Source organism: Brienomyrus brachyistius, unplaced genomic scaffold (genome assembly GCF_023856365.1).
Source record: "Brienomyrus brachyistius isolate T26 unplaced genomic scaffold, BBRACH_0.4 scaffold51, whole genome shotgun sequence".
In the NCBI taxonomy this organism is placed as follows: domain Eukaryota; kingdom Metazoa; phylum Chordata; class Actinopteri; order Osteoglossiformes; family Mormyridae; genus Brienomyrus; species Brienomyrus brachyistius.
Window position 1 is genome coordinate 2,096,695 of NW_026042326.1, and position 71,377 is coordinate 2,168,071.

At 43.1% G+C, this 71,377-nt stretch overlaps 3 protein-coding genes and 2 long non-coding RNA genes across 11 annotated transcripts in view; 3 read left to right on the plus strand and 2 right to left on the minus strand.

The window, feature by feature from the left end:
• Nucleotides 1-11,912: 11,912 nt before the first annotated feature.
• Nucleotides 11,913-22,800, plus strand: LOC125723801 (chromogranin-A-like). 3 transcript variants are annotated; one of them, XM_049000594.1, is made up of 8 exons: nucleotides 11,913-12,323; nucleotides 12,808-12,857; nucleotides 14,613-14,706; nucleotides 16,793-16,861; nucleotides 17,226-17,318; nucleotides 19,659-19,922; nucleotides 21,006-21,169; nucleotides 22,169-22,800. In XM_049000594.1, the coding sequence occupies exons 1-8, from the start codon at nucleotides 12,278-12,280 to the stop codon at nucleotides 22,253-22,255; spliced, it is 867 nt and encodes a 288-aa protein (XP_048856551.1). In that variant the 5' UTR covers nucleotides 11,913-12,277; the 3' UTR covers nucleotides 22,256-22,800. The 3 variants fall into 3 exon arrangements, with proteins under 3 accessions (XP_048856551.1, XP_048856549.1, XP_048856550.1); XM_049000592.1 differs by having other exon boundaries at nucleotides 11,916-12,323; nucleotides 20,787-21,169; XM_049000593.1 differs by having other exon boundaries at nucleotides 11,918-12,323; nucleotides 20,787-21,169; nucleotides 22,172-22,800.
• A 6,759-nt stretch (nucleotides 22,801-29,559) lies between these two features.
• Nucleotides 29,560-36,636, plus strand: LOC125723807 (uncharacterized). Its single transcript, XM_049000603.1, has 2 exons — nucleotides 29,560-32,288; nucleotides 35,522-36,636. The coding sequence occupies exons 1-2, from the start codon at nucleotides 31,808-31,810 to the stop codon at nucleotides 35,854-35,856; spliced, it is 816 nt and encodes a 271-aa protein (XP_048856560.1). The 5' UTR covers nucleotides 29,560-31,807; the 3' UTR covers nucleotides 35,857-36,636.
• An 18,393-nt stretch (nucleotides 36,637-55,029) lies between these two features.
• Nucleotides 55,030-56,834, minus strand: LOC125723820 (uncharacterized). The gene is made up of 3 exons (XR_007386980.1): nucleotides 56,691-56,834; nucleotides 56,385-56,499; nucleotides 55,030-55,290 (listed from the first exon to the last, which is right to left on the minus strand). It is a non-coding gene; the product is annotated as an uncharacterized LOC125723820 (long non-coding RNA).
• Nucleotides 56,835-66,378: 9,544 nt separating this feature from the next.
• LOC125723808 (uncharacterized) overlaps nucleotides 66,379-71,377 on the minus strand; it is a 5,492-nt gene continuing 493 nt past the window's right edge. The window contains exons 1-6 of one of the 5 annotated variants that reach the window (XM_049000605.1): nucleotides 71,374-71,377; nucleotides 69,530-69,724; nucleotides 69,304-69,456; nucleotides 69,118-69,210; nucleotides 67,111-67,412; nucleotides 66,379-66,822 (exon numbers count right to left, since the gene is read on the minus strand). The exon at nucleotides 71,374-71,377 is cut by the window's right edge and continues 493 nt beyond it. In XM_049000605.1, coding sequence (XP_048856562.1) covers nucleotides 66,819-66,822; nucleotides 67,111-67,412; nucleotides 69,118-69,210; nucleotides 69,304-69,456; nucleotides 69,530-69,721 — 744 coding nt within the window. In that variant the 5' untranslated portion in view covers nucleotides 69,722-69,724; nucleotides 71,374-71,377 and the 3' untranslated portion in view covers nucleotides 66,379-66,818. Of the gene's footprint in view, nucleotides 67,413-69,117; nucleotides 69,211-69,303; nucleotides 69,457-69,529; nucleotides 69,725-71,373 lie in introns of all 5 variants that reach the window. The other 4 variants (XR_007386974.1, XM_049000604.1, XR_007386973.1 and 1 more) reach the window with 4 other exon arrangements.
• LOC125723817 (uncharacterized) lies at nucleotides 67,340-69,026 on the plus strand. Its single transcript, XR_007386977.1, has 2 exons — nucleotides 67,340-67,473; nucleotides 67,848-69,026. It is a non-coding gene; the product is annotated as an uncharacterized LOC125723817 (long non-coding RNA).

Sequence of the window (71,377 nt, forward strand, 5' to 3'; positions counted from 1 at the left end):
CTTCCTACTAAAAAAAAAATTTAATCTGAGCTGGATAAGATTTTAACAACTCTGAGCTATTAGTTAAGTTCTCCCCAAATGAGCTTGATGGGCTGAATGGCCTCCTCTCCTTTGTAAATTTCTTATTTTCTTATGACATGCAGCAGGGCAGGCAGTGGAGACTGAGATGGTGTTCTGTCGAGCTGAGCTACTTTGTCGAGTCAGGCTACCGTATTCCTAATCTATAGCCCTAACCATAACCCTTACCCTAACCCAGTGGTTCTCAGACTCAGTCCTCAGGCCCCACTGCTCTGATTGTTTTCCAGCTATCCCTGTCCTACACACTGCTGATTATCTTTATCAGGTGTGTTCAGTCAATCAGAAGCTGAAAGACAGCTGGGACTTGTGTGTGGGGCAGGGATAGCTGGAAAACAAGCAGGGCAGTGGGTCTTGAGAACCAAGTTTGAGAACCGCTGCCCTAATCCTAACCCCCCAAAAAACCCTAAAACCCTTACCCTAACCCCCAAACGGTGGAACTGCACATGCACAAAAAGTCGTGATAGTATGTCTCGATAAGTAACTCAACTCATCATAACAACATTTCCTAAAAAGACCTCAGGGGCATCTTCCCATTTCCAGCTTTTCCATTTTTTCTTCTTCTTTCCTGCCATAGGTAGCGAAGTCTGGGGCACCTCGGGCACTTCTGACAGTGGACTGTACGGTAATCCGCTGTCAGTGGCCACCTGCCATATCATAGACTCTGCCGTGACTCTTCTCAGCTACCACACATTTTCGCACACTTCACCAACGAGGTGTGCGTCCTCGAACGGGGACAGGCTTTCCAGGAGATCCCCGATGAGGCAAAAGTCAAGGGGTCCTCCAGGACCTCGGGCTGTTGTAGCCAATATATAACCTCACTCGTGAGATCCGTATATTCCACCTTGCTGAAGGGAGGCGTCTTTTCGCCGAGTGCTGTCATTCTGTCGTGTCGAGCAGAGACAGAGGAGCAAGAGACGGGAAGTCAGGGAACGAAGGGTTTAATCATTCACGCACACACTTTGGAACACAACACAACGTTAATGACAGCACTGAAACAGACAGAAACTCACTTGAATAGGGACTGAAATGCATCGGACTAATGAATACAACTCGAAACAGCTGATGACATGGGGATTCCACACCAGGTTAACAAGGGGGGCGTGGCACACAGGAGGATTGGACGAGCGGGGCATGACACTCTTTCTGCAGTTTAAGCAGCAAAATAAAATCAAATGTGACATTTTATTTGGTGATGCTCAGAAATGCATCCAGTAACAATTATAAAATATAACACCAGGTAATTATTGTGAGATGTTCAAGCAGGACATTGCGCAGATTCCCAGAATCCACAGCTGAAATCAAACCAATTCGCTTAGCAGTGTCATTACAAGATCAGATTCAACCATGGATTTGAATCACAGATGCGTTGCCTATCTGAGTCAAGCATGTTAGAATATTAAAGTATTAAACTATTCAAGTAATAAAGATATTTAGACTATCTGCCAAACCTTCACCCTTACTAATTTTAGAAAAGCGCTTTGAGACTGTTATGCAGAACTAGCCTACTACCACTGACTGGTGAGAGAGGTGTGGCCGCTGTGGTACATCCAATGAGAACAAAAAGAATATGTTCTCTGGAACTTTTAATGAAGGGCATGGAACAAGGCTCTGTACTTGTATGTGTGTGTGTGTGGTCCTGAAAGTAGAAATAACAAAAATAGAATAAGGAATATAAATGTTACATATACAGAGTCCAGTGTCAAATAAACAGTTCACAATATTTCCTTCACCGTTATCTTACGGTAACTTTGAGCTGCCATCCTGCAAGTTTAACAAGCATCGATAAACAATCATAATACACAAAGTAATATAAACAAGACTTACTGGAATAAATAAGTAGGTAAATATAAATGTTTACCATAAACATAGGCATTGCATGACATCTGAGGCAAATGCAACATAAATCTACGTAACAAATTCGAAAATAAAAACATTCACCGCATCTAAGGGGCTCATTTACCATTAACTGTATATAGTATCCCAACATAAACACCCTCGTACAATGCACATATAGAAACTTACGGGTATCTGAACGCACACAACCAAAGATACCCAGCACAGTATATCGCTCTTCCTTCTCCGATCCAACTAAACCCACGTTCTAGAAGAAGAAAGAAAAAAACATGTTGGGGAAAACGTCCAGCTTACTCTTGCCTCAGTCAGAAACCCTATTGGTCACATATCTCCTGTGAATTCTTCCAATGGCAGCAGGAACTGGGCGGGAATCGCAGGGTGCGAGCTGAGCAGAAGAGGCAGACTAAACCTGCAGCCCTGTAGCACAGAGACAATGTAATGTTGAGAAAATGCGCTGTACAAAAATAAATTTGTTGTTGTTTTTGTTGAGACAGCACCACCCAGGAAGTCAAATTGCTTTTGCTCTCGACCATGAACCCCTCAGTAATGAACAATTCATGGAGAAATACAGGGTGGCCTGAGGTGAAACAGTGAACCCCCTTGGTCTGGTGAGGGATAAATTGAAAAGAGGAACACCCCAGAATTTTGCCTTCAGTGCAGCATGCAGCTTCTAACAGCTCTGTTTCTATGCCACAGGTGGATTCTTGCACACCACAGATGATGCACATGGCCTCAGCAAGGCTGCTGTGTCCTGCAACTGTGTATGCATTGATCACATTTCTGTTGCACCATGCACACAACTACATACATTGTCCAGCAGGTGGGGATGCCTTGGATGACACAAAATTTGGTTTTCATTGACCATGTCCACCTTGCATTGTAGGTGCGGTGAATGGAATTCTCTACCTTTTAAGGTACATAAATATAGTATTAAAATATATGATTTTTATATGATATATGATTTTCACCATCTCCTCAATAAGTTGTTTTAAGGCTTCTTTTGAGAAATATTACTTCTTTTTCCTATTGCTGCTCACCACTGATTATATATACAAGGAAGCAACATCACATTTTGAACCTATTTTTATATTTTCAACAAATTCAGTTTTCAACTAATCGTTTGCTTTATTTTGGTCTTAATTATGGTTGCTTTGGTGTGTTTTATTGGTTTTCTAATCAGTTTATGTTTTTTTTTACATTTGCATATGTCTGGTGTGACAATAATATGACGTATTTCACCATTAAAATACATGGAATCGATGTTCCTTTTATCGACAGTCTGGTTTTCTCATGCAGAGGCTGGAGAGGAGTCACCAAAGTTAAACCACTTAAAGTTTATTTGTTAATTCTGACATAATGAAGGGTTATGTAAAATGCACGTAGAACTCACTCGTTTTTTACCGACATCATTCTTTATCTGGTTTGTTATTCACTAAGATCAATTACTTTCAGGAAAGCCACCCCTGCTTGGTAAACTGCAGGCAGTCCAATAGGTGTCCTGTGATGTCCTTTGGGTGGGGCAACACATGTTGTTCAAAGGATTTCATGACCCCAGATGTCAGACCGACAGGCCTGTAATCATTCAGTCCCATGATGGAGGGTTTCTTGGGGAAAGGGACAATGGTGCAACATTTGAAGCAGAAGGGAACTTTACAGATCTCCAGGGATCTGTTAAACATCTGCGGGAAGATAGGAGCCAGTTTCTTTTTGACAGAAGGTGCTTTTCTATTCTTCTGTCTCTGGATGAGCTATCTGATTGGCTGATTAGAAACTTGTTTCAACAAGCAGTTGAACAGGTGTATCTAATAAGTGACGGTATATATTGTGCATTGCTATTCTGCCTAAAAACAAGGAGGTATGGTTTTTGGTGAAAATCAATCAGCCCTATTGCCTTCCCACCTCCCTATGTGAAAAACTCTTGGGCCTGCCCATCAGATTTGTTCTAGTGTTGGCACTGCCCAGTTAAGGCCATTATTTTGTATTTTCCTGACCTGATTGGACAAAGGTCTAACGTAAACGTTGCAATGATATATAGTAGTTCCACTTCTAGCCTGAAAATGTTAAATAAGAATGTTGCAGAAATAAGTATTAGGCCAACTGTTAATTGCTTATTTTCATGTGAACATGTGTTAATTGTTTTGTGCCTTCGTTCGTAGTTATCCTTATGTGTATCAAGTATTGTAGTAATATCTTGTACCCTTCTGTACCTTCTCTCCTAGTGTTTGGGTCCGTAGTGATTCTTGTTAACTTCACCAGTTTCTTGTTCCTTATAGTTTCTAGTGTTTGATCAATAGCCTGCACCTGTTCCTTGTTTAGTCCTTATTATATGTGGATATATGTGCCTGACCTTTCCCTGTTCTCTGCTGATCATTGTGCATTTGTTTCACTCTTGTTACTGTAATGAAAATGTGTTGTTTGTAGTGCTTCCTTTGTTTCCCTCAGCCATTCCATCTTGCTTACCTTTCCAGCAGTTTGGTATGACCCCTCCTGATCCCTCTTTATTCCTGGGTCTGTCAAGTTCAAATTATAATAAACTCTCCTTTGTTACCAATCTGCCCTGCCCTGAGGATCATCCTTGACCATGCCTCATGACACCTCATGAGACATACACAGCATACACAGAACACCCCTCCCCCCACAATTGCTAATACATTCACTGAGGGGAACCACGCCCATCACCTGGCCAGGACAAAGTACTGGTTGGTCATGTCCCACCTGTCAAGCAACTGTAATTTTGTGTACTATTGTCAGTACACACAAGTCACCCTATCACCATATATATTTGCCCATACAAAAGGACTTTGAGGGCCAACATAAACCGAATGTATAATGTTAGCATGGTATGAAACAATTACACAATTTCTCTCTTATAATCATGCAAATATAAAGTACCCTACACTCAGTAGTACATATTCAAGGTCAATATATACATCTACCATGGTGGTGCAGTGGTTAGCAGTGTTGCCTCACACCTCTGGGACCCAGGTTTGAGTCTCCGCCTGGGTGCGGAGTTTGCGTGTTCTCCCCATGTCGTCGTGGGGTTTCCTCCAGGTACTCCGGTTTCCCCCCACAGTCCGAAGACATGCTAAGGCGAATTGGACTTGCTAAATTGCCCATAGGAGTGCATGTGTGTGTGAGTGTGCCCTGCATTCTGGGTTGTTCCCTGCCTCGTACCCATTGCTTCCGAGATAGGTCCACGAATTTCTTGGATTTGAGAGGTAAGGAGCATGTGCTGATACAGCATGTTGCCACACCTACTACGTGAGAACCACAATGGAACCATGCAAAGTGTTTTTCTGGTGGCTGGAGATCCAATCCTGCCACCAAACCACAAATTTTCCCCCGAAATTGGAGAACCTGGACCGGACGTAGGTTAACATCATACCCAGGACAAAGCAAATGCAGGTTAAGGGCCTTTGCTGAAGGGCCCCACAGAGTAGGATCACTCCTAGCATTCACTGGATTCAAACCAGCAACCTTACAATTGCTGGCACAGATCTCTAGCCTCAGAGTCACCACTCTACCCACATGGTTTGGATTTGAAATTAATTAAATTCTTCTTCCAGTCCCATTCAAATTCCAATTGAACATCTTGTGGTGTGTGGCCAATCTAAATTCCAATTCATGAATGGAATGAGGGACAATTCATAAATTCTGAACAACACTGGCACATTATGAGTTAACCAACTAAACTTGTTATGTATTCACTCACATCCTTTAAAGTGGGAATGTGAATCATCTCTTACCACCATCAACAACGATGGCCGCTATCCAGAGCATTGCGCAACTCAACCAGAGATGACGTTTGATACAGTGCAATCCAAGAAGCCAAGTTTCTGATTTGAATGCTGTTAGGGGTGGACATGAACCCTTTGGATATAAGTATTAAACTATTAATAGACAAATACCAGTTGGACTGGGGTGAAATGAGCCTCCTTGGTCTGGTACAGTATAAATTGAAAAGAGGAATACACTGGAATTTTGCCCTCAGTCCCACTGTGCAGCTTCTAACAGCTCTGTGTTTCAATGCCACCAGTGGATGCTTGCAGACTGTAGGTGATGCACATGACCTCAGAAAAGAAAAAATGAGACCTCTCTGTATTTTTAAACAAATCTGTTTTTATAATCCTAGTTTAATTGTGGTTCTGCTGGAAGAAGGCTATCCTGAGCAGCAGGTTGCTTCCAGGTTCAAAATTTCTAAGACAGCAGTACACAAGAATAAGGTGACGCAACAGATGCTGGGAACTACAAGAAACCAGCCAGGTAAAGGGCGGAAGGGCATTTTAATGCCAGAGATGACCGGTAACTTATCTGATAGTTTCTCATGAATCATAGGATGACATCAATTTACCTTCAAATGGAATGGAAAACAGTAAGTGCAGGTGTGATGTGCATTGGCTAGGAAAGTTTGTAGTAGGGTCCTAGAAGCAGAACTGAAGTCCCATAAAACAAGGAAGAAGCCCTTCATTAATGAGAAAGCGAGAAGAACCAGGCTGCATTTTATATATATTTATTTAGGGATACTAAATACTATTTTTATTTATAGTAGTGCTGTAATTTTGCTCACGGTATATGTAATATATATATATATATATAGTATATTATATATATATATATATATTATATACACTCACCGGCCACTTTATTAGGTACACCTTGCTAGTACCGGGTTGGACGCCCTTTTGCCTTTGGAACTGCCTTAATGCTTCGTGGCATAGATTCAAACAAGGTACTGGAAACATTCCTCAGAGATATTGGTCCATATTGACATGATACCATCACACAGTTGCTGCAGATTTGTCGGCTGCACATACATGATGCGAATCTCCCATTCCACCACATAGCAAAGGTGCTCTATTGGATTGAGATCTGGTGACTGTGGAGGCCATTTGAGTACAGTGAACTCATTGTCATGTTCAAGAAACCAGTCTGAGATGATTCGAGCTTTATGACGTGGTGCATTATCCTGCTGGAAATAGCCATCAGAAGATGGGTACACTGTGGTCATAAAGGGATGGACATGGTCAGCAACAATACTCAGGTAGGCTGTGGCGTTACAACAATGATCAATTAGTACTAAGGGGCCCAAAGTGTGCCAAGAAAATGTCCCCCACACTATTACACCACCACCACCAGCCTGAACTGTTGATACAAGTCAGGATGGATCCATGCTTTCATGTTGTTGATGCCAAATTCTGACCCTACCATCCGAATGTCGCAGCAGAAATCGAGACTCATCAGACCAGACAACATTTTTCCAAACTTCTGTTGTCCAATTTCGGTGAGCCTGTGCGAATTGTAGCCTCAGTTTCCTGTTCTTTGCTGACAGGAGTGGCACCTGGTGTGGTCTTCTGCTGCTGTACCCCATCTGCCTCAAGGTTTGACGTATTGTGCATTCGGAGATGCTCTTCTGCATACCTTGGTTGTAACGAGCGGTTATTTGAGTTACTGTTGCCTTTCTATCAGCTCGAACCACTCTGGCCATTCTCCTCTGATCTCTGGCATCAACAAGGCATTTTTGCCCACAGAACTGCCACTCACTGGATGTTTTCCCTTTTTCATACCATTCTCTGTAAACCCTAGAGATGGTTGTGCGTGACAATCCCAGAAGATCAGCAGTTTCTGCAATACTCAGACCAGCCCGTCTGGCACCAACAACCATGCCACGTTCAAAGTCACTTAATTCACCTTTCTTCCCCATTCTGAAGCTCGGTTTGAACTGCAGCGGTTCGTCTTGACCATGTCAACATGCCTAAATGCATTGAGTTGCCACCATGTGATTGGCTGATCAGTAATTTGCGTCAACAGGTGGACAGGTGTGCCTAATAAAGTGGCCGGTGAGTATATATATATAGTAGTGCTGGGGAAATGAAAGCGCTCATTTGGACATCAAAAAAATTGACGTGACACATTAACCTTTTGTTCACTTATCCAGTTTTGCTATTAAGCATTTTCTTATGCTAATTATGGAGGTGGAAAGTTCTACTTTAAAACGTTATCAGACGGCACTTTAGAATAAACGAAAGTAATATGTTCAATTTGCAAAGCTGGAATTTAGTTATCATCGTTGTCGGCTAATTCATCACTGGCCTATCACCTGAGAGTGAAACACCCGAATGAAGTTTCTGAGACGTCAGGCACTTTTCATCAGTCCACTTTGTTTGAGTGTGCTACCCGAAGCGGACCTATGGCGAAATAAACTAATGATAAAGTAACATTGGATAGCTAGAAATTGTAGCCCCATTAACACAGTAGTAGATGAGGGACTGAAAGAAGTAATTCAAGTTGCGTCAGGAGATTCATTTTATAATCTGCCATCCAGAAGAATTATGTCTAGAATAGTCACTCTATATGGGCACTGAAAATGAGCATGTTAGAGAGAGCTCAGTACATTGCCATAACTAGGGATTATTGGACATCTGTAAGTAATGACAACTACATTTATTGATAAACAGTGGAATCTATTTTCATTTGCATTAACTGTGAGCAAAACTACAGAATGCGGACGCGTGTGCTCAGCATTTTCAGAGTATTGTAACGTAACATGCACATAACATGACAGCAGCTGCGAGACTACTTCCTAGGAGTGCATATGGTGCTTATATCTGGTCCAGCTTTGGAGTGTGACAAATGGCAAAGCATGGTACATTTGCTAGAAGCTGGTTATTGGGAGACATCGGGTATCCTCTTAACAAATATCTGCTAATTCAATGGTTGAATCCTCAAACCATGGCTTAGGAAAGGTAAAACACTGCAAACCAAAGAGCCAAAACTGTTTTAGAGTGTGCGTTGGGCATGTGAAAGATGTGATTCCGGTGCCTACACAAGTCCTTGGGAGCTCTAACAATTTCCCATGACTGATGCTGTACTGTTATTGTTGTGTGTGCTAGGTTGCTCACCATTGCAGTAACAGTTTTAGTAAAACTTATTATAAACCCCCACAAGAAGTTGTTTTGACATTTCTTTTGCGAAATGTTTCCTTTTCCTATTGCTGCTCGCCATTGTTCTTTTTTACAAGAAAGCAACACCATGTTTTGAACCCATCTGGCAACTAATTAAGTTAATTGATATCAGGTCTGTAACATGATTAGCTATAAAAGGGATGTCTTCGATACAGTAGGCAGAGTCTCTCAGAAGTAAAGATGGGCAGAGGCTCTCCAACCTGTGAAAGAGTGCGTAAAAAGATTTTGGAATACTTTAAAAACAATGTTCCTCAATGTCAAATAGCAAAGGCTTTGCAAATCTCATCATCTACAGTGCATAACATCATCAAAAGATTCAGAGAAACTGGAAATATCTCTGTGCATAAGGGACAAGGCCGAAGGCCTATATTGGATGCACGTGGTCTTCGGGCCCTCAGACGACACTGCATCACTCATCGGCATGATTGTGTCAATGACATTGCTAAATAGGTCCAGGAATACTTCCAGAAACCACTGTCAGTAAACACAATCCGCCGTGCCATCTGCAGATGCCAGCTAAAGCTCTATCAAGCAAAATGGAAGCCATATTTGAACATGGTCCAGAAGCACCATCATGTCCTATGCGCTAAGACACCTTTGAAATGGACTGTTTCAAGTGGTCTATGGTCAGACATGTACAAATTTGACATTCTTGTTGGTAATCACGGACGCCATGTCCTCTGAGCTAAAGAGGAGGGAGACCTTCCAGCGTATTATCAGCATTCAGCTATGCACCCCCAGATGATATGGGGGTGCATAAGTGCATACTGTATGGGCAGCTTGCATGTTTTGGAAGGAACTATGAATGCTGAAAGGTATATAATGGTTTTAAAGTGTCCAGATGATGAATATTTCAGGGAAGGCCTTGCATATTTCTGTATGAAAATGCAAAACCACATACTGCAACTATTACAACAGCATGGCTTTGTCGGAGAAGAGCCCGGGTGCTGAAATGGCCTGCCTGCAGTACAGATCTTTTACTTATAGAGAACATTTGGCGCATCATTAAACGATAAATATGTCACAGACGACCACAAACTCTTCAGCAGCTGGAAACCTATATCAGGCAAGAATGGGACCAAATTCCAAAACCAAAACTCTAGAAACTCATAACCTTGAGGCCCAGATGTCTTCAAACTGTTTTGAAAAGAAGAGGAAATGCTGCACTGTTGTGGGCAGTGGTGGCTTAATGGTTAGGGAAGTGCTCTTGTAATTAAAAGACTGCTAGGTCGAATCCCTGACCAGCAATGCACCTCTGAGGAATCCTGAATAAGGTACAGCCCACAAGCACTGCTCCCCGGGGGTTGAATTACCCCCTGCTATGTCACAATGTTGAAAATGCAAAGGACACATTTTGTTGTTTTGTACAGTGGTGTATCAACAATGACCACTGATCACCAAGATTTTAAACATGCCCAACTATTTTGGGACATGTAGCAAGCGTCAAATTTGAAATGCATAAATGCATTTTGAAATGCATTTTGTGCATAAAACTGTAAAATTTCTCAGTTTAAATATTTATGTTATTTATGTTCTGTTGTGAATAAAATATTGGCTCATGTGATTTGAAAGTCTTTTAGTGTTCAATTTATTCAAATTGAAATAACGTCCCAACTTTTCCGGAGTTGGGGTTATATTTAGGCAAATCCTACCGGCGCTACAATGTGTCATGCCCGGCTCGTCCGCTCCTCCTGTGTGCCACGCCCCCTGCCTACCCACGTGTGTTTCCCGGATTGTACCCAGCTGTGTCTGATTATTTTCAATCAGTCCTGTGTATTTCAGTCCGTGTCTTACCCGAGTCCTGTGTCCGTCATTGATGTTCTTTGATGTTTGTGTGCGTGAGATCCCCGTATTCCCAATTAAACCCCGTTCGTCCCGTATCCTGCCTGCCTGCTTCCTACTTCCGCACAATCGCCGCTCTCCGCCGCGCTCGCGCACCACGTCCCGTGACACAATGTATTTCAATTGGTTACTTTGTTGTGGTCTTAATGGTGTGCGCTTTCGCGTGTTTTTATACTTTTTTGTTAATAATTTATTGTTTTTAACAAATACCTATGACAATAATATACCTAACATATATTTCACCATAGAAACACGTGGGATCGATCTTCCTGTTCTCAAGTCTGTGTAGAGACTGGGGAGAATCCAGCAAAGTAAAACTAGTGAAGAAATTTTATATCTGGTCTACACCTTGCTCCTTTTCAGAACCATTATCAAAATAAGCGTATATAATTTTACATATTTGTTTGTGAAGGTTAACTGCCTGATTGAAGTGGGCGATGCATTGATTTTTCACCTTGCACTTTTTAATATTATTTTATATGAAATTTAAGTAAAAGCTGCAAATACGTTCGAATCAAATTAAGAATTTTCCTGAGTTGACTTACTCTAGATCAGGGGTGCCCATACTTTTTCAGCTTGCGATCTACTTATAAATGACCAAGTCAAAATGATGTACCTACAATAAAAATGCAAAACATATAATCCATCCATCCATCCATTTTCCAAACCGCTTATTATACTGGGTCGCGGGGGGTCCGGAGCCTATCCCGGAAGCAATGGGTACGAGGCAAGGAACAACCCAGGATAGGGGGCCAGCCCATCGCAGGGCACAAATAAAGAGATAAATAAAGTATTTTTTAATTGAACTGAGATTTTAGTTCCTTCACCTTTCTCTTTCTCAGCTCGCATTTCGAAGGGAAGTTAATGTAGTTTTTATGAACAGTTCGAAAATGCCACTCCACATTTCCGTTCTTTGGAGTAGTAGTGGTAGACTGACAAATGAGGCAAACGCACTTCGCATTGTGAAAAAAATCTTCCTCCCATTTCGTGTGGAAGTAGGTCTTTGACTTCTTACTTGGTGCAGCTTCCCCATTCATTTTTATACCCTTTCTTAAGTTTAGTAGAAATAACAACAACAACTAATTTATTTTTGTATATAAATAAATTGGAGGCTGACTAGGCGACTCGGTAGCTTTTGCAGCAGCTGGCGCGGTTGAACACGTCATCCATCCTCTATTTTTTATACCATACGATCTTCCCAGACTACCTTTGCGATCGACCAGTAGGCTAGATCGCGATCGACGTATTGGGCACCCCTGCTCTAGATCGTGAAATCTTTCAGATGCTTTTATGCAAAAGGTTTGCGCGGGGGGGCAGTTTATTTTCGGTGATGTCATTTCCTACCCGCAAATTCATATAAATCGAGTGATGCAGCATTAATCAGTACCCGAGACGACAGCGGAGCGAGGCAAACGCTGCAGAAAGAAGGAAAAACACATAGATGCAATGTGTCAGATGCACTGCTGATCTCAATATTATATTAATTCACTCAGGAAAATTCACTCTGCTTCACAGTGTCTCATCATCTCTCATCAGCAAAAATGACAACAAGGGCATGCGTTGTTTTTGCATTAATTGTGAATTATGGTAAGTAAATGTTTCTGAATGTTATGAGCATTGTAATTATGTCAGAAATACTGAGACATTTGATTGCATTTCAATTAAGGGTTGCGCTGCCAACTGTAAAATATGTTCCGTTTCTGCGAAGCTGTCCTTTTCAGTTCAGCACCAAGGATTGTGCTAGAAACCAAAACTCCACGGATGTAATAATCATTCTAACACGGATTAAATTTCCTGTTTTATATTTGTAAATGTGTATATTTTAAAACGTTATGAAACACGATACACTAATTTGGTTAGCTGCGTATTAGGTCTATTACTGTTTTTTAAATAATGTATTCAGAGTCAAGTGTGTTTATATAATATAATCTAAATCGCTTTTGCCAGGATATGTCAGTGTGTAAAACTACACTGCAACGTTTTAGATGACCGGTGTATTTTGATCAAAACAAAAGTTTCTGAGGAGGAATTTAAAATAATCAGTAACAAAAAAATGTATTTCATCCCGAAGTTGTTTCGTTACCAGTAACATCAAATCACATGGACAATAAGGACGTAAAGGTAAGATTCTGATTTATGAACTATTATTAGCTTTATACTTTTGAAACTCTCGAGGACAATTAATGAAGAGTGCTTATCTGTTAAAATGGTCACAGATTAAAGTGTAAAACATGTATTACTGCTTTAATAGTTTACTGTAGCGGCATGGGGGGACAGGGGACTGTAACCCCTATTTATCAAAAACAGGAAATACAACCCCCCGGACCCCATTAAATAGGTAGAGACCTCTCCAATGCTGAACCCAAAATTAAGCCCTTGTGTAGTGGGACTACTGCTAGTGAAACAGAGGTATTTTTATTGTTATTATTGTTACTATATATGTACATACTATACATAAATGGCAGTGGGAAAAGAACCAAGAAAACACATGGTGTTAATTCCCTGATCAGTTTTATGCACTTGATGGTTTGATTTGGCTCTATATGTAGCCTACTTCAAGGGGGTCAGAGACAATTATGTCTAAGGCGAATACAAGTTCGACTAAAATACTAAGAACTCTGATTCTTACCAATTACATAACAGAGAGAAACACTTGGGCACAGTTTCCCACGTGCCGTTTAGTGCAAATGAAAACACACTGATTCAGTTTATTGGCAGGCTCTCCATTTTAACAGAGAGGGATGGCCCTGGCGGCTGTATCCCTCTCCGTGGAAGAACAGTCGAGTGCCAGTGCTGTCAATATCAGTTGAGTGTGCTGCTGCAGTCAGTGTGGAATGGACAAGCAGACCTGTTATGCTGATGTGTGCATTGGCTGCATGAACAGAGATGGATTAAAAGGAAATACATCTAGTGGTTAGAGGGGAGCATGCGCTGATCATGTGGGTAGGATACAAAGTATTTGGTGCAGAGGAAAAGCATCCCTAGCTAGGTCGTGTTTGTTCAAACAAGAAAAGTAGTGAAATATTAAAACTGTGATATCATACAATGCATCCAGAGGTATTTCTTCAGATTTTTTTCACTCGCTCTTCTGTATGCCTAATGAAATGGCGCCATAGGCAATTTCCTATGTTGCAAATAGAGCAGGCTGACCTTGGTTCTGTCCTTTGGCTTAAGAGACAAGCAGACTAAAGTCTACTCATCAAACTCCAGATGTAGTGATCTCTAGCACATGCAATTCAAGTGTGAAAAAAGGAATCAAGTGTATATAGTGTGCTAATTACATTGTTCACAAGCAGGGACTCTGGCTTTTAGAAATTAAACCGTTAACCTGGGGATGCTAATCTGTTATTAGTAATTAGTAACACTGAAACTGGATTATAAAAGAAAAGTAAAGGACAGTGTGCTGTTTTATTAGTGTTTGGAAAAAACTAAGACATACTCTCAAACTGAACTCGGTAAGTAGAAACCAGTGTTATGGTGCTAATTTGTGGTTTCTATATACAGTATACCTTATTTCTTAAGTAAGCCGTCCAACATTTCCAGAAACAGGAAGTTATGTACAAGGGACATCTTCATAAGTCCATCCATGAGCACACTGCTCTGCATTAATAAACTTCCATTCCTCAATAGTAAGATGGTTCCCTCTTTACCACTTGTGTCTGCAGAATATTTTGATTGGAGTGTGTATCAGGGGGCAGTTATATTTAAGGGCTTGGGCCTAATACTCTGTGCTTTTTTATGGGTCCATTTAGAAAACAAAATAATCCATATGGTTTTATTATTTTGATGTGGGGTGGCTACAGGGGTGGTCATATATTTACTAGGGGTGTCGACCCCCTTAGATCCACCACTGCTTTTGATACCTGATTTTTGCAGGTGATGAAATGCATTGTGGAAGTGATAGTTGATGTTCTGTCCATCCACGAGCCCAAACCTGTCAGCCTGGAGTGCCTGGACACCCTGAGAGCAGGTAGGGGTTTTCTGCAAGGAGATTGGTCATTGTGAGCTGGAATTTGACTATCCTTGTATAAAACTAGGGCACTGATGGCATCAGGACAAGGGAGGTCAATAGAGAGTGAAGTAGCAAAGATGATTGTGATTCACTGTTAAAGCTGTCAGTGCTGAGTAATCAATGGAGCTGTTTATGTAATCCAGGTCAATAGGGATGGGAAAGAAATGGGCGGAACAGTGCACGGACAGAGTGGGGACACTGGAGAGGGAGGTTTTTTTTTTTAGATTATATTCAGCTTTGTCATTGTGCCAAAAAGTTAGTGAAATGCTGTTAGTATCTAACCAGGTGCACAAAATATATACAAATACAATAAATTATGCATAATTTATTATACATAATTTATTGTATTTGTATATATTTTGTGCACCTGGTTAGAAACTAACAACATTTCATTCATTCAGCATTCCAGAGGGCAGACAAAACATACAGAGAATGATGCTATGAATTATGACCAAATGTAATGATACAAGTGCAAACTAGAAATATAAATAGTGCCAAATGAACAGATAAGCAAATTCAAACAAAACCAGTACTTCACACTGCAAATAGTGTTGCACGGAGTATTACATATGACATGCAGTCACATATCAGATATGTCTCCACCTAACAGTTGGAAGTGTTATGGGGGAGTGTTAAAGTGAATGGGGGCAGTGTTTCGTGGAGTTCAATTCAGTGACAGCTCTAGAGTAGAACCTGTATTTGAGTTTGGAGTTTTTAATATCCTGTAGTGCCTTCCAGAGGGCAAGATGGTGATAAGGTTATAGCAGGGGTGGTTGGTGTGTTCCTGAATATCTATGGCTTTGCAAAGATATTGTAATCTGAAATTGTCCTATAGAGAAGGGCGAGGGTGGCCACTTATTTTCTGGGCAGCTTCAATGATCCTCTGAAGGGCTTTCCTGCCTAGTTGAGCAGTGAGTGTATCATGCTGTGATCCATTAGGTCAAAGATGATTCCAATGGAGCAAAGACAGAATGGCACAAAAAGCTGGGGGGACATGCGGTTTATTTTAGGTAAAAAGTACAGCCACTGTTGTGCCTTCTTCACCAAAGTGGTACTGTTGACTGTCCATGTGCGGTCCTCCGTGATGTGGATTCTCAGAAATTATGAACTGGAGACTCTATCCACATTATCACCATGGATGGTTAATGGGTGTGTTTTGAAATCGATAATGAGTTTTTTTTTTGTTGATGTTGAATGACAGGTTGTTTTCTGTGCACCAAACTGCCAGTTTGCAGACTTTCTCAGTAGGCTTATCTCCTTTTTAGATCATGTGTTTATGAGGAGAACAGGTACTCAGTCCTGTGTGTAGAAAGAATAGAGGTGGTTCAGCACGCAGCTTTGTGGGGTCCCATTGTTGAGTGTCAGATTAGGGGAGAGACAGGGGCTGACTCTCACTGTTAGTGGGCAGTTTGGCAGAAAGTCCTTGATCCACATTTACATACAGTAGGTTGACTAAGACCCAGAGTAGGGAGGAGAGACTGAAGAGGGAAGGGAGGCTGGAGAGGAGGCAGAGTTTGAACAGAAATGAGAGACAGGGGAGAATGCAGAGTGTGGAGAGAAGGTAAAGCCTAGACAGAAAAGAGAGACAGGAGAAGAGGCAGAGTATGGACAAACAGAAGAAACTAGAGAGGAGATAGTGTAAGGAGAGAGCAGAGTGACTGGATAGGAGGCAGAGTTTGGACAGACTGAAGAGTCTGGAGAGGAGGCAGATTCTGACAGAGAGGAGAGACTAGAGAGGGAGGAGGGACTCCAGGGTGAGTGAAGTACCAGTGCTAAATGTGTGGGGTGGTGCAGGGAGCCAGTCCTTGTCCCTCCTGGTCCATCAGAGGGTTTGCTGTTCTTCTTCGGTAGACAGAAAGCGGAGGCTCAGCAGTGCTATTGTGTTCATTAATTGCCTGTTTGCAGTAGAGCCCCAAGTTGCTCGCTATAAATTTCAGCACAATTAGCTACTGAAAAGCAAAATGCTTAATGTGATCAATGACTGGTCACAGCTGAGTCATGCTGTGCAACAGGCCCTTCTCTGTTCTGTGTGTGTGTTTCCTAGATGAGCGGCTCATTTTCATCCTCCGCCACCAGAACTTCTTGAAAGAGCTTCAGGATATTGCTGCTCAAGGTGAGACCTCAAACCTGTCATGGTGTCATAAGCAAGAGGCTGCGGTCTAATGTATCACACCAGCCATTAAAGAACCAGCAGAGTAACACAGTGTGCATTCCCTAAAAGTTCAGTCCAAGAAAGGAAATATCCTAAGCTGATTGCTACTGCTTAATTGGTAATACTTATTTAGTTACCTAATCAGCAGACTATAAATCCTTTCAAAGTAATGAAACATTTAAAACAATTCAAAAGGAAATCAAATGTAGCTTAAATCATTTAACAGCACATACCACTTAGCATTTTATAAAATTTTATTAAATATGAGCTTATATGAGATATCCACATGCTTATTACACATGCTTGTTGTTGTGGCCATCAACAGGGGCTACCGAGAGAGCCAATCAGAAGAATGCGATTGGGGCTGGTCATATGTTTGACATGCTGGAGTATTCCCAGGGTTCAAGAGAGTTAGCAGGTAAGAATCTTCCCTAGCCATGTATGTATGTGATGTGTTTGTGTGTATGTGTATGTGGGGGCAGCAGAGACTGTGCTTCCTCCAGTGTGCACCTGAGGCACAGACCATCCTTCCCATAATCCACAGTGCATATATACGCATTGTGGGAGGTTTCACTGAAATTTGGTGGAGTGTAAGATGGGAATACAGGACGGCTCTGGCAGCCAATCTGTAGCCCTTTCTGCAGCAGAAAGAATGGGACAAAAGCCTACTACCATCTGTAATGACTGCAACCAAATGCTTTGTGTAATTAATTAGTGTTTTACAGTACATCGCCATGCAGGATTTTAAGCCATGCAGAGCTGCTTGGATCCAGCAACATTTGAGGCTTATAAAGCACAAACTGCTTGTTTTACGTCTTGCCACAGCTTTGCAGTTGGGTTGAGGTTAGGGCTTGAACATGGCCATTACAAAACTATAAATTAGCCCTTTTTTCAGCCTGAAGGCTTGATGGTGTGTTTTGGATAATTGGTTTTCTGCATAAATTGTGTTTCAGCTTCATCTCTTGCATGGGTGAAAAATTCATCGATTTTTCTGCAATCACAAGTCATCCAGCAAACCATCCCCAAATCTCAATACCACCACTGTGTTTGAATGTTCTCATTGAAAAACACCATGTTTATTTTTCACCAGACAAAATGGGATCCAAGTTATAAAAAAAAATCTAATTTTGACTCATTGATCCATAGAACATTTGTCCAAAAGTCTTGAAGATCACTGAGGGACTCTTGGCAATATGGAAGTCGACCATTCATGCTTAGTGAGCAGTGGTTTCAACCTTGATACTCGTCTATGAATCAGGTGAAATTTTTACGAGGCAGGGGACGTCTGCAGTTCTATGTGATGATGTATCTCTGCAGGGTTTGAGTGATTGGCAGTGTAACTCTCGTTGCACTCTAATTGGGTTGAATTACCTAGAAAATCAGTTTATTCTAAAAATTAAATAAGTAAAACCTATGTCATGCCTCGTGCCCATTGCTTCCGGGATAGGCTCCGGACCCCCGACGACCCAGTAGGATAAGCGGTTTGGAAAATGGATGGATGGATGAATGGATGTTTCACATTCTACCTGATTGTATTTATCTAGTATTTTTTTAGGATCTGAAAACATTAGGCGTCCAAATTTGCAATAATTGTGAAAACTGGAAGTGTAGCAATAATTTTGCAAATAACCAGCAACTGAAAAGATAGTGGGTGGAACACAAACAGAAATCTGTCATTTAAAGTGTGGGTCAGATTGATGGGTGCAAACTATGGGGTTGTAAATCCCCTCCCCTCCCCAGTAACATATTAACATATGAATGGGTGGGGACTTCAAGCACCCCAGTGTTCAATCTAAAGTTACACTGTCGGTCAGTCACCAATTTGCTCTTTCTTCAGGTTTTTGGGGTAACCTATAGGTCAGCTGTTCAGGTGTGAGGACTGTTCAGCCAATCAGTCCTCTGATTAGTAATCTAATTAGTGAGTTGCAGTGAAAACCTGCATACACACCGGCCCTTTGCAGATAAGATTGATCTAGGTAATGAGTACTATTGATTTTCTACAAGTAGAAAGTGAAATAAAATCATAATAAAAGAGCAAATTACTTTTTCAGTGTTATATGAAATCCATATGTTACAAAAAAGTACCACATCATGTCTATGTATATCCAGAAAGCACAATATCCATATTTTATGTCAAGAGCTAGCCTGATGTTTTTGTTTTTACTTTTAGCAAAAATATTAAAAAAAACATTGTGTAGTTTGTATAATAGTTAGGGCACACAGTCATAATTCAACAAGAAATTATAAGCTTTCTTGGGGTGACTGATTATACTGTACTTACTTTCACATATAGTTGCACATCTATGTAACAGCAACAGCATAGAACTCAGTTCAGTGAAAAATAAATATATAAACAAAGATATATATAAATATACTCATAGACATAGTCCTACCTTACACACAGCACATATACATCTATGCATACATACCTCTATTGTTGGAGACTCCTATAATCATGCATGTGTCACTTATGTTAATGTGAAACAGCTGAATGAGTCTTTCAATTAAGGAAACACACCATGAGGAACTGAACTGTTTAGCCAAGCACAGAAGCCGTTCAGTTTTAAAGTAGTTTTTAAAACCTGAAATATCTCAAAGTGCCCTCCCTGACATGCATTATCTGGTTGCCCTATCTGATCTTGGGGGCTAGTTGGGTTAGATGAGGCTGCACTGTGGTCTTGTCTTTGTGACCTAGAAACTCATAGCCACAACTTTTAATTTTCTCAACTGACAACACACACTTTTCTCTTCTTCTCAGACCAATCCATGCTGGTTGCTTTGAGGGTTGCTCCAACTGAGAAGAGGGAGGCCAGGTTGGATGTGACAGAAATGTTTGCCAGCAAGGAGTCTGAAGAGCCAAAGGGCAAGGAACAAGAGAGTGGGCAAAACCAAAACTTGGTTATCAGAACTCAAGAGGAGGATAAGCATGGGCCAAAACAGAGGGGGAAGACCAGTTCTGAGGAAGCTGAAGAGGATCAGGTCAGGAGTGCTGCAGGGGAATACAAGATGCAAGCTGACACAGGTTTGTTGAACCTGCCAGCTAATCCCTACCCACTAAATAAACAATGCAGAGGAAGCTGACTTAAGAACATTAGTCTGCTCAGCAGAAACTGGATATCTGTATCCAGAGTCTCAGAAGCAAATCACAGCATAATACAAGAGCAGTGGCTGCAGGAGCTCGATTAACATGTGGCCTAACAGCAATAATCCATGAATTCTGTAGCTGACCAGAGGCTAAAAAAATATAAGAGGGTTGTTATAGAATAAAAAGGACCTACAGCTATGTGGAATGCGTGTCCAGGAAGATTTGAGATTGTTGAGTAGAAAAAAGCTTAATCATAGACCCACTGGATCCACAGGCCAATCTGGTGCCCTCTTTGTTATGCTTGGTAAAAGGTGACACATGCTGAGGCAGAGCAATGGCACTATGATGGATGGGGCAGCAATTCTGAGGGCCATTATAATTCTGGTCAGTTCAGCAGTGTACCAGATTGATTAAATAAATGGAAATTGAACTAGATCTACAGTAGGTAAGAAAACTTGCAAAATAGGCATAAAACCCTGCAATTCAATCAGGCAAATACTAAGTCTCTGATCCTCCTGGCAGCCAGGATAGGAGCACTGGAACAGGTGCTGTGGCTGACTGCAGTGGGGCAACCCAGAACACTCTAGATTAGTATTAATACTCAGAAACACTCTTACCATTTATTTACTGCTGTTCATAATTTACTGAGGAAATTCAGATTATGGATTCACCATCTACATGGCTACTTTTGGTGTACTACAAGGAGAACCTAAGTGAAATAAACTCAAGAGAACTTTAGTGATTCTACCTCCCAGAAAGGCTGAGATAGGTCGAGTTCCAGTTTACACTTTTCTCCCACAGGACACAAGCTAGAGAGCAGTCATAAGGCAGAGCTCAAGGTGGGAAAACACACAGAGAAGGAAGAGAAGGAGGTGGCAAAAAAGGAGGATGCAGAGAGGTCTCCTGAAGGACTGGACAGTGAGGCAGAAGGAGATGAAGAAGAAGAGGATGAGGAAGAGGAGATCAAACACTGGAACAGAATTGGCAAAATGACAGAAAAGTCATCTCTGCTGCATGTAGGTAGGGATGACACCTCCACAACTGGAGAACAGCCCATGGCGTTGGACCTGTCCCACCACTCCAAGGAGGACAGTGAGGAGCAAATCCATGAGCTCCAGATGATGGCTCGCAGAGAGCCTACTGAGCGTAGAGAAGACGACGGCAGTGGCAGCAGGAAAGCTGAGGTACGTTCCTATTGCCTGGGCCAGTGGACACGTGCAATGTGGCATGGCGCTGGAGATCTCACTTTAGCTGGCTTTACAGCAGACACATATGTGGGCTGTGGCCAAATGCGGAGACCTGACTCCAGCATCGCCTAATACTCCTTAAGCAGGAGAACAGCGGGGAGGCCTTTCCGTGTCCATGACGACTAGGAGTAAACAGCTCCTTTGCGTGCAGCTGTCTTGCGTCCCTTAGGTACCTCTTCCTGATAAGCATGTAGTCTCTCAGGCGGCACTGAACACTTATAGCTAACCTTGTTCATGTTTTACTCACTTAATAGTCATGGTCGTGCAGCGTTACATGGTCATCTAGGTTATGGTGAGATCCAGTGTGTCATTTCATACAACATCCTGAACAGTCGGTTTCTGAAAGAGGGGATCTAAATACAGTAGAAATGGGTTTGGAGGAGTTTGACCAGAGAGTGAAGGAAAAGAGGCCAATGAGTGCTTAGCATATCTGGGATCTTCAGGACAGCTGGAAAACCATCCCAGGAAGCCACTTCATGAAACTGGCATAGAGGAGACAGTAGGGTCGGCCTGTCCCTGGAGCCATTGGGGGGGGTTAAGGGCCTTGCTCAAGGGTCCAATGGTGGGATCACTCTGCCGACCCAGGTATTTGAACGAGCAACATTCTGAGTTCCAACTGACAGAGCTGTCTACCACGCCCACAACAGATTTTTTTTTTTTGGGACAATGTGTATTATTTTATAGGTTTCATATCTTTATAATCATTCTAAAATGTAGAGGATAGTACAAATAAACCTTTCTATGGGTATGTATGTCCAAACTTTTGACTGGTACTGTATACCCAGCAATCAACAGATGAATTCATCCTGGCCAAATGTGCCATTCTGGCTGATACTGAGTTGTCTGCATCTCAGGATCCCAGCTGAAGTCGTCCCTGCATTCCTCCCACTGCAGTGCCACCCTTGACCTGTACTCTCCACTGTCCTCTTCTCCCAGCAGGACCAGGAGATTGAGAGCCTGGCAGCCATCGAGTTAGAGCTGGAGAGCGTGACCCAGAAGCTGCACAAGCTCAGGAGAGGCTGAGAACAGAGCGGGTACCGCTCCTCACTGCCCTCCTCTTCCTTTTCACCCCATTATGGACACGCTCCTGCTTTCTGAAACGGGCTGCTGCTGAAAGAGGGATTGCTTTTGGTACTGTCCCCATCTCCCCTTGCTGCTCTGGTGACCTCTAAGGCCCTTCCTCTCCCTGAGCTGCCTTAGCTCCTCCCACTCCCTGAGCTCCTCTCCACTGTGCCTCCTCACCCTCAATACCCTGTCTGCTTCACTAATGATCTTTGCACTCCACAGAGCTACAAAAAATACTAAGTGGCAGTAATTATATTTATATCCTGAGATATTTATGATTTTCTGTGTTGGCTGAGGTGTAGGGAATGGACTTAGTCTGCAGGCAAATATTTAAAATTTATTTAGAAAATATTATGCTCTGTTATGAAAACATTAATTGAAATAATCATTATGAAAAACTCATGCAATAAAATAAGAATTTTTAATAGGTGAATGAGAACTGTATTTAAGAGCTATGGGATTTATCTACAAAAATCAATAAACTAGATGGAATTACCTGTAAATCCATCTTTGTGTGTTTCTTTTCCACACTGATGATACTTATTGATTTAGCCTCTTCATATATCCTGTTCACCAGGGCTAATGGTGTATCACAGTAGCAGTTTGCAATACTCTGTACAGCCCTCTCTGAGGGATGTTATTTTTATCAGGCTGTAGGTGGCGCTGCCATGCAATAACATGCAATGGGTCTGTGAGATGAGCGAGAATTAAGCGGTTGGCATTTCCCACCCCACTTGTGATATAGTAACGAGCCTGGAATTATTATCTGACTGTTCCCATGACTGATAGTAACGCTGCCAGCGGGTTATATAATAACGTCCCTGTTCCCCATTAACACAGAGGTGACATATGAATAGGGTTAATCCAGCTCCTCGCTGATTGCTAATGACTCCTGTCTGGCTGTGCTTGTCAATCCCTGTGTGGTTTAATGTTCTGTAAAAACCTGGCAAAGACACCCAGGCCTACTGATAAACCAGGAAAACAGGATAATGTGCTGGAGTGCCAGCCGGCATGGGGGGTGTCAGGCAGACAGTCATCTATCTGCTTCAGTCACCAAAAGAACTAAATTGATTGAGTTACTGCAGTATTTTCAAAACAGCCAGTTTAGTGTAGCTGAGTTGTATCCATCTATGGATCCATCTGGAGCCCCTGATGGGACCTATGCAAGAAAATTAAATTCTCTTACTTTTGTGTGCACATGTGAAAGTATCTCGTGCTCACACAAAATTAAGTCATGCACATGTGAAAGTATCTTGTGCCCACGCAAAAGTAACATCATTTTAATTTTTTGTACAGGTCCCCTCAGGGGCTCCATACATATCTTAGATTTCCTTTATTTAAGAACAATAAAGCACTAAACAAATTACACGATTTCACGTGACAGGAATTGCAAGATTTCTAATGTGTTTTGCACATTATCCTATGAATATGTTTTTGTAGGTACCTCGTATATTTGTTTTAATTGTACACTACAGAAGAAGTCAAAAATAACATGGGCTGGCCACACACACACCACAGGCCATAGTGAGTGCTGTTACACAGTCCCCTGCAAGACATACATGGACAGCGAGAGACACCGTGACATCCTGAAAATGGGCCTTGTAATGCTGATATACACACGTGGACAAAATTGTTGGTACCCTTCAGTCAATGAAAGAAAAACTCACAATGGTCACAGAAATAACTTTAATCTGACAAAAGTAATAATAAATAAAAATTCTATGAAATTTAACTAATAAAAGTCAGACATTGATTTTTAACCATGCTTCAACAGAATTAATAAAAAAAAACTCATGAAACAGGCCTGGACAAAAATGATGGTACCCCTAACTTAATATTTTGTTGCACAACCTTTTGAGGCAATCACTGCAATCAAACGATTCCTGTAACTGTCAATGAGACTTCTGCACTTCTCAGCAGGTATTTTGGCCCACTCCTCATGAGCAAACTGCTCCAGTTGTCTCAGGTTTGAAGGGTGCCTTTTCCAGATGGCATGTTTCAGCTCTTTCCAAAGATGCTCAATAGGATTGAGGTCAGGGCTCATAGAAGGCCACTTTAGAATAGTCCAATGTTTTCCTCGTAGCCATTCTTGGGTGTTTTTAGCTGTGTGTTTTGGGTCATTGTCCTGTTGCAAGACCCATGACCTGCGACTGAGACCAAGCTTTCTGACACTGGCCAGCACATTTCTCTCTAGAATCCCTTGATAGTCTTGAGATTTCATTGTACCCTGCACAGATTCAAGACACCCTGTGCCAGATGCAGCAAAGCAGCCCCAGAACATAACAGAGCCTCCTCCATGTTTCACAGAAGGGACAGTGTTCTTTTCTTGATATGCTTCATTTTTCCGTCTGTGAACATAGAGCTGATGTGCCTTGGCAAAAAGTTCAATTTTTGTCTCATCTGTCCATAGGACATTCTCCCAGAATCTTTGTGGCTTGTCCACATGTAGTTTGGCAAATTCCAGTCTGGCTTTTTTATGACTTGTTTTCAACAATGGTGTCCTCCTTGGTCGTCTCCCATGAAGTCCACTTTGGCTCAAACAACGACGGATGGTGCGATCTGACACTGATGTTCCTTGAGCTTGAAGTTCACCTTGGATCTCTTTAGAAGTTTTTCTGGGCTCTTTTGTTGCCATTCGTATTATCCGTCTCTTTGATTTGTCATCAATTTTCCTCCTGCGGCCACGTCCAGGGAGGTTGGCTACAGTCCCATGGATCTTAAATTTCTGAATAATATGTGCAACTGTAGTCACAGGAACATCAAGCTGCTTCGAGATGGTCTTATAGCCTTTACCTTTGACATGCTTGTCTATAATTTTCTTTCTAATCTCCTGAGACAACCCTTTCCTTCGCTTCCTCTGGTCCATGTTGAGTGTGGTACACACCATGTCACCAAACAACACAGTGACTACCTGGAGCCCTATATATAGGTCCACTGACTGATTACAAGATTGTAGACACCTGTGATGCTAATTAGTGGACACACCTTGGATTAACATGTCCCTTTGGTCACATTATTTTCAGTCTTTTCTAGGGGTACCATCATTTTTGTCCAGGCCTGTTTCATGAGTTTTTTTTTTATTAATTCTGTTGAAGCATGGTTGAAAATCAATGTCTGACTTTTATTAGTTAAATTTCATAGAATTTGTATTTATTATTACTTTTGTCAGATTAAAGTTATTTCTGTGACCATTGTGAGTTTTTCTTTCATTGACTGAAGGGTACCAACAATTTTGTCCACGTGTGTATGTCAGTGCTTTTATTACTGTGGTAAAATGCAGCATTTCTAGGAATATTGTATGATTACACACATTTTACTCACAAAGGTAATGCTTTAGAGGACATTTCTGGTTCCATGCTTATGATTTATTGAAACTTCAAATATCGGATTGGTTAGAAGACAGATTATAATTCAATGAATTATGGATGATACGCTTTAAATATCTCCATTTTCATATATGGACATATAAACATCATTTCAGCCTAACATTCAGATTCAGCTGACAGAACCATGAGCTGTAAATAATAATTACACAAAGAATGTAGTGTAGTCAGTCCTGCTGCAACATGACTAATGCATTCCTAGAAAACCTCAAGCTCACTAAAATCACCAGTGTTGTGTTTAAGACCATCTGTTTCAAGATCAATACAAGATCAAGATTCATCCAACCCAAGACCCATTCCAACCAAGACTAAACCAAGGCCAAGACTTGAAAATTTGCAATCAGAATTTAAATAATTTTTTGGTAGAATGCACCTGTCACGTCCAGCTCGTACGATCCTTGTGTGTGCCACGCCCCCTTGATTATCCACGTGTGCTTCCCGAATTGTACCTAGCTGTACCTTGTTGTCTGGTGTATTTCAGTCCGCGTCTTGCCCTGGCTCCTGGTCTGTCATTGATGTTAGTCTGCGTCAGATGTTCCCTGGTCCCGATCCCAGAATAAACCCTCGTTTGTCCTCGTATTCCGCCTGCCTGCCTGCTCTTTGCCTGCACGCTCGCCCGAGTGATCACCAGCAATTTCAGCGCTCATGACAGCACCCATATTGAGGCTATATTTTCATTTATGTAATTCCAAAGACCCTATTATTGAAAACAATTAATGTTCACATACTCTTAACAATAATGCAGATGTATAAAAAACAAACAATATAACAAAATCACGTACACAAAGCCTTCCCCCAGCTCCCTGACAGCGATAGTCAATTACAACTCTAACAATCAACACTGAACAATAAACACTACCAACAATTTCCAAAACAGTCCAGAGTAACAGGGGCAGTTTATAATGGATGAGTGAAAGAAATACCTTGTGAACAGCTCTCCGAAAGGAACGTACTAGTTCCTGATGCAGCGTTAGGTGACTGGGAGCCTGGGTTAAGTTATGTCAATGGCATAACTCACCCCTACTTATGAATATTTTAAACATATTATTTTATTGTAATCTTGTATTCTTACATTTTATCACTAAAACTATGTGCCATTCTTAATTTTAGACCAAAAATAGAAATAGTCCATCATGCTATGAAGTTATAAAAAGAAGACAGGTAGGGTTTCCACTCGTCTAGATGACATGGACAGAGCAGTGAAAGAGGTGGAGAAGGGAAAGTAGTAAGTGGTCTGTGGATGGAAAGCCCATCTTCGCTTTCAAAGAAAATGATGGAGGAGTCATTCCTAGAGATGATGTGCATAAGAAACTACCCACACCATAAAAACTTGGTGGTACAGCCAGAAGGGAGCAGAAATTTATATTCCCCTGTAGCATCAACAAGTGGGATGTCATGTAGTAGGCCAGATCTGTGAAGAGAATTACAGTCAGTTTGGTCTTCATTTGAATTTCATTTTGTTCTGAACATGTGCTCATGTGGCACAATAGGCTTGTAGAATATTGGCATTTGATGTTGTAAAATAACTTTAAATAAACCTTAAATGAGCAATTTTGTATTGTATTTGTCTAACTTTTATATAGAATTACAGTTTCTGAGATCAAAATATACTGTTTTACTTCAATAATCAATGGCACAATTTACCCCAATGTATTCTCTCCAAAGGCACAACTTTTGTTCAGAAACCACTCAATATTTCTTAAATACTGTATTTCAGATCCAAAGTGATTGGTCCCAGGGATGCACCACATCCTGAAATATATGTACATATTTTAGTTGGAAGTATTACTGTCATGGCCTCGCTTTAAAGTCACTTTAAGTAAAAAATGACACAACTCACCCCACTTTCCCCTACAGGAGGCTTGTTTTCTGGGGGGCAGGCAGTATTGAATCGTTAGTTCATATCAATTAGCTTAGGTTACAGCAAGATATGTAGAGCTATTTTATGAATGTGCCTTACTGAATGAATTTCGATCTGTATCATATGAACATTTCAGAGCAGTAAAATATTACGGGTATAAAGCATGTAATTTAAAGTTATTTGTAGCCGTACATAAGGGTAAAAATGAAAGAGAAATGCCAACAGCAAATACACTTGTTTTGATATCCAAATAAGACTTTGAAATGTTTCTATGGACACTATTACTGATACCATCCCCTTCATAAGCTGTTTATTATTATTTTTTATTAATGACGTTATATGAAACATTAGTTAGCCTAATATTTACCCCATTAGGCGTAATATGAAAGAAATCCAACCTTTAACATGGCCAGAGTAGCTGTCACGCCCACAGGGGCGGAATCCACCAGGTGCTTCGCAACGATCCTCATTAGCAAATAGTCAAAAGACACAGACAAACCGGAGGACGCTGCAAAGTATTGTGCCAATGTCTTTGAGCCTTGCTGAGCGTTTTCTTGTCTCTTGTCTCTCGTCTCCCTGGTTTCCCGTACCTGGTCCGTTTGCCCTGTGTGTTTACCTTGCCTTCTCCTCGTCCTCTTCCCAGACCCGTTCCCGAACCTGACCTGTCTACCCTGCTGAGTCCGGCACGTCCTGTTCCCGCTTCCCCGTGTGCTCCTGTTCCGTGTCTCCTTGTTGGACGGACTCCCCGGCTTCTGACCCTCGCTTTCGGACCTCGACCATTCTCTCTGCCTATTCCCATTAGAGCTAGCGCTTCAGTGCTTACATTAAAACTCGCTGCAGCTCGCATTTCTGGATCCCTGTCCTTCTTCCTCGGCCGGTATCACAGTAGCCTAGACTACGCTTATATTTAACATGTTTGATACAATTATCGTAATTCAAGATGCTATAGCAAGTTGCTGTTTTCTAACGTTTTTTTTTACAGATAATGATAATGATGTCTTACGAAATGACATGCTGCTTGAGCACCCTCCCTTACAATACTGCAGGATCACACACACACACAACATGACTTTGAACTGCTTTCAGTGAAGTACGTTCATGAGTCGTACATCCTCTGTCATGCTGATATTGAATGCTCTAGCTCCCTCTCATACACATACACACGGCAGACACTCTTAATAATACATTCGAACTGAATTAAGAATTCACACAGCCCGCAAACATTTTCAACTGCTGACTTTTCAAAATTTAAGTGAATATTTAGCGTCAAATTTTATTTTTAGCTCTTTAAAAAATTACTGCGATCCGGGCCTCAGTACAGGCCCTCATTGGGAGTGCTCTCCAGACAAAGGTATATCCACTCATGATGAACTCACACTGGACAAGCAGGCACAGGACAGCACATACATCCATATGCAAACTGTAATCCAAGATGGTCAAGCTGTAATCCAACTGAGTGCGAGAGACATGAAGAAACAGACTTACAAGACCAACATGAGGCTGAGATGAGACTAGATCTGAAGAACTACCACTCTGAAAATCATTGTACTCAAATACATATATCGAATGGGACTTCAAAACTTAGTAACTAACTTAGTAACCAACAAAAATTAATTAAATAATAAAAACAGTGATACCAGTGGCCAATAATGTAATTATATGCATTTTAAATAAGAAACAAGAGTAATACATTAATAAATTATATCATGAACATCTCCTGTGGGTCTTATAAGTCTAGTAACTGCTTATGAGTCTAGTAACCTCTTCTACTGTATGTGCCAAACTCACTAAACTTGTCGATTACTGAGAGTCAGGAGGAAGGAGCCACAGTCACCATGCAGCCAGGCATGCACACACAGAGTATGGTATACGGAGGGTACTGAAGGCAACATGCGTACCGACTGTCATGCCCGCAGGGGCGGGGCACCACAGCAGCAGACAATCACCGCTTAATAGAGGCAGTACTTAATATGGAAGCAACCAAACTCATGTTGCGAAGTATTGTTGCCATGATCATGACACTTACAAAGCATTTCTTTGTCTCCTGTCTTCCCCACTTGTTCTGCTTGCCTCGTTTTGCCCTGCCATCTGGGGAGAGCGATATGTGCAGGGCACCAAGGACATATAGGGAGGCTCTGTGCATACCAAAGTTAATCTATTGACGCAGACTGTGGTGACAGTCGCTAGGCAAATGATACGAAAAGTACGGACAGGGGCGGGGGCTGCTTGTAGAAGGGGTATAAGACAAACATGAACAACAAGGAAGTCGAACTCTGTGGAGGTTACGGTGCGTCGCAGAGTTCCCAGATCGATCTGTTGGAATAAAAGTTTATTGGACAACACATCCACACCTCTGGGTGATCTCTTCTCATCTATGGACCCAGTGGAGTCGGCGTACTCCAACAATTTGGGGGCTCGTCTGGGATGAGATAGAGGTCGGCATTCGGCAAATACCAGACGAGATCTGAGTGGGCACGGAAGGCTGCAGGCGCCACTAATAAAAGGTAAGCAGAGCCTGTTATATTAAAATCTGCATATTGGCTATATTAAATAAAGTAGTCCGAAGTGTCCATCAGAGGCGTCAGTAAATTGAGGCGGCAGATGTTTTGATTTTATTGTTTTGGGTTAGAAGCCCGGGGACCGAGGTCCCCGAATCCTGAAAAGAGTAAGGACTAATACTATGTTGGGTTGTACGTATTGGTGGTGTGTGTTAGTTGGACATTCCATCTGTAAAAAGCGGTGTAGAAAGTGTGGATTAACCCTAGCCCCAAGTGTATGGTTTTGCAAAGAGAGACGGACGAGGCAGAATGGACAGGGAATTTCATAGGGAAGTGGACGACGGGGGCCGGGCGCCCCCAGTCGAAAAAGGGGCATGGAAGCCACTATCAAGGCAAATGCAAGTCGTAGTGGTGTCAAAGGCAGCAAAGGAGAAGGAGAGAGATAGGGCGGTAGCCACAGAAAAATACAGGATGTGTACTGTGTTTCGGGGCACGGGGTATAAGCCAGAAGATAGACAGTCCTTGGGCGAGTTACTGAGGTAAAAAAAAAAGGGAGCACGCTAGTCATAGGGACGAGGCGGCTAAACAGAGGCATCAGGACAGGATAATGAGGAAAAAAGGAGCGGGGGCGGAAGGCAGACAGGACCAGGTGGCATTGGAAGCTCAAGTAAGGAGAGAGCAGTTAGAGGAACAAGGGTAAGTAGAGTCGCCCGGTCGACGGGTAGGGAACAAAGCACAGGGCCCTCGCAGACCAGGTAGAGGAGCGGTTGGCCAGAATGGAAGCAGCACTACAACGGGAAACCTCACTCTTAGCGGAAAGGGTGAGGGTTCAGGGGAGCGATGAAGAGGGAGAGAGCGAGAGGGAGTGTCATTACAAAGTCTCTAGGCCCCCAAAGCATCAACTACCTCTGCTAAGACGGACGGGCCAAACGCAGGATAAATATAGACCTTTCCCGATAGGAGACGTGAAGGCACTGGCTGATAAAATGCCGCCCCCAGCAGAAGGAGGAGGACAGTGGATGGATAAGCTAGACCAGCTCACTCAGGGGAACAGTGTTGGCACTGGTACAGGAAGGGGTACAGCGATAATGGTTCCGGCGGGCTGTAATGGAAGGGGTTCCAGAGGGGGTGCGGGCTGCGATCCTGGACAACCCAGACTTACCGGGTGCGGACTCCCACTTGTGGGATAGGCATGTGATACATCACCTACAGTGGGCCAAGGACGAGGCAGGGAAGGAGGAGAGTGACATTAAAGAGTACCAAACCCAAATGCTGAAGTTGCAGGTGGGGGAGGCTAAGCAGAAGGCCAACGAAAATAAAAAGAGGGGGGCTGGGAAGCAGATGGTGGCAGAGGCGACCACAGGGGGCCCACCCCCACAACCCACTCTAGGCAAGTGGGGAGAAACGTACCCCGCTCCACCCTGCCAATACGGCGGGTGGGCACCCAATTGGGGGAGAGGTCTGGGTCAGGGTTTGAGAGGCCGAGGTTGGGGAAGGGGCACTCCGCAGAGAGGACAGCCATGGGGAGGCACCTGCTACCGGTGTGGGAACTTCGGGCACTGGGCCAAACACTGCCCGGACCCCAGCCCGATGAGGGGCAGAGGCCGTGGGCCCCCCCCCCAGGGGACACATGGCGGCCCCCAACTCACAAGCCGCACCCCAGACAGGAGGCCAATACCCGGCTCTAGATGGCGGAGAGTGGGAATATTTCTCCCTCCCCCAATGACACACCCCAAGAAAGGCCCGGGACAGAGGAGAGGCAGATCCTATGCTGTCCCTCGTGGTCATGGACAAAGAACTGCCATTTCTGGTGGACACTGGAGCCACACATTCCACTCTGAACATGGTTCCGAAGGACGATCAAGTGTCCACCTCCACAGTGACCGTGGTGGGCTTCTCCGGGGAGGAACTGCCAGTAACGAAACCAGTGAAGGTTTTGATTGGAAAACAGACTTTCCTGCATTCCGTTTCTGATCTCGCCTACAGTCCCAGTCAACCTGTTGGGGAGAGACGTCTTGGTGAGCAGGGGGCCTCCATACTGTATAGCGCGGATGGCCTGGTGGTGACACTGCCAGAAGGCACCCGGCTGCAGTGCGGGACTCAATACCAGGGCAGGGGTCAGTGGCTCATGCAGCCGGTGCGACCACGTGCTGCAGACATCTACTGGGGCCTGCTGGAGCCTGGCTATGCGGGCATCCTCGGGGCCTACTCGATGTGGAGGCCCTGGATCTCACTCCTCGAGCCCTACAGTATGTCCCTCCGCCCGATCCACCTCATGTGACTCTGTTCTATGATAGGGATAGCACTGAGTGGTACGAGGAGCTTTTTTCGAAGCAGCTGGAAGGCTATAAATGGCAAGTTGCTTCCCAAAACATCTATGTGGGCCCTGAGGGGGTGGCCTCAGCTACCATCCTCACTCCCGAGCCGCAGCCATGGTACAGGATGGGTCAGGAGGCGGTTCCGCACATTTCACTCACCCTGCACCCCAGACATCAGACCAAAGATCTTGGCCCCATGGTCAAAAGAGCACGAGAAACTGAGGACTGGGTGGAGACCCAGATCCCGGCTATCACCTTCTCCCCCACGTACAATACATACTGCATTAAAGTGTCGGCCCAGGACGCCGTCACCCTTCAGCATGACCAGATATCACGGGACCATGGGAGGGAAAAAATGGACCACCCAGATGCTAAAGTCCTGGTGGCCTCCCTCCCAGATTCCCTGTGGTCCCGGAGCCCCACAGATTTAGGCCACATTCACTGCTCCCCCATTGTGTTCGAACTTCGCCCCGGGGAAGGGCCCTATGGATCGGACAGTACCCCCACAAACCGGTCACAGAGGAAGGAATAGCAGAGACCATTGAAGAGTTAATCTCAGTCAGGGTGTTGGAACCCTCTTGTTCTGCCTGGAATACGCCCATTCTCCCAGTAGAAAAGGCATGTACAGTTAAATATCGAATGGCCCATGATCTGCACTCCATTAACAACCTCCTGCTGACCCCCACCGTCCCAGTCCCGAACCCCTATGTGGCTCTCATCAATCTGGCCCCAGAACAAAAGTGGTTCACTGGTATTGACTTAGCCAATGCTTTCTTTTCCCTACCTCTGGCTGATCACTGTCGGGACATCTTCTCATTCACCTACAGGGGGTGCCAGTGGAGGTACACTAGTCTCCCTCAGGGCTTTGCCCTGTCTCTGGGGATTTTCAACCAGGTTCTCAAACAAGCCCTGGAAGGGTGCCCCCGACCAGATGGGGTCACATTGCCGCACCCTCCCCTGAGTTTGCTCTGGAGGCCATGCGGGCAGTATTGTGCCGTCTAACAGAGAAGGGGTTCAAGGTCAGCAGGGAGAAACTACAGGTTGCCCGCACGGTCGTTTCATTTCTTGGGAGGGTGCTCTCTGGGACAGGGACAGGGCTTTCCCCTGCCCATTGATCTGCCATCTTACATCACCCCAAACCAGTGACAGTCAGTCCTGGGGCTCACAGGATACAGCCACACATACATCCCCACTTCGGGCCCTAGTGAAGGAACATGGGCTGAGACGTCTGACTGCCCCCATTAACTGGGACACTGCGACAGAAGAGACGTTCATTGCTCTAAAGCAGCGCATGGCGCAGGCCGCTGACCTTGCTCTGCCATACTACTCCCTCCCCTTCTATCTTGATGTTTCTGAAACAGAGAATGTGGTGAACAGCGTGCTGTTTCAGAAAAAAGGGGGAGATAGGAAGGTACTGATGTATGTCAGTGTAGACGCAACAGAGAAACGTCACCCAGCATGCACAGAACACGCAGCGGGGGTGGCAAAAATCATTCAAAAGACAGCACACATAGTGATGGGGCATACACTCCACATCCTGGTGTCACACAGTGTGGTGGCATATGTGAACTCGCAGATATTCACCATGACATCCCTCCGGCAACAGAGGCTCAGCAAAATATTGAAGGCACCTCATTTGACATTTGTACACGAGGGGATAAACATGGCGGATCGATGGGGAATGGGGGAGCCTCACGAATGTGAGTATAAAGTACTCAGAGAAGAGAAAGTAAGACCAGATCTGGAGGCAGAGAAAATAGAGGGAACAGAGGACTGGTTCACTGATGGATGCTGCTTCAGGCATGAGACAAGGGGTCTGCAGGCAGGATATGCCATAGTGGCAAGGCAGGGTGATGACTGAAGGCTGAGCAACTAGAAGGACCACAATCTCCCCAACGGGCTGAGGTGGTAGCTGTGATTGAGGCCCTAAAATTAGGGAAAGGCAAGGATGTGACCATTTACTCGGATTCAGCCTATGCAGTAGGGGCAGTTCATGTGGAATTGAGCCAGTGGTTGAGAGCAGGATTCCTAACAGCAGGAAACAAGCCCATTAAGCACGAGGCCGAGATGAGGGAACTAGTGGAGGCACTACAGCTGCCTAGGACAGTGGCGGTGGTCAAATGCAATGGCCATGAGGGATCAGGGACCGTGGTGGCAAGAGGAAATCAGATCGCAGATGAGGAGGCCAAAAGGGTTGCAGGCTATCAAACGGTGAGGCAAATGGTGAGTGTAGAGGAGGAAATCAAGTGAGAACATGAGCTCACCGGAGACAGGGTAGGACAAGAGTAGGAGAAAGCATCACCAGAGGAGATGGCGGTGTGGGTGCAGAATGGAGTGCAGGAGGAACAGGGGTTATGGCAGAGGCCGGACGGAAGACCGGCGCTTCCCCCAGGAGTCAAGCAGGGTGTGCTGGAGGAGGCACACAGCATAGGACATGTAGGTACGAGACAGATGTTAAAAAACCTGGAGGGGTGGTGGCACCCCTTCTTGAAGGACATGGTTCAGGACTATGTCCACCAGTGTACTGCGTGCGTACTACATAACCCTAGACTAACGGTGAAACCAGACAAGGGAAAGTTTCCGGCCTGTTCTCGGCCAGGACAGGAGATGGATAGAGTGATAGATTACACAGACATGGTGACTCCTGCGCAGGGATATCGGTATGTACTAATGTGCATAGATGCATTCTCGGGATGGCCAGAAGCGTGGCCCACGTGGAAGGAGGATGGCCAATCAGTCATCAAGTTCCTGATAAACCAGTACATCCCACGACATGGGTTTCCAGACAGGGTGCGATCAGACAATGGCTCCCACTTCAAAAATAAGGATTTGTGCACAGTAGAGACCGCGCTAGGACTCAGACATTCCTTCGGTACAGTGTACCATCCCCAATCCCAGGGTAAGGTGGAGCAAATGAATCAGACAGTTAAACAAAAATTGGCAAAAATCTGTGCGCAGACCAAAATGAATTGGGTTGACGCGTTACCCCTCGCCCTTATGTCCATCAGATGCTCCATAAATTTGGGGAAGGGGGTTCACCCCCTTTGAGCTCCAGACAGGGAGGCAATTCCCTGGTCCCCACAGGGAACTGAAGTGGGGGTCAGAACAAAAGGGGGACAGGAATGCCAAAGCATATTATGATGGATTGCAAGTTCTCGTTTCAGATTTCTCCCGCCAGGTCCAAGAGGGGCAGTCACCAGCAGGCACCGGCAAGCCGCACATGGCGGAGTGGGTCTTCCTGAGGGTCATCAAGAGGAAGTGGTCAGAGCCCCGGTGGACTGGCCCCTTCCAAGTCACCGAGAGGACTTCCTACGCAGTGCAGCTGAAAGGGAAAGGAGACACGTGGTTCCACTGGAGCCAGTGTGCCGTGATGCAGGAGCCAGGTAGATCCGTAGCTGAGATCCAGGAGGAGCTCGCTGGGAGAGCACAGAGTTCTTATTCGGAGGAACCAGAACGAACTCAGGTCTCCAAAAAGGGGCAGAATAATCCCCTGACCTGAGAGGATCGGCAGGGTAGTCTACCCCTGTCCGGCAGAAGAAGCAGAAGGCCCCGTCTGAAATCACGCCACCGAGACCAGGATGTGGACTCCTGGAGTCCAGGACGTCCTGGAGAACCATTGCCTCCCACATGCAAGAAGGGTCTATGGGAACAGCTTTATGTTGCAAGATGACAATGCAGGAGCACATTCGGCAGCTGCAGTGAGAGTATTTCCTGATGCAGAGGTGGTGCAGCAGATGCCATGGCCTGTTTGCTCCCCTCATATGAACCCCTATCGAGCATGCCTGGGATGGCTTAGGCTGAGCCCTTAATGAGAGGGACAATATTCCTCAGAATCTACATGAATTAGCCCATGATCTGACTGAAGAGTGGGACGCCCTGCCCATTGATAGCATCAACAAGCTTGTGGACAGTATGCCACAACATCTTAACGCATTGGTCCGTGTCAGGGGTGGCCATACTCAATTTTAGTGACTGAGTGACATTTGAAAGAGTAATATTGAACATTATTATGCATGAAATCCCCTTGAATATATGTTTCCTGTTAAAGTGACCAAGGTTGAAAAATAAGTCCTTAATGTTGTTGTTCAATACCCCCAATTTTGTTTAAGCTTGAATACACAGTTTTCAAAGCTTGGTTTGAAAACTGTGGTTTAATTTTCAGTATGATTTGTTTGGAATAGTTTGATCAATTACAGTAAGGAAAATAATTTTTTGACCCCCAACTGAATTCTTAAGTTGACCCATAATTAAAGAATAAAATGAGAAGTCTGTAATTTCACTGGTTGTGACAATTCGTTATGTGTCGTTGCGGGAGCGGGGAGCAGGGAAGCAATTCCGGGAGCCAGGAATCGAAAAGGCAGGTTTATTACGGGGAATGCAGGACAGATGGCAATGAATTGCACAACACATGGATGCACATGTCAATGACAAATCTACCAAGACAGACTGAATGTGGATTTAAATACAGGACATGACATCAGAATGAACGCAGTACAGCTGGTACATTTGGAATTTACATGAGGATAATGAGGTGGGCGTGGCACATGAGAGGGCTGGAGGGAGGGACGTGACACTGGTGTGTTTATTTAAACAGCAAAAGATAGACTATTAACAAAAAAAGCAAGAAAAAAATCATTATGTAACACTTACAAGCCAATTTGTCATTTATCTAGGGAAATAAGTATTTGATCCCTTAGAACATATGCGTACTGGTGGAATAACCATTGTTTGCAAGCACAACTGTCTGATGTTTTTTGTAGCTGGTCACCAGGATTGCATGCAGATCATCAGGAATTTTCATCCACTCCTCTTTAAAGACCTCCTTCAAATCTTTAAGGTTTTTAGGCTGGATAGATGAAGCCTGAGTTCCCTCCATACAGTAGGTCTTCTATGGGATTAAAGTCTGGAGACTGGCTAGGACACCCCATCACCTTAATGTGCTTCTTCTTGAATAATTCCTTTGTTGCCTTAGCCGTTGACACTAGGGATGGTGTTCCTGGGTTATAGCCAGCATTCTTTTTCTTCGAAAGACGGTAATTAGAGTTGATGCCAAACAGCTCGAGTTTGGTCTCATCCAACCACGTGACATTCTTTCAAGCCTCAATGGAATTATTCAGGTGTCCACTGGTATACTTTATACGGGCCTGAACATGGGCCCTCTTAAGCAGGGGTACTTTGCGAGCACTGCAGGATTTCAAACCGTAACGGCAGGATGTGTTACCGATGGTTTTCTTGGTGACTGCGGTCCCTGCTGCTTTGGTATCATTAGCCAGCTCCTCCCATGTATATCTAGGGTTAGCCCTCACCATTCTTAAGATCAGTGGTGCTGCATGACATAAAATCTTCCTTGGGGCCCCAGACCGAGGGAGATTGACAATTATTTTATCTTTCTTCCTTTTGCAAATAATTCCACCAACAGTTGTCACTTTCTCACCAGGCTGCTTGCTAATGGTAATGTAGCCAATTCCACCTTTGTGAAAGGCAATAATCTTTGATGTGATGTCCTTAGACATCTCTTCATTCTCTCTTGGTTGGGGCACTGCTTTCACTATCAAAAACTAACCACGAGAGCTCTTAGATATTCTGTTTCTGGGACCATTAGTAGGGGTTAGCTGGACCAACCTGGCACGGTGCCCACAAATCTAAGGCATATAAAACTATTTTTTTTTCACTTGATCATTCATCTTGCTAGATTTTTTTATTTATTTATTTTTCAGTATGGCATCGATGTCCCATTGCATCATAAAAAGTGCCGTAATGCCCAACTGTGATGCCTGGCTCGTCCGATCCTCGTGTGTGCCACGCCCCCTGATTACCCACGTGTGCTTCCCTGATCTTGCCCAGCTGTGTCCACTTATTTTCGCCCAGTCTCGTCTATTTTAGTCCATGTGTTGCCTTAGTTTCTTGTCCGTCATTGATGTTAGTGAGTCTTCGAGATTTTGTTCTGTCCTGCCCGTCCCGATCCTTCATTAAATCCCCGTTTTCCCTGTATTTCGCCTCCTTGCCTGATCCTTCCTGCCCACCTGCCCATTCGCCTTACCCACAACCCCCAATCTCTGACACTAACCTTCCCATCACTCTCATCACTGAAAAGGCATCTTCTACTGCTCTATATGTATTGCTGATCCAGAGCAGCGTGAAACTGTTCACTGCAAGGAGAGACTGTGATTCTGCCGCAATCCAGGAGGCAAGCTCGCGCTGTACCTGAGCCTGTTGCGCAGCACTTTCTGCACCCTCTCATCTTCTGCAATCCCCCTGCCAATGTCTTTTCCCTTCATGCCACAGCGACCTCTCTGTGGCATGTGGGAAGCTGTCTCAAGAGTTGAGATCTCCAGGATGCTGGTGATGTGGTTCAGGAACTCAGTGAAGAAATTTGGTACACCTTCATATCCTGGTGGAGTAAGACAAGGGGCAGAGCAGTCAGATTAACTAAATAATATAAGGCAGAGAAACTGCTCTGTACCATGACTGGATTTGCAGATTTAGCCAGAACAGACCCTGAACGTTCGCTTAGTCCCTGTTTGAGTCCACTCCGAAGCCTCTCTTCATGAGGCTCTCTTCCTGAACCTCTCTTCCTGAGAATACATTGTACCCCAGGTATCACATGTGGGAGAAGCATAGAGCATAATGAGATTGTTGCGCCCAGTACTATGTGTAACCGGTGATCGCTAGGGATGACGTCATCCGCGGATCCCGTATCCGGCGGTATGTATGAGACGCTGATTAGGTAAATGGGGGCGGTTCATGATGGCGTCTTAATTGGGATCAGCGTGGATAAAAGCGGTGGGAAGCCGCTAGTGGGGGAGGTTCGATTGCTGCCGCGATACTTCTGCGAGCGACGGAAATGGTGGTGAGCGGTTGGTTCCGTGTCCCGGCTGCGGCATAAGGTAATGAGTAATAGGGGTTGGACGGGGTGGCTGAGTGCATTTCCGTTCTCTTCCGGGTATGTAAGGGCTGTTGATCTTCTTCCTAGGCTGGGTTCGGGGTGACAAGTGTGTCCGGGTCCATGCTGATGCTCAGGAGCTGGTGACTGCTGTTTTGCCTGGTTTTGATTTCGTTTTGTAAGATTATGTGTGTTGTACCGGCATTGTTGTGAATAAGGGGGGCGTGGTTATCGGGGCTAACTGGGTGCTGGCTGGTATAGTAGGAGGTCTGGAGGGTAGGTTAGTCTCTTCCCCATTTACAGCGGAGAGCCAGTGAATGTGGTGCTGGAGTTTGGGGGTTGGAGGTTGTATTCTTGCACTGCATGGAGTGAATGTGGGGTGAGTGAGAAGTATTAACTCCAGGATGTGGTTTGCTGTGATTTTGATATTAACTCCCACTTGGATGTGTGTGCCCTTGGGGGGTATGTGTGTGGTGTCTCCCCTTCCTTCTTTTTCTTCTTCCAGGTAAGCACCTTCCCTGGCTGGCTAAGGGGTTAAGGCGTGATTATAGTATTGGACCACCAGCACCTGAGTTTTGCTCTCAACCCCGTTTGTGTGTTTTAGTGGTGTCATATGCTGGTAATTGTTTACTGACTGGGAGGGTTCAGTTTTAAATTATTGTTAATAAATTGTTTTAATTCTGGGATATGCGTCTCTGTGTGTTCATGCAAAGGGAAGTCGTGGGGTTAATTTGAAGTCCTGAGGGGCAGGGCCTCTGGTGGCGTAGTCGGGGTTACGTAACCTTGCAGCCCAAGGTTACATATGCATGAGGTATACAGCAGCGGGAGCCATATGTAACCAAAGAAAATACGATATAAGATATAAAATATAAGAAGTTTTTTGGCATTTTTAATTTTTGACTGCATATCTTTATAAAATTGAATTTCCCCTTGAGTGGACTGACAAATGGTCCGCACAATGTCAAAATAACAGGATTTTAATCACATTGTGGGAATGCTTGGTCACCAGGCCATTCATTTCCTATGGGAAAAACCCTAATCCCAATCATGGCACCCTTAACCTCCACCCATCCCTAACCTTAACCATAAGTAACCAACCCAAATACAAGACTTTTGGCATTTTTACTTTTTTGATTGCATTCACAGATTTTTATAAAACTGAAGTTATCCAAATGGGGACTTCAAAAGACAGATTTTACTACACTTTGGGGACAATTTGGTCCTCAAATGTGATATATGCAAACCCACACACACACAGACATACACAAGCATTTGTATATCAGAACCATTTGTGGGGAATGCCCATTAATTTCTATGGACAGCTAATCTAGTTCACAAATCTACACATGCAGTCTTACAGACAGACACAGATCATGCCATCTATCATGCTAATCTGATCATTTAAGCATTCCATAAATATTCATTTTTGAATACTTTCGTTTATATAAGAGCAGCTTTCATTAGAGCATCACATGGCTGCCAAGAATAAGGCAATATTTTCTCATTTTCCTTCTCTTATCTATATATTGGAAGAAAATGTATATGAAGCCATTATAAAAGGACAGAATGACAGTGGGTTGCACAGATGGTACAGAAGTCATCCGGATATGTGGTAACCTTTCAAACCGTTGCTTCCCTCACAGTCCACTTTCTGTTGACTCACTACTGACACCCTGTGACCAGTGGTGCTATACCTACTGATTACAAGTGTAAAGATCATTTAAGAAAAAGAGTCACTGCTAGCTATGGCAGCTCTTTTTTCTTCTTATTGGTATTATTTTTAAATCACTAGTTCTCAAAAGGAGAGACGTCCTAAATTTTAAGTTTATTTTCAGTGATTTCTTCCATAATTTTCAAATGATTGATTCTCTTCCTCTTTTTAATGGCATGTTTTGAACAGCACACCTGGGAAGGCATTGATATCAATGACAACGTGTTGGCCTGTCTGGCTGTTGATGAGGACATCAGTGCCAAACAGAGAGACACACAGGTCCTGCTGCAGGATCCCCTCCACATGCACAAGACAAAATGGCAAGAAAACGAGCAGGTAAAATTCCAAATCATATTTCCCAAAGGCCCCAAACCTCAGGGACATCCCAGCCATATAGTATGTTTGATAGATTTCACCTAGCCCACATTAATTAATTGACTAGTTGATTAATTAATTGACTTGATAAGGTGTTGATTATCCAAAATTGGTATGCTAGTGGTCAAGTCAAGAATTACACATTGGGTGGAATTGGATGTTTTCTGCAGATACTAGAGTGAGTTTAGGAGAGGTTTTGAAATGGCTGACATACACGGACACCCACTTTGACATAAAATCATAATTTTACACCAACATGAACATTTAAACATAATTTTCTTTAGCAGCCTAAGGCTTTTGCAAGGTATGGTAAGTCACAGAATCAATGACGTGGCTCTGCTATTAAACCCTTTACCTAGGTATTAGAAATAAATTTCCAAATGGCTATTCGTTATTTAGTGTATATATGTAAAGAATACCACGGCTTTGGTAAATACTATTTTCTAATTAGTCCAGAGATGTCACATGTTATTGCTTTCATATAACTGCACAGACAGTTTCATCAAATTAGTAACAGTTCTATGTTAATGGGATTTAATGTTTCAACCTGAGATAGACAAATTATCTAATGTACCATAATGTAAATATAACAAGGATTTTATTTGCATGCATGAAGAGCAATAAATACATCATTCATACCAATTAACATATAAGACAACTTCCAGGTTTCTGCAACAATATCCTGTTCATGGTTGTCACAGCACTGAAATCCTGACCTTAATATTTCACTTTACACAACATCTCATATGTACAAAGCATTAATCACAACAGCATGCTATCACTCTGTTGGTGCTTTCCCACTGGTATACACGAACTGACCCATACCTGAGCCATACTACTAAGAGAGATTAGTTATACCACAGTTCCAACTTGCTTTGTTTTCCACTGCAGGAGGGATGGCTCCAAAAATGCCAGTTTGGAGAGCAACAGTGGCATAAAACCGAAGAGAATTCATTCCATTCAGCTGTTCTATAGTACTTTTTAAAGTCGGACGCTGGTAATTTTCCAAGTTATTGGAAATGTATCAATACATTTTGATGTGTGATACTACTAATAATGAATAACATATAGAATGGACACTTTTTTCTTCAGATAGTCCATGTGCAAAACACTGGTGTCTCCATGCATTTTGACCAATTAGATCGTGATGGCGCAACCAGCTCAGTTTGGTTACTCTTTCTGCCCAGCTAGTAAGCAGGGCCATGCCATTGCAGTTTTGGCTCAGCTAGGGATTGCATACTTTGCAATGGAAAACCAGTTAGCAGGTCGGATATGGCTCGGCTCTTGGTGATGGTGGAAAAGTGCCACGTGTAACACACCTAATTGACCATTAGCTCCAGCCCAGCATATAAAATCCATTTATAATACAGTTTGTTGGAAGCAATATAACACACACACACACACACACACATGCACGCACACACGCACGCGCGCTGAGTTAGAGAGAGAGAAAGTAAAACAAGAAAGTCTGCTGAGCACCGTTAATAGACACTACTAATAAATAACATGCCTGAGCTGAAGAGAGCTATATTATTCCAGGGTCATTCAGTCCTGTGGTTTGTCAGTCCATATACAATTGCTTATAATAATTATAATTGATACTTTATTGATCTCCTGTAGGGAAATTATCTTTACGCCTCCCTCAACTTGCTCTTTGTGGAGTAAGTTGACCACGAAGGGCTGCCACCCGTAGTGGCGCCCAGGGAGCTGGGGGTTAAGGGTCTTGCTCAAGGACCCGCAGACGTGCTGAAAAATAACACTAGTTAACACTAGTTAGAAAATAACACTAGTTGTTAGTCTATTAAAACACTATAAATGAAAACATTTACCACTCCAAAAAACCACTCCACCATACTCTTCGCTGGTTAACAACTGCACCCAGTCATCTAAAGACTTATGGCCAGGTTTCCTCTCCCAGTCCAACCTCAATCCATGATATAATTGCAGAGGTGCTGTTGGTGATCCCTCGCAGGCCACATTGGAGTCAAGCTGCTAGTGGCCATCTGGGATAGCTGGACTGCTGGCAGCTTACATTCACAGACAACATATAAGAACAAAGAGCATACATTTAAAAAAGACAGATAAGTAGAAATAAAGCTAGTGGCTGAAGATAAGAAACTGTTTTTGTGGCATGTTGTTCTGCTCTTGATAGCCCTGAGTCTCTTGCTGGAGAGTAGTTTTTTTGAACAGTTCATGTCCAGGATGGGAGTGAGCAGCCATGATCTTTCTTGCCTGTGTAGGATTCTGGAGGTGTACAGGTCCTGTTAGGATGGTAGGTTGCAGCCAATTACCTTCTCTACAGAGTGGATAATGCACTGCATTTTGTCCTTGTCCTTGGCAGTAGCTGCAGCATAACAGATAGTGACAGAGCAGGTGAGGATGGACTCCATGATGGCTGTGTAAAAGTGCACCATCATTGACCTTAGTAGACTGAACTTCTTCAGCCGCCATAGAAAGTACATCCTTTGTTGGGATTTTATAACATGCTGAGTGCTGAAATTCAGCTTCCATCTGAAGTTCTGCGAGATGATGCCCAGGAAATGTAAGGATTCCACTGGTTCATTGGTTGTCCATCCGGATCCTTATATAAGCTTTAGCTAGTACAAAATGCAGCAGCTTGGGTTCTTACAAACACTAAAAAAACTCCTGATCATATTAGACCTGTTCTATGCTCCCTTCATTGTAAAATATTGCTATTAACTTATAAAGCATTGAATGGCCTTGTACCAGAATACCTTAGTGAGCCTCTTACAATCGTCCTTGCTTGCTTTAATCTTAAGGAGCAAGATGTTTATTAGTACACAGGGTAGAAAGAATCACAGGCTGCAGAGCATTCTCCTATAGAGTTTGGCAGCTGTGGAATATTCTTCAAGCGGATGTGCGAGACTCAGGCTCACTCTCAATGTTCAGGTCTAGACTAAAAACATACTTGTTTAGTCTAGCTTGTAGTAATTCTAGTTCTAGTTCAAGCTAACTGTTCACTCCCAGTGAGACCTACAGTATAGTGTGACATGTAGAGCTTGGGTGGGGATCGATGCCATTGACTTTGGATGAACTGAACTATCAGGGCTTGATGCTCTCTTGTGGAAATAGAGTGCTAATGTTTCAGGGACTCCTCATGCCTGCGATCCCACCTGCCTCTCCCTTCTACTTATGTTGCCATACTCATATCTGCCAGAGCTTACATATTGCACTCACCTAACTGTTTGCACTTCCTCTAAGTTTCCCCTACTTTGGCTAATTGCACATTTTAATTCCCCTACTTCTCCTGGGGTGTGCTTCTTGGAGACCCCAAATGAAAAATGAAAAAAAGGAATGTAAACACCCACGGGGTAGGTGGTCATGATGAGAACACTGGTCTGAGGGGGTTCAGGAAAATGGGAGGGTGTCTCCCTCGCTGCCCCCAACTCATTTTCCAATAGCTATGAAGCGGGTTCTGGGTAGAAATGCACCTGGAGGTCCATCTCCCTACAGCACCAGCAGACACGTCTTTTGTCGTGGGGGTGGCCTCAAGGAAGCCTCATTGGGTAATTTCGGTCCACATCTGGACAATGGGTGCCCTCCTGAGATGCTATGCCAAGGATTGCCTTGACCCACTCAGCCTCAGAAAGTGCTGGGAGAAGGGTAGAGATGAAAGCCTGCAGGGCCAGATTGTTTTGAACGCGCGCTGGACAGCTGGGGTAAGCCTGGTGGGCCAGGGTGCTGCTGGATACCTCAGCACTCCCCTCTCCAGTGCTACTGGATACTGAACAGGTGGAGGGCATATACCTCTCCTCTACCATTCCTGAACTGCAGCCTCAAGGGAATCTTCAGGTATGCCAGGCTGAAGCGAGTTTCTGTGGAGATGTCAAGGAGGACCTGAAAAGTCTTCAAGAGAGAGGCTCAAGTAAATGTTACTCACTTTCTCATCCCTTGCGTTGTTCTTGGTGGCAAGCTGAAGCTAGACCTCGCAGTGCTTCCATGGAGGCTCACCACTATTTTGGCAGCCTTGTGGGTGATATTGGAGGGGTAGCCAGTGGAGCTGTGCTTGGCAGAGGATCTCTGGCCAGTGTCCTGTGCTCAGCTCGCTTACCCCATCTGCTGCTTTCCACCGCAGGTCCATATGAGGTCCCATGGATAGCTCCAGCTAGAGCTCATCAATTTTCCTTTCAAAAATGGGATGCCAGAAGCAATCCTACTACTGACACCAGTGCTGCACTCTACAGAAAAAGACGAAGCAAAGGGAAAAGACTCCTACAGCTTTTTGGAAATTACGAGTGCATTTTTATTAGTAGTCCTTAAAAGGACTCCGAACAACTAACAAACAAATGTGAATACCACTGCTCACACCCCACAGAGGGGGGTGTCTCACAGATATTTACAACATGACAGTAAAAGAGGAGGAGCATATATGGACTGGGAATACACACAGGTAAGCACACAGCAGAATTTGGGAATCCAGTACAGCTATTTACAACATTTAAAACACAGGGCTATATACAAGCTTGTGCAGAGTATCCTGAGGTATGCAAATACAGTCAAACCTCCCTTATCCGGCAGAATGGGACCGAGGGGTGCCCATTAGTAAGAAATTTCCATAACATAGAAATACATGAACAGTACAGTACAACGTACATGTGTACACATACAAACTACATGATATTTATGAGGTGCAAGGCTTATAACAGGATGTTCTTTCAGTCTGAGCTAGCAAATCATCCATCCATCCATCCATCCATCCATCCATCATCTCCCGCTTGATCCGAGGTCGGGTCACGGGGGCAGCAGTCTCAGACTTCCCTCTCCCCGGCCACTTTATCCAGCTCCTCTGGGGGAATCCAGAGGTGTTCCCAGGTCAGCCGAGAGACATGTCCCTCCAGCATGTCCTGGGTCTTCCCCGGGGCCTCCTCCCAGTGAGACATGCCTGGAACACCTCACCAGGGAGGTGTCTAGGAAGCATCCTAATAAGATGCCCGAGCCACCTCATCTGGCTCCTCTCAATGACAAGGAGCTACTCTACTCTGAGTCCCTCCCGAATCACCAAGCACCTCACCCTATCTCTAAGGGATAGCCCAGCCATCCGGCGGAGGAAACTCATTTCGGCCGCTTGCACTCACAATCTCATTCTTTCGGTCACTACCCACAGCTTGTGACCATAGGTGAGGGTAGGAACGTAGATCGACTGGTAAATCAAGAGCTTCGCCTTTTGACTCAGCTCTTTCTTTTCCATGACAGACCGTTGCAGTGCCCGCATCACTGCTGATGCCACACCAATCTGCCTGTTGATCTCCTGTTGAATCCGAGGTTCGACAATCTGGCGGACCCTCCTCTCCAGAACCCTCGAATAGACCTTACAATGAGGCTGAGGAGTGTGATCCCCCAATAGTTGGAACACTCCCTTCGGTCCCCCTTCTTAAAGAGGGGGACCACCACCTGGGTCAGCCAGTCCAGAGGCACTGCACCCGATGTCCACGCGATGCTGCAGATGCGTGTCAACCAAGACAGTCTTAGAGCATCCAGAGCCTTAAGGAACCCTGGACGGATCTCATCCACCCCCAGGGCCTGGCCACAGAGCAGCTTTTTAACCACCTTAGCGACCTCCGCCCCAGAGATAAGGGAGTCCACACCCAAGTCCCCATACTCTGCTTCCATGCTGGAAGGTGTGTTTATGGGATTGAGGAGGTCTTCGACGTACTCCCTCCACCGACCCAAAATCCTGAGTTGAGGTTAGCAGCGCAACATACCCACCATAAACGGTGTTGATCTTGCACCACTTTCCCACCCTGAGCTGCCGGATGGTGGACCATAATCTCCTCTAAGCTATCTGGAAGTCGTTTTCCGTGGCCTCGCCAAACTCCTCCCACACCTGAGTTTTTGCCTCAGCAACCACCGAAGCCGCATCCCGCTTGGCCTGCCGGTAGCTGTCAGCTGCCTCTGCCTTCTTCAGCTTGACGGCATCCCTCACCACTGGTGTCCACCAGTGGGTTCAGGGATTGCCGCCACGACAGGCACCGACCACCTTATGGCCACAGCTCCGGTCAGCCTCCTCCACAATGGAGGCGCGGAACATGGCCCATTCGGACTCAATGTCCCCCGCCTCCCCCGGGAGAAGTTCTGCCGGAGGTAGGAGTTGAAACTCCTCCTGACAGGGGATTCTGCCAGACCTTCCCAGCAGACCCTCACTATATGCTTGGGCCTGCCAGGTCTGGCCGGCTTCCTCCCCAACCAGCGGAGCCAACCTACCACCAGGTAGTGATCAGTTGACAACTCCGCCCCTCTCTTCACCCGAGTGTCCAAGACATGTGGCCGCAAGTCCAATGACATGACTACAAAGTCGATCATCGAACTGCGGCCTAGGGTGTCCTGGTGCCAAGTGCACATATGGACATCCTTATGCTTGAACATGGTGTTCATCATGGACAATCCAGAATTCCAATAACAAAGCACCGCTCGGGTTCAGATTGGGGGGGCGTTTCTCCAAATCACGCCACTCCAGGTCTCACTGTAAATTAATCAGGCTCCTTCCCAATCAGAGAGGTGACATTCCATGTCCTTAGAGCTAGCTTCTGCAGCCGAGGATTGGACCACCAGGGTCTCCACCTTTAGCCACCGCCCAACTCACATTGTACCCGACCCCAATGGCCCCTCCTATAGGTGGTGAGCTCATTGGAGGGGGGACCCACGTGCCTTGTTTGGGCTGTGCCCAACCAGGCCACATGGATGCAGGCCTGGCCACCAGGTGCTCACCATTGAGCCCTACCCCCAGGTCTGGCTTCAGGGGGGGGGGGGGCGGTGACCCGCGTCCGGGCAAGGGAAACCGTGGATCCAATATTTTTTTCTTCATTAGGGGTCTTATGAACTGTACTTCATCTGATTCCTCACCCAGGACTTGTTTGCCTTGGGTAACCCTACCAGGGGCATAAAGCCCCGTGCAACATAGCTCCTGGGATCATTGGAACACACAAACCCTTCCACCACGATAAGGTGTAGGCTCCAGGAGAGGAACGCACGTTTTATTCTTGCAGTGGTCATACAGTTTTTAACCAGCATCAAGTGATCTGGATGATTTTTTCTTTACTCTTCCAAATATCGCCTATAGTAGATTCCAAAATGGTCTGCAACAACTCTGTGTGATTTTCCTTTTCGAATCTCTGTAATAATATTGAGCTTCTTTTGGAGGGACATGACACTATGCTTCTTTTCTGAAGTCATGGATTTCGCATGGTTTTACGCGCCGCTCTAAGTTCAGCTCCTCCCACAGTCTCATCCTCAAGCTCGCTCTCCATTCGATGTTTGCCCTGCCTCCACGTGCAGACTCCGCCCACAACTCTCTGTATGCGGTATTCCTCACTTTAGTCTTCCGAAGTGAAAAGCCGACCTCAAGACGTCTCAGGACTTGCTCACTTATTGATTATTGTTGTTGGTTTTCTTTTCTTTTATGGAGCGTGTATGATTTGTTTGGTTTATTGGATTTCTGATTTTCGCTTTGTCCTTGGCTGTACTTTCGCTTGGGTTTACTTGTTATTTGGTTTGAACTCTCACTCGGTTTTTGATTAATGTCTTCGCACGGCCCTCGAACTTTGATCTCTGTGTATACTCTGCATGTGTGCCAGGTGCATAGGGAGTGACTGCCATTTTTGTTTTGTGAGCTTATGTTGTAGGCTGTTGTTTGGACATTTAGAATTTGTCATTGTGTTTTTGTTTTCTCTGCACTTAGGTAATTTAGGTTTGGGTTGCTTTTGGAAGCTGGATTTTGTTTATTTTTTTTGCTATAGTCACTCCTGAGTCCTTTTGCACCAGGTTTATTTGTTCTGTGTCCGTGGTGTGTCAATAAAAACAGAAAAATATTTTAAAAATACCCCTTTGTCTACGTGTGTTCCCTTGTCCAACGCACCCTGTCCTTCCCTTACTCCACGTTCCCTTTCCCTTTCTCTCTGTTTGCCCCAACCCTAGACTGGGGCTCATAACAGCTACTGGTTGTGTAAAATTAATTTGTGCATGTGCTTACCTAGAGCTCGTATATTGGAGGTCCAGATAAGGGAGGTATGACTGTACACAGAAACCGACACACCGGTGCCACAGTATTAATCAGTAATTGCCTGGAATCACCCAGGCTAAATTACCAAATATTGTAAACATGTTAATATAAAAATCTTTGTGATGCTTTACTCACAAATAAGCAGTCATTCTTATTAGCATAATTTTCTTTGGTTTTCAAAACACAAGCCCCTGTCTGTTGGTGGTTGCTATGGTAACTTAAGGGATTTGCAACTTCCAGTGAGTATTCTTATAGGGCCTATATTTATAAGAGCAAATTGGAACTAAAATACTAATAGAAATTATCTTCTGAAAAATTAGAACAAAATAACTTTTTAATAACTTTTATTGTATTTTTTTTCATTATGAACATAGTAACACAAAATGACAATAAAGACATGCATCAAGAGGACAGAACAATAATCCCCCTTGCAAACAGATACAATGTGTTATAAAGCACACACAAACATAAAAAAGGGGGTGAAGCTGAGCTATCATTTTCAACAAAACTAATGTCGAACCCTGCTGAACTTGATAGCATTACGGATTATCTAGCATCTACACTTAATTCCACCCTAGAGAAAATTGCTCCGTTAAAAATAAAAAAGAGTAAATAAAACTGCTCCTTGGTATAATGACCACTTGTGTACTTTAAAACAGGGGACACAAATTAGACCGTAAGTGGTGTCAAACTAAACTAGTGGTGTTCGAACTAGCATGGAAAGAGGCTATGTGTAGGTTCAAAAAGGCTCTTAGTGCCGATAAATCATAGTATCTGTCACAACTAATTGAAATAAAAAGAAATAATCCTAGATTCCTATTTACTATGGTGTCCAAGCTGACTAATAACCAGACCACTACTGAAAGTGTGCCCGAGTTATTTTCCAGTGACAACGTTATGAAATTTTTTGACCAAAAAATATGTTCAATTAGACAGAACATTTTGAATATTCCAATAACTACATTCTCTGTCCATGACACGGCATGTACTAATGGTGCAATCGCCCTATTTGAAGCATTTACCATGGTTAACCAGTCAGAACTGATGTCCTTAATTTTATCTTCAAATTCATCTACTTGTATGCTAGACCCTGTTCCAACAAAATTTCTCAAAGAGATGCTCCCGGCATTGATTGAACCGCTACTAGCAATAGATAATTCCTCAATCAGCATCGGCCGTCTACAATCTCTTAAACTAGCAGTAATTAATCCCCTATTGAAGAAGCCAAACTTGCATCCCTTGGAAATGATAAACTTTAGACCAATCTCTAATCTACCATTTATCTCTAAAATAATAGTGAGAGTTGTAGCTAGTCAACTAACATCATTTCTGCAGGAGAACCAGATTTATGAGCGATTTCAGTCTGGGTTTAGAGCTCATAATAGCACAGAGACTGCTCTACTGAAGATAATAAATGATCTTCTATCTGCTGACCAAGGCTGTGCCTCACTCCTAGAGCTGCTTGACCTTAGTGCTGCTTTTGATACTATAGACCATGCCATTCTCCTACATAGGTTTGGACATACTGTAGGCATAAGGGGAGTGGCACTCTCTTGGTTTAAATCTTACCTGTCAGACCGCTATCAGTATGTGAATCTAAATAGTGATTCCTCAGAAGATGTCAAGGTCAGATACGGAGTGCCACAAGGTTCCGTTTTAGCTCCCCTACTATTTTCACTATACATGTTACCCTTAGGCTTAGTTATACGTAAGCATGGAGTTAGCTTTCATTGGTTTGCAGATGATACTCAATTATATACATCAGCCAAACCAGTAGATAAACAGCAACTTCATCCAAAAAGTGGATGTCAGACAACTTCCTCCAGTTAAACCTAGACAAGACTGAGGTTCTTCTTACTGGCACTAAAGCCACCAGAAGTAAACTATTGGACACCACAGTCAATCTGGATGGACTACCTACAGTATTACACCAAGTACTGTTGTTAAAAACCTTGGTGTTATTCTAGATTCTGATCTTTTGTTTGATGTACATGCTTCTAACATTAGGTGTACTGCCTACTTTAACGTGCGTAATATTGCCAAGTTAAGAAACACTTTCAAGATGCAGAGAAATTGGTTCATGCATTTATTACCGCCAGGCTCGATTACTGTAATGTCTTATTCTCCGGCTGTCCAGATAGGTCATTAAATAAACTCCAGCTAGTCCAGAATGCAGCAGCCAGAGTCCTCACCAAAACTAAAAAATATGATCATATTTTCCCAATTTTATCTTCACTGCACTGGCTGCCAGTTAGATTTTGTGTTGACTACAAAACACTGCTCTTAACCTAAAGCTGTAAATGGTCTTGCACGGAAGCATGTGAGTGACCTCATTTGCAACTACATTCTGAATTGTACGCTTAGATCACAAGTTGCAGGACTTCTATCCATACCCAGAATAAAGAACGTTACTTTTGGGGGAAGAGCATTTGCTCATAAAGCACCACAGCTATGGAATAAACTTCTTATTAGTGTTCGGAACCCAGACACAATCTCTGCTTTTAAGTCAAGGCTTAAGACGTACCTCTTTAGCCAGTTTTTTGGATAGTTAAATCCCCTTTTCTAAGGTGAATGGGAAATCTGGAGGTTCATAGTCATTTGAGATTATAGGTCAAAGGAGGGATTGGTGCTGTCGTCCTGCCACTCTCGCCGATCACTTAAGCTGTGGACGGCGGGTTGGCTTGACGCCAAAACCCCTGGAAACCCTCATATCTGTGCTTCCTTCCAGGTCTCTCTTCTAGCCAGGCTGTCATAGTTACTTTAGTCCTGCCAGAGGTTAGGTTAGGTGTAGGGCAATAACTCTTCTCCATCTTCTCTTTTCCGAGCTGATACCGAGCCGACACTACATCGTGTGAACCCACACCTGGACCCATGGAGATAACTACATGAAACCAACTGGGACTTTATAACTATATGAATTCTAATGAATGTCAATATAAATGCAGTTTCATGCTCCCAGTCACCCAGAGGAGGATGGGGTACCCTTCCAAGTCTAGGTTCCTCTCAAGGTTTCTTCCTGCTAGAGGGAGTTTTTCCTAGAAACTGTCACCTCAGGCTTGCTTGGTGGGGTTCTGGCCGATTAAATGTAAAGTGCTTTGTGACAATTGATAAATTATCAATTGTTAAAAGCGCTCTAGAAATAAAATTGAATTGAAGAAAATATATACATGCACATACAGTATAGAAATCTACAACCCCAAATCAGAAAAAGTTGGGACGGTATGAAAAATGAAAATCAAAGTGAAATCAGTACTTAAATTATCTTTGACCCGTATTACACTGAAAACAATACAACAGCACATTATTTAATGTGTTCCTCATGAATTTTATTGTCTTTCTCAAAATAAACACGTATTCCAATTTTGATTCTTGCAACACATTTAAAAAAAAGTTGGGACAGTAAAGCATTTACCACTTTGTAATGTTTCCATTCCTTTTCACAACACTTAAGATATTTAGGGACCGAAGACACCAAGTGATGAAGTGTTTCAGGTGTAATTTTGCCCCAAACAAGTCTTAAGGTAGGCAACAGTACGGGGTCTGCGTTGTCGCATTTTGCGCTTCAAAATGCGCCAAACATTCTCTATTGGAGACAGGTTGGGACTGCAGGCAGGCCAGTCAAGTACCCAAACCCTCTTCCTCTGCAGCCAGGACTTTGTAATGTGTGCAGAATGTGGTTTTGCAGTGTCTTGTTGAAATATGCATGGGCGTCCCAGGAAAAGATGTCTTCTTGAAGACAGCATTTTGTGCTGCAAAATCTCTATGCACTTTTCAGCATTAATGGTGCCATCACAGATGTACAAGTTACCTTTGCCAAGGGCACTGACATAACCCCACACAATGACAGACCCTGGCTTTTGGACTTGTTGCTGATAACAGTCTGGATGATCCTTTTCTTCTTTAGTACGGGGCAAACGGCACCCATTTCTCCCAAAAAATACCCGAAATAATGATTCGTCTGACCACAGTACATGTTTCCACTGTCTGATGGTCTGACCCAGATGCCTCCAAACTCAGAGAAGTCAACGGCGCTTCTGGACACTGTTAACATAGGTCTTCCAGGGCCGCCTGTGGGATCGGTGTTCACGGTTGTTCAGCTTCGGCTTGCGCCCTTGTCTTTTACATACTGAAATTCCTGTTATGCACTGTTGAAGGTAAAATATCCAAATCTCTTCCCATCTTTCTTTGAGGAACGTTATTTTTAAACATTTCAATAATTTTCTCACGTATTTGTTGGCAAACTGCCGATCCTCGGCCCATCTTTACTCCTAAAGGACTAGACCTTTCTTGGATGCTGCTTTTGTACCAAATCATAATTACAATCACCTGTTGACATCACCTGCTTCAAATCACATCATTATTTAACCAATTTACCTTATTACTAGCCCTAAATTGCTCCTGTCCCAACTTTTTGTGAAATGTGTTGCAAGAACCAACATTGGAATACGTGTTTATTTTGAAAAGAAAAAAAAAAAAAAAAAAATTCATGAGGAACACATTAAATAATGTGCTGTTATATTGTTTTCAATGTAATACAGGTCAAAGATAATTTAACAGTACTGTTTTCAGTTTGATTTTCATTTTACATACCGTCCCAACTATTTCTGATTTGGGGTTGTAGTTTAAAGTTACATTTGATAAGGAAAACAAAAGCACAATACTGTATTAGAGCAGGATAGCAGTGTCAGTCAGCCGATAGTGGTCTATACATGTTTAAGTGTGCATTAAAGCAGGGTTCCATTGACAATTGAGACACTCTCGGAATACTAGATCTTTAGTATCATCTGGTAAGTGGACTGAAGCTGGTTGCCATATTTTACAGAATAATCTATAATTGCCTTTGATTATAGCTGAAAGGTTCTATGTGTCTATGTCACCATCCGTTTCCATGTTGGTCCAGGAGGATGCCGCTCCAAACGGTCCTCCCACCACTCTAGACAATGCAGCTATAAAAAAAATTAGTTGGTACAATGGGCGGAGATTAAATTTGGCTCCGCTTCTGCCGTCATAAGTGAGAAGGGGGCGTATCCCTCATTTTGATTGGTCGATGGTTTATAAGGGTAAAAGGGTATAGTCACCCTATACGTAAGAAATGTAATAATCTTTAATACCTAATAAGGAATAATTTAGCTCTATGATCACATATAATGTCAAGTTGTCTGAAAATGTAATTTGAAACGTAATCGTTGTGTGGGTCTCTGGTCATAAGTACGGTAACTGTCTGTAGTGAGCAATAGGGAGAATTCTCAGACTGCAAAGTATTGATTAGCACAGGGGTGGCTAATTTTATCCAGAAAGGGCCGTTAGCCATGCAGCTTTTCACTGCAACTCCATACATAGAGTAGTACATAGAAGACTGATCGACTGAAGAGTTCGCATATATGGGTTTGAGCAACTGATCGAACGGTTATCCCAAAAAAACCTGCAAACACAGCCTCCCTTTCTGGATAAGATTGCCCACCCTTATAGTAGCATATGCAGTTAGTGTGTATTGCTCGGTAAAGGATGTTGTGTACCCAGTGGTTATTGTGCCATATGGTACACTTAGTACATAGTACATAGTAAAAAAAAATTTAAATAATAAAAAAAAAACTAAAATAAAAAGAAAAGAATAAAACCCAATAATAATAATAATAATAATAATAATAATAATAATAATAATAATAATAAATCATTATCCCTTGTATGTGTACATGTGTGTATTTGCAGTCTCATGCAGACCCTTGGGTGTTGTGCAGTTTCTTCATTACACACATAACTTCTGAAGGACTTTGATGTACAGCACTTTGATGAGGTACTCCTTATTCACTATGTTACGTGCCGTAAGGTTCAGGGGAGGGGTTGCTCTGCAGATCCTGATCGCCGTCATTCGCATGTTGCTCCCTTCGACTCCGCCTCCTGGACCTGGACACGCCCCTGGCCTTCGATGCTGCTTCTGGATCTAGGACTGAAAAAGCCATGGCAGGAGAACAGCGGGAGCTCTGCTCATTGTTGGATTATTGTTTGGTTTGCTTGCGTTTTGGATTACTTGTGTATGACAGTTTTGGTGTATTGGTTTCTGATTTTCGCTTTGCCTTTTGTACTTTCGCTTTGGTTTGTTCGCTTTTCTGGCTTCTGTGATCTCCCACCTTCCTCTTGACTATTCTTTTGTTTGCCCCCTTGGACACTGTCGCTCTGGTTTTTGTGTTTCCCGTATGTTCGTGTCCGTCTCGATGCGTAAGGAGTGACTGTCTTTTGTTTATGCGTACGTATGGTTTACTGTTGTTTTGGTGATGGAGTCAAATTTAGTTTTTGTCATTTCGTTTTCCCATTTTCATTTCATTTAGAATTAGCTTAGCTTGGAATTGTTCATTAGTGCTGTTTTGTTTATTGTTTTGGCCGTGTCACTCCCGAAGTTTGTTGCACCTAGTGTTTGTACTATCCCTGCCGGCCCCTGGAGGATGGGCTCCCCCTTTGAGTCTGGTCCCTCCCAAGGTTTCTTCCTTCTTGGGAGTTTTTCCTTGCCACTGTCGCCTTTGGCTTGCTCACTGGGGGTTTTGGGTGCGGATGCTGTAAAGCACTTTGAGACAATGTAATGTTGTGATAATGTGCTATACAAAAATAAATTTGTTTGTTTGTTTGTAAAGCGTCTTTGAATAAATATAAAAAATACAAAAAAAAGATCTCTGTGTCCCGTGTTCCCTTTTCCCATCCCTTGGTTGTCTTGTTTTCCCCTCTCCTTTCCCTTTACCTTTCTGTCGGTTCTCAACCCTAGACTGAGGATTGTAACAGAAATTGGGGGCTCGTCTGTTCCTTTCCCTTTTCCGGTGTTTGTCTGGCGGTTTATTTTGTTTGGGGGTGTGTGTGGTTGTGTAGTGGAAATGGCTCAGTTCGACCTCGTTGCTTTCACCCTCTACTCCACACTCTAACAGTTCGATAAGTGCAGTAAGGACGATCTGCTAGGAATAGCGGAGTTCTTTAATGTTTCGGTCCCCGCTGAAGCCTCTAAGTGGGTTATAAAGCAAGTGTTGCAGGGCGGCCTAATTCGACACTGTATCCTACCTGAGTTAGGTGGCTCACCGAGTGTTACATCCACTCCCGTACGGTTGATGGCTGCAGCGGAAGCCGGCGGCGTTGATCTGGGGACAGGGATCCGCATGGATCTTGGCGATACACGCTGAAACAGGGAGGAACTGCTGCTGACAATTCGGTTTAGGGAGCTGGAACTGGAGATAAAAAGGCAGGAGTACCAGGCTCAGCTACTCCGTGTCCGGGCAGTGGAGGTTGAGGCTGACAAGGAGGTGGTATTGCACAGAATGAGTATGGGTGAACAAAAACCTGTGCCCCTTCCTCGTAAAGTACACTCACCGAGTACAGCCCCTCAAGCTGGCCTGCCCGCCCGTGACCGGGCTGGTGCCCCAGACGCTCCTCGGTCTAGCCTTTGTTCTCCCTCAGGTTCACCAGTCTCCCAGGAAATTGGAGGTGGAAATTCTGGCTTTGATGTTAGTCGCCATATCGGTCTTGTTCCTGTGTTTCGGGAAAATGAGGTAGATGCTTATTTTGCTATATTTGAGAGGATTGCTACAACCTTGAACTGGCCTAGACAATTGTGGTCACTGCTTCTGCAGTGCAAGTGGGGAAGGCTCAGGAAGTTTGCTCGACTCTGGCAATAGAACAGAGCCTAGATTATGACATTGTTAAGGCTACTGTGCTAGAGGCATACGAACTGGTACCTGAGGCTTACCGGCAGAATTTCCTGAAGCTGGATAAAACCACCAGCCAAAGCCATGTTGAGTTTGCTCGTGAGAAATCTTTGTTGTTTGACAAATGGTGTGCTGCGAGTGGTGTTTCCGACTTTGAGCAGCTCAAGGAACTGGTGTCAGTGCCATAATGAAATGATCCTACAGTGGTCAGATACGAATCCATGCCTTTGTAATGAGGAAATGACGCCTGTGATGTTCGGATATTACACTCACCTGTCTATTCCAGTCAGCCACTAACATTCTGTAAGCGACAATGTCGGACCAGTAATTTGTTTGTATTCGTAGTGTGACTGAAATACAATGAACTGAAATCAACGTAATTATAGATGGAGCATCTTTCACAAAATGCAGTGTCATAGCTCCTAATCCTTTAACAGACCTGTTCAGTATTCCACCATCCGATACCATGGGTGTATACAAGACGTTTTACGATCTATACATCTTGAAATGTTATGAATTTCATTGCAGGGTTCCCCCATCAAATACTTAAACAGCATCAGTCTCCTCTTATGGAAGGTCTTTAAGGACCCTCCAATTCTGGTGGCTGTTAGGGAAATGAGGAAACAGCTTTTGCACAAAGTGTCAGCTTTGAAATAAATGAAACAGATGTTTCCTTGTCAGGTTATACTTGACTGATAGGATTGTGACTCTTGCAAAGATCCCATTCTCATATAAACTATTAATAGTGTTGAGCCAATTTTTTTTCTGGCCATTTAAGAAAGGCAGCTAAAGTTTGTTATACCTTTAAACATTAACAAAAACAGTTGGATACACATTCCGGTCCTATACTTTCACAGACTTAAAGTTAAACTCTAAAGCACTGTGTGTGTTTGTGCACATGAGCATAAACAAACATTTACTGAAAAAAGCGTGTTTATTAAAATAACTAAGGCTTTATTCTGTCAAAGTTTTTTTTAAAAAAAATAAAATAAAATAAGGACCAGCGGTTAAATAGGGCGCTGACACTGTTGAATTTGTACTGTTTTATTAATAATCAAGCAGGCTGCAGCTCAGTTACCATTGTGAACTTAACATTGTGAACTCCTTCGCCCTCACCCCGGCGACCTCGACCCCAACCGGGGGTCGTTATGTCTGTGTCCCGCAAGGGGAGGGGACACAGACGTAAGACTGGGGTCCCTGCTGCCCTGCCCCCTGGCTCGTCCTCCCTCACCGGCACCAAGGCTCGGTCGACGCCTGCAGGTCCTGGCCCCCCGGGTCGGCAATCGCCTGCAGGTCCCCCTTCACAACCTTGTCGCCCTGCCTCGCTCCCTCCGCCGGTTCCTCAACGGTCGCCTGCGGGTTCCCTGAGGGGAACTCCCCTGTCGCCTGCAGCTCCTCCTGCTCTGGCGCGTCGGAAGACGTCGCCACCGGCTGTGGCTCCCCCCCTCTCCTTGCCCTCGCCAGGGTACCTTCCAGCTCCCTCTTCGCCTTCCCTGGTCTCCCCTCTGGCTCCCTCTTCAGTCCCTATGTCAGTCCCTCGCCCTACCTCCTCGGCAATTCCGAGGTCCCCTCTGGCTGCCTCCCGTCGCCCGCTGGGGCTCCCTCGGACTCCCCTTTTTTCCTCCTCCTTCTCGCCCTGCTCTCCTGTCTTCGTTCCTCGTCCTTTTGTTCCACCCTTCTCTGCTCCTTGTCCCCCGGTGTTCCCTCCATGCACTCCCGGTCCTTTTCTTCCATCCGTTCCACCCTTCCTAATCTGTCTTTCCGCCTTCCCGATTGTATGTCAGCTCATGTCCTACGTCTTGTCTTTGGCTCTGTTCTGTACTTCGGCCCTGTTTCCAGTCCCTCGTTAATTAGTCTGTTCTTCTTTTCCAGGTCCAGTTTCCCTCGTCCCGTCCATCGCCCCTTCCTAGGCGCGCCCGGAGAAGCGCGCATTTAGGGGGGGGTTCTGTGATGCCCGGCTCGTCCGCTCCTCGTGTGTGCCAAGCCCCCCTGATTACCCACGTGTACTTTCCTGATCGTCTACATCTGTGTCCGCTTACTTTGATTAGTCCCATCCTATTTAAGTCCTGGTCTTACCTGTTCCCCTTGTCCGTCATTGTGGATTTGTCGTCAGTCTGCATCTGATGTTCCCTAATCCCCGTTTGCTTAATAAATCCCCTTTCTTCCCTGTATCTGGCCTGCCTTGCCTGTTTCCAACCCGCCGCAACCGTTAATCGGTGGTCATGACAACACTCATATTAATTTAAAATTTTGCTATAACAAAACAATCCTTATACATTTAAAAAAAAGTAAACTATACATGTCAGGTGTTTTTTGATTGTGCAAACTCTAAAGGCCCTCCCTTGGGTGCGCACATGCCAAATACATCTGAAGTTTCTATACCTTGAAACATTACCAAAAGTCATTAATGTCTTTTCTTTAAAATTTACAAGTCTATTTCTTACAGTTTTTTCGCAATAAGTTAATGAATGACTAAGTATGTTTTGGGGTTTGGTCACACATTGCGATCAGCAACCTAAAGTTAAACTCTAAAGCCTCCGGGGTGTGTGTGTATGTGTTTATGCGCCTGAGCGTGAACACACATTTATTGAAAAATAAACTAAGGCTTTATTCTATTAAAGTTTTAAATGTTTTTTTTGATGCTTGTCACTAAATGCTGCTTAATAGTTCCTATCCGGGGCTGCTCCCCCAGAGACTACAAGTTGCTAGTCCATATAATGCTAGACCACCTAAATCATGATGACAGGGCTTTTGCCATTAGAAAATAACGCATTTGCTTAAAATAACACATTGATAAACACAAAAATGTTTTTTATCCCTTAAATTATTAAAATAACTAAGGTATTATTCAAAAAAATTTTTTTTTTATGTTTTTGAAGTACGTAACTAAATACCGCTCACTATAGATCCTATCCGGGACTACGGTGTCATCTTGGTCTCGAACGCACTCCTTGTGGTGCCTTGTTTTATGAAATCTGCTTGAAAACTTTATTGGTTACTTTGTTGGACGAAAGAGAAATATATGGTGCTTAAGACTTTGAAACAGTGGGAAAGGTTGAAGATGTTGGATGGGGTGCTATACAGGGTCAGCAAAGACCTCTTAATTGGGAGGAGGAGATACCAGTTCATAGTTCCTCCATCGCTAGTTAAGGATGTCCTGGAAGGGGTTCATGACGAAGCTGGACACCAAGGTCAGGCTAGGACTTTGTACTTGGCGAGGCAGCGATTCTCTTGTATTGAGATGGAGCGTGACGTCCATGAACATGTTAAACATTGTAGGCGCTGCATGGTCAGCAAGACACCCAAGCCAGAAGGATGAGCACCCATGGAAAGTATCAAAACCACAAGTCCACTGGAGCTAGTCTGCATAGACTTCTGGTCTGCAGAAGGTTCAAATAGTAAAAGTGTAGATGTTTTGGTAGTCACCGACCATTTTACCAAGATAGCCCATGCTAAAAAAAGGTTAGGTGGTACCTTGGGCGGAGCTTAATTCTCCGCTTCTGACGTCATAAGAGGAAGTGGCTTATCCTTGATTCTGATTGGTCGAGAGTTTATGCCCATATATGGTATCAATACATGCTTATGCCACGTTTTGCCGATAGGGGGGTTTGGGAGATTAAACTTTAATAGAATAAAAATACATTACATGTATTTTATTAATGTGCTTTTTAATTACGTTTTTAAGGAATAATAAAACATAGAACCGGATGATGGCAAGATAGCGCATACACGTTCAGCGGGGGCGTCCGTCCGGCCCTGTGTTGTTAGTAAGCGCCGCGGCGTATTTTAAAAGAAGGTACCAAAATGTTTTAAAGAAGAAAGCACCAAAAGAAGAAAACCCTTAGTGTTATTTTAAAAGAAAAGCAGTGTGAATTTAAACAAACATGCCCGAAAGAAGCAGCAGAAGAGCAAATTTAAACAAGTGCAAGCGAAACCTATGAACATACAGCCCCGTCGTTTTAAAAGAAGCGAGCACTCATTACATTTAACCAACACGAAAGACTTTAGTTATATTTACCAGGTTTGAGAAAGCATGTAAGCGGCAAACTTTTAGAAGAAATAGGACGAAACGATCCCAGAGACCTGCCATATGCTACTACTCTGTTTGAACAACGCGGGTCGGAATGGACGGTCGCTAGTCCGGAGTTTGGCGCATGCGCACCCACGCCGACGCCCCTTTCAAAATGGCTACGCCGGCGGAGCACCTGTTTTAGCAAATAAAACCCCTATAACCGTAATGTTTTTAAGGAATGAGGCACTTTTCTGTCAATGTCAATGCGCTCTGAGCATTTTCGATAGCAATAATCAAAGAATAACGCTGTTAATTCTTGTTTAAGCGAGCGCATGCGCGTAGATCCACACAGTATTTCCTTTATTGAGCCAGCTCGTTGCGTCAAGCAACTGTCAAATGGCGATCAATTGTCAAATTGTCTCATACAGAAAATGCCATCCATATGTTTGGGAGCCAACTCGTTGCGTCAAGCAACTGTCAAATGGCGAACAATTGTCGCTGGACCAAGAATTCATGCATCTACCTTTGCAATGCAACCACCTTTTTCTCGGGTCGACAGCACAACACCCCCGGATTGCTTAGCTACATTTAGCTAAATTTATCTACGTACGGTTAATCAAAAGGTGTAACCAGAACTTGAAAAGATGTATGACAACACATGCTGAGCTTTTATTTCAAATAAGCCCCTTTAACCTCATCGTTTTAAGCAATGAAACTCTTTTCGGCTAATGTGTTATTTAAAATAAAACATCTTAAGCATTTCGACAACAAGAATCAAGGAATAACGCTGGCGATCCTTGTTAAAATAACTCTCCATGTCGCGCTTGTGCGTGCAGCCACGACACCCACACACCACTGTCTTTTATTGAAAACAGCTGAGGCAAGTCGCTTTCGGAACTGTAAAGTGTGTATACAATAAGTAAACGTGTGTAAAAGAAGTATAAAATGTGTTATAAAGCACATAGCCAACATTAATTAATAAAGAATTTAAGCATAATACCCCAGACGTACCACGGCCTATAGCCGGTAGAAAGAGAGCTATCCTACGGCCTACAAGATAAAAGCATATGGCACCAAATTGGAATCAGTAGTCTTTAAAAGAATAAAATACATTATATGAATTTATCAATGCGACATTTTAAATACGTTTTAAGGCATAATAATTTTAAGGGGTCACCGGACGCGTCGAGCTTTTCTAGCTAGAGAGGAAAGAGAGTCGGGCAGTTTTGAATGGTAAAAGCAGTAGTTGTGTATTGTTAACGGTTTATTTTTTAACAAAATGTACTATTTTATAACGGTAAAAACACAACAATCCTGTTTTTAGGGGAGATTTATGCGCATTGCATGTCTAGACATGTCGATCAGCTAATGGCCGCGGCAGTGAGCGATAAGCCTATGAGAAGGAAGCGTCAATTGACAAATTGACAAATTGTTGCAGAGTGCGTGTAACATCTCGTTTAACCGCTGGTCCTGAGTGTGACAAGCAGACAGACAGCATTCACGCACCGGCAGAAAGCACATTACGTCTATTTGTTAATCTGTTTTATTCGTAAATAGTATAAAATAATATATGTCTAATTGAAATAAAAGTCGATGTCTAACACCACAGCTCTGGGACTCTAGCATAGCCCCGGGCGCCCCGCTGAGGGCCTGTGGGGCTGGATGAAGTATCTAACTTCAATGGCTTAATCAGTAGGGTAAAGTGCCGTAACTTAAACGGGGGTATGACAAATTATTATAAAGTTTAAGCCAATAAGATTTAATTAATAAAATAATTTAGTTGTATTTTGTTAGTTTTATTTTCAATAAAACACACCCAGCGCATTATTAATTTAATAGATGCAGGAACTAGTGAGCGGTATTTAGCTACGTACTTCAAAAACATTTTAAAAACTTTGTTAGACTAATACCTTAGTTATTTTAATAATTTAAGGGATAAAAACATTTGTCGTGTTTGTCAATGTGTTATTGTAAGTAAATGCGTTATTTTCCAACGCCAAAAGCCCTGTCATGTTTTAAGTGAGAAATGATATGGACCAGCAACTCTCTCTGGGGGGAGCAACCCCGGTTAGGTACTATTAAGCAGCATTTAGTGACATGCATCAAAACACATTTGTAAAAACTTTGAAAGAATAAAGTCTTAGTTATTTTAATAAATACGTTTTTCAGTAAATGTTTATTCACGCGCATGCACACAAACACACACACACCCCGGAGGTCGGGGGGCTATAGAGTTTAACTTTAGGTTGCTGATCGCAATGTGTGACCAAACCCCAAAGCACCCTAACTTAGTCGTTTACTAACTTATCGTGAAAAACAGACAGAAATAGACTTGTAAATTCTAAAGAAAAGACATTAACTGTATTTGTTAATGTTTAAAGGTATACAAACTACAGTTGTATCGGACACGCACACAAAAACACTAAAAGAGTTTTGCTCAGTCAAAAAAACACCAAACATATATTGTTCACGCTTTTTATTAAAATGTATAAGGATTGGTTTGTTATAGGGAAATTTTAAATTAATATGAGTGGGATATAAGTCAGGGGGCGGCATGGTGGTGCAGTGGTTAGCACTGTTGCCTCACACCTCTGGGACCCGGGTTCGAATCTCCGCCTGGGTCACATGTGTGTGGAGTTTGCATGTTCTCCCCATGTCGTCGTGGGGTTTCCTCCGGGTACTCCGGTTTCCCCCCACAGTCCAAAAAAACATGCTGAGGCTAATTGGACTTGCTAAATTGCCCGTAGGAATGCATGTGAGAGTGAATGGTGTGTGAGTGTGCCCTGCGATGGGCTGGCCCCCCATCCTGGGTTGTTCCCAGCCTCGTGCCCATTGCTTCCGGGATAGGCTCCGGACCCCCCGCGACCCAATAGGATAAGCGGTTTGGTAAATGGATGGTTGGATGGATGGGATATATGTCATTTAGGCAACAAGATTTGAGGAAGAACCTAAATAGTGGCTGGAAATTACCAACAAGGCAGGCAGAAGTGTGCTTTCCTTATCTCACAAGTCATGGAAGGGTGGGGTGGGGGGACACATAAGTGGGGGGTAGGAACTGTGGAATCAGGCAAGAGTGTAAGAATTTAGGATATAGTCTTGTTATTTTAAAGAAGGTGTACATGATTATTTAATTACTTTTAATAGGAACCAGTAAGATGCATTTAGCACCATGTTGCAAATACACATTAAAAACTTTAAAGAATAAGGTCATAGTTATTTTAATAAAGACATCCTACAAGGTACCCCACGGCCCTAACTTATATAATCTACAAGCTTGATCCGAGATGCTTGCTGAAGTACAATGCTAAGTTGACATCGGTAACGGAGCTGCAGCCTGTTTGATAGTTAATGAAACATAGTTCAAATTCAACAGTGTCAGCAGTCATCCACGATGCAGGGAGACTACAGATTGACTATAACGACCCCGTTTATCAGCTGGCATTATTTACATTTTTTTTGACAGAATAAAGCCTTAGTTATTTTAATAAATATGTTTTTCAGTAAATGTATACTCATGCGCATGCACACAAACACACACACACACCGGAGGTCGGGGGGCTTTAGAGTTTAACTTTAGGTTGCTGATCGCAATGTGTGACCAAACCCCAAAGCACCCTAACTTAGTCGTTTACTAACTTATCGCGAAAAACAGACAGAAATAGACTTGTAAATTCTAAAGAAAAGACATTAACTGTTTTTGTTAATGTTTAAAGGTATACAAACTACAGTTGTATCGGACACGCACACAAAAACACTAAAAGAGTTTGCTCAGTCAAAAAAAAAAAAAACACCAAACATATATTGTTCACGTTTTTTTATTAAAATGTATGAGGATTGTTTTGTTATAGGGAAATTTTAAATTAATATGAGTGTGATATAAGTCATTTAGGCAACAAGATTTGAGGAAGAACCTAAATAGCGGCTAGAAATGACCGACCAGGCAGGCAGAAGTGTGCTTTCCTTATCTCACAAGTCATGGAAGGCTGGGATGGGGGACACATAAGTGGGGGTAGGAACTGTGGAATCAGGCAAGGGTGTAAGAATTTAGGATATAGTCTTGTTATTTTAAAGAAGGTGTACATGATTATTTTAATTGCATTTAATAGGAACCAGTAAGCTGCATTTAGCACCATGCTGCAAATACACATTAAAAACTTTAAAGAATAAGGTCTTAGTTATTTTAATAAAGACACCCTACAAGGTGCCCACGACCCTAGCTTATATAATCTACAAGCTTGATCTGAGATGCATGCTGGAGTACAATGCTAAGTTGACAACGGTAACGGTGCTGCAGCCTGTTTGATAGTTAATGAAACACAGTTCAAATTCAACAGTGTCAGTAGTCATCCACTATGCAGGGAGACTACAGATTGACTATAACGACCCGTTTATCTGTTGTCATTATTTAATTTATTTATTTATTTTTATTTTTTTGACAGAATAAAGCCTTAGTTATTTTAATAAATATGTTTTTTTCAGTAAATGTGTATTCATGCTCATGTGCACAAACACACACACACCGATGGTCAGGGGCTTTAGAGTTTAACTTTAGGTCTGTGAAAGTATAGGACCGCGATGTGTATACAGGCCCCAAAACATATTAACTTAGTCGTTCATGAGTCTTATTGTGAAAAACCACGCAAAATAGACATGCAAATTTTAAAGAAAAGACATTAACTGCTTTTGCTAATGTTTAAATGTATAAAAACTTTAGATGTATTTGTTAAACAGTCAAACAAAAATGTGTTATTTTAAAGTAGTATAAAATATAACCTTAACTTTGGACGCAAGATGAACAACCTACAAACACAGACAGACAGACACACACAAACACACAGCAAAGCCCCAAGCATGCGCACAAGCACACAACCAAAGGTGGGCTTTTAGAGTTTGCTCAATCAAAAAAACATCAGACCCATATAGTTTACGTTTTTTATTAAAATGTGTAAGGATCGCTCTGTTACACTGTAAACCCGGATAAGTTCAATCCACTTAAATCGTTTGAGGAAACCGATTCCCTTCAAATGATTTGAGTAATCAACCCAAAACCAAAAATCAACTGATTTAGTAGAGTAAACTTAAAAGTAAAATTGTCACAATGTACTATATTGAGTCATCACTACCTAAACTGTTTAAGTATTCAATATTTAAAAAATAATTTGTTTAAGTACAGTTAACTTAATACTAATAGAAAAAACTCAATTGTTTAAGTGGTGCTAATATTACAAAACTCATTTTTTTGCATATTGTTTAATTAAAAGCGTCTTTTAATTAAATGTATTATTATTACTAAAACTTAATATGTCAAGGCAAACACACTCAAAACCAAAGAACACTAAAGTGTTTTTTTTTTTTACTTTATTTATAACAAAACAAGACTTTTGTTTTCCTTTGAACAGTATTACAATTTTTACACATGGCGCTTCTAAGAAAACATTTCTTTCAGAAACATTATTTCAATATTTCAGTTATTCCAAGACACTTTTTGACAAGAACTTATTTGTGGTCTCTGAGGTAGTTTTTTTTTCACAGTAAGTGAAACAAGTGCACAATTGAACTTCATATAAAACATTTTCTTTAAAACAATCCTTTTAAACAGATAAAACTGTGTATCACAAGTAAAGAACTTTGGTGTGACACTCTGGGTAACAAGTTGTAACAGTAAAACTTATTTCCACAAATATTTTAACTTGGAAAAATAAAAACTATGGAATAAGGAATGGCCCCAGCGAGACAATGAAATTAAAGGAATAGGTCACTGATTTTACATAAGATATGTTCTTACCTTAGCTTTGACGAGTTGATGTGTACCAGTTTTGTCTTTGTGCGTGCCCTCAGTCATGCAAATGGAGCAAAGCCTCAAAGTGACACTCTTCCAAGTTTAGTTTAACTAAATTTAATGTGTGGATTTTCTAAGCCGATAAGAAGGGGTACTATATTACAAGGTGTAATAACACTGTAGGAGCACTTCTTCATCCCCCCAGTAACTCAGTCTATGCTTCAGAGTGCACTAGGGTTACTGGTATGCATCAACTCTTCAAAGCTAAGGTAAGAACATATCTCAGTATCTCACATTGAAAGCTCATTTTTTAGCCTTTGGAGTTTTGGAGGAGGATCGTTTCGTCCCAGATTCAGCATAATCTGCTGGATAAACAGGAAGGTATTCTTCATGCACTTTGGGTACTCCAAGTGGAGTGCATAAGTCAGTCCGAACAGGAGACACATTGCCAAAGGAAGACTGCAGATGGAATCCATAACCACATTGCCCTCTAGAAGGATCCCCAGTTGGGAGGGGTTCAGTTCTTGCTCTGGACTTCCGTTTTCACCATTGAAGATGATTCCTATTGGGATTTCAAGGTCACCATCAGCAGCATTCTACAGAGGGGGGAAAAACAGTGAGTTAACCTGTTGGTGGAGAGTAACACAAGTATAAAAGGTCCATCCATCCATCCATCCATTTCCCAAACCGCTTATCCAATTGGGTCGCGGGGGGTCCGGAGCCTATCCCGGAATCAATGGGCACGAGGCAGGGAACAACCCAGGATGGGGGGCCAGCCCATCGCAGGGCACACTCACACACCATTCACTCACACATGCACACCTATGGGCAATTCAGCAACTCCAATTAGCCTCAGCATGTTTTTGGACTGTGGGGGGAAACCGGAGTACCCGGAGGAAACCCCACGACGACACGGGGAGAACATGCAAACTCCGCACACATGTGACCCAGGCGGAGACTCGAACCCGGGTCCCAGAGGTGTGAGGCGACAGTGCTAACCACTGCACCACCATGCCGCCCCTGTATAAAAGGTCAAAGTATTGTATTTCTATAAATGCTGTTTATTATTTAAGTACAAGTTAATTGTAAAAAAAAAAAAAAAAAAAAAAAAAAAAACGGAAAATCTGGGGAATCTGTAAGGCTTATTGTCATTATACAACTGTATAATGAAGTTTGTCCTCTGCATTTTACATTTGAAATAAAGATGATGAGCTTCATCTAACACCGTCCATTGGTTCACTCTTCTACTCTGGTCCACTTGTAAAGGTACCCACAGACAAATAAACAAAAACCAAGGCACTCTGTCTGTTATGAAAAAGTTACAAGCCTTTATTTTATCATGGCCTTCAATTAAAAAAATTACCCAATGCATTTCAGCCAAGGTGGCTTTTATCAGAGTGCAGAAACAAAATGTTTTGTTATCTGTGGGTACCTTTACAATTTTACATTTACCAAATGGACCATCCTGTGTAATATTTTCTCACATTTAACTGCATGTTTTGATGACATTTTCAGCACTATTTTTTACTTTGTTTTGGACAATGATTTTGCCCAATTTGTGGAATATCCAAATTTAGCTCTATTCCTCTGCTTAATCTAATGTTTCAACATTTCTAGAAATTATGCATACATTTAATTTACATTTAATTTCAGACAAAAAAACAACAACTAAATTTTGCATGAAATATAAACTGTGTCCAAACATTCTGGATTAAAATATTGTGTGACCTATTTGGGCCAAAAGCAAAGCAAACACTTCAAAGCTGATCTTAAAGTAATTTAAGTTGCAATTTCTATCCCTCCATGTCCAAATCACTACTATATGAGGTGGTTTCCCTGCTCAACCCTCTACACTCAGTATAGAGGTACTGTACATGGTACTAAAATGAAGGAAGGCTCATTTTTCTTAACAGCAGATCCCAATGTACTCTGTCTACAGTATGATTGTTGTTGTTTTGTCTGTTTCTTTATTATTTATGCGCTGTGTACATGAAAAATTATTTCATTTTGGGAACAATAATATCTATAGTCTGTGGACAGCTTTATTACCCATCAACATTTTAAAAACCATGTGAAGGACTCTGACTACATTGTATGTTTTACAGGATTTGTAAAAACTGTTAAAAGGTCTCTCTTGCAAATGCGACTCAGAGTCTCAAGAGACATACCTGTGTAAATCAACAATAAAAATAATAAAATAAATAAATCTAGACCCATGTGTGTATGTTTTTGGAATATGGTAAATTAATAAACCAGTATATCAAAAGAAAAGGTAAAATTACAATATTCCTATATACTTACTTTTTGACTCGTTAAGAACTTGGAGGCATTGTCCCCAAGAATAATTGGAAGTCCCCTCAAGGCGTAACATCTGTTGACAGTGGGCTCCATGCTCTGCAACATGTTAAAACAGACACATTTACCACTCTAACTCATGAGATGAGACATGCTGTACAAATAAAAGAATAAAATATGATGCCAACTCACCTGCTTTTGCTTCCGAAGGTCTGCCAGTTCTTGGCCCACACGTCCTGTCTTTCTCGTGAAGACCTCTTCTAAGCCAGGATACAGACCATCCAGAGCAGAAAAGAATTCTCCTATGAGGCTTTTTCCAGTAATTCTGGTGAATTCCAAGTTGACCTTTAAAACAAGCCCAGTTATTATTTTCAAAAATACTAAAACTAGATGAAAAACATAAAATAAAATCACAAACCTGGCTTTCAGTAAAAAGCGCTGGCCACCGCTGAACCATCTGCCTGATGTCAGGCTTATCCTTCACTACTTCTGCTCTTCTTAAGGCAAAAGTGGTGTTCATGGCATGTTTTATGATGGAAACATCCGGAGATTTTTTCTTCATTTCATCAACCATGGCTTCTCGGGAAGTTTGAAGACTAGCGCTATCCATTCCCTGTGGGAAGTCTGGGAGGTAGTTTACTTCTCCTTTTCGTGGTTTCTTTATGTTTTTGTGTGGAGGTTCACCATCAGAATTGCATTTTCCACGTTTGCCAGCATTTACAGTTACATCTGGGTGTCCCAGCTTGCGCATATCATTTCTGTAGTTGCCCATTTTAAATTTAAGGCTGTTCTTCCAACCTTGATAGCCAGATGATGAGCCTCGTTCTTTGAGGCATGGATGTTCCGCTACTAAGGCCTTTGCTACATCATCAATGTCCTCGTCTTCTGGGTAGGCTTTATAACTATAAATAGCCTCGGCCAGCTTGTCAAGGATGCAATGCTTCAGGTCTTTTGAGATTTTGAGGTAGGTTGCATCACGGAGGTATGTAAGATTTCCTTGGCGAAGTTGGTATTCTACACTAACGGAAAACTTTGGAATGATAAACGGGTCAGGCCACTCTTTGCGCACCTCCACCGATGATGATGAGACAGACAAGATCTCTGTATCTGCCTGGCTGCTTGTCTCACTAAAGCTGTCCAATACTGGCATTGGTGTAAGCGTTATGATTGGGATGATACGAATTGTTGGCTTCTCTGGAACTTCGGACATATCTCTCAGATTAACAGGAGCATTGTCGAATACATGTAGGTCTAGATAAATTAAGTTGTAGCATGAATCGAAAATTAAACATAATACAGCTGGTAGGCCTGCTGCATGATTTTTTTCATTATTATTGCAGGTACAACAAATAATATTGATAGCCTATACCTCAGGATTTTTGTGTTTCATTTATTATTGCAATAAATAGAAAAATGCAACGAAATAAATATACATGCACAAGCTTTTCTGTCTCATTACTGCAATCACACGTCCTTGTACACGCACACTACGGTTACACACTCACACAAAAACGTGTTGTCAGCGCTGCCCTGACGATTTTATCAGTTAACGTTAGCCTAGTGTAGCAACTTAAAGGCTACACATGACATTTCTCACTAGCGAGGTAACGTTAACGTTATTAACAGCGCTGCATCTTAAAGCAGACAACGGACAGAGACGGTGCTTCATAACACTGTTGAGGGACACACACACAGCTCTCTCTCTCTCTCTCTGCGTGTCTCTGTCTCTCTCGCTCTCTTTCTAATAACTTCATTATTAACTGCATTAGTCTGCTATCAACGGCTCAAGCCTCCATCGCCAGCTTTAAAATGACGTTTTGGAACTCGCAAAAGAGTCGTTGGATGAGATGCGGAAGAAATAATCCTACTCACAATAGCGATTTAAGTAGAAAAACCGGACGAATCCCTTGAAATATATCATCTGATCGATGTCTTGATGTGTGGCAACCGTAGTATAAGCGGAATAATTGACTCCGGGCCGTTGATTATTAGAAAAATAATGCACACCCGAGGTGTAACGGCCACGACGCGAATCACCACCTCGGGTGTGCATTATTTTTCTAATAATCAACGGCCCGTCGTCAATTATTCCTTACATAATAAATACTTTTCACTACTTTGCGGATTTCACTTATTGCGGGTTGTTTTTGGGACGTAACGCGGTAAACGAGGGTTCACTGTAGATTGAATTAGCGTGCACATTTGCGTAATGTAACATGCAACTATTTTTGCTTAACGTTGAAATACAAAGATTTAACTCACCAGT

What these genes read in the sequence shown, in the direction of transcription:
- LOC125723801 (XM_049000592.1), top strand. Translation starts at nt 12,278, where the DNA reads ATGACAACAAGGGCATGCGTTGTTTTTGCATTAATTGTGAATTATG. An exon ending in TGCATTAATTGTGAATTATG is followed by an intron (nt 12,324 to 12,807) that starts GTAAGTAAATGT and finishes TTCATCCCGAAG; the next exon opens with TTGTTTCGTTACCAGTAACA. An exon ending in TGGACAATAAGGACGTAAAG is followed by an intron (nt 12,858 to 14,612) that starts GTAAGATTCTGA and finishes TGATTTTTGCAG; the next exon opens with GTGATGAAATGCATTGTGGA.
- LOC125723807 (XM_049000603.1), top strand. Translation starts at nt 31,808, where the DNA reads ATGCTGTCCCTCGTGGTCATGGACAAAGAACTGCCATTTCTGGTGGAC. An exon ending in CTCACTCCTCGAGCCCTACA is followed by an intron (nt 32,289 to 35,521) that starts GTATGTCCCTCC and finishes TTCTCGTTTCAG; the next exon opens with ATTTCTCCCGCCAGGTCCAA.